The sequence below is a fragment of the Lontra canadensis genome, unplaced genomic scaffold (genome assembly GCF_010015895.1).
Source record: "Lontra canadensis isolate GAN:19392208 unplaced genomic scaffold, GSC_riverotter_1.0 scaffold81, whole genome shotgun sequence".
Lineage (NCBI taxonomy): Eukaryota > Metazoa > Chordata > Mammalia > Carnivora > Mustelidae > Lontra > Lontra canadensis.
Genome location: NW_022631075.1, coordinates 9,252,577 through 9,317,986, shown reverse-complemented (window position 1 = coordinate 9,317,986; position 65,410 = coordinate 9,252,577). Strand labels below are relative to the sequence as shown.

The following is a 65,410-nucleotide window of genomic DNA, read 5'->3' as shown; positions in this document are numbered from 1 at the left end:
ACATCCCCCTCCCCTCACACCCTTAATGTGCTTTTTAAATTTAAAAACAACACATGCTCATTGTTGAAAATTGGGAAAGTATAAGAAAGTAAGATGATTTTAAAAATTACTTATAGAGGGCACCTGGGTGGCTCGGTGGGTTAAAGCCTCTGCCTTCGGCTTGGGTCATGATCCCAGGGTCCTGGGATGGAGCCCCACATTGGGCTTTCTGCTCAGCGGGGAGTCTGCTTCCTCCTCTCTCTCTCTCTGCCTACCTCTCTGCCTACTTGTGATCTCTGTCAAATAAATAAATAAAATAAATAAATAAAAATTACTTATAAACCCATCACCAAGATATAACTGTTAATGTTTTAGTGTATTTCTTTCTAGTCTTTTCTCTGTATATTTAAGTTAAGTAAACTCTACCCCAACATGGGACTTGAACTCAAAACCTGATATCAAGTCTCATGCTCTACTGACTGAGCCAGCCAGGTGTTCCAGTGTGCGTGTATATTTTTAAACATAATTGGAATTCAACTATAGACTTTGTAATCCTGCTTTTTTTTTAAGGTTTTATTTATTCACTTGACAGAGATCACAAGTAGGCAGAGAGGCAGGCAGAGAGAGAGAGGAAGGGAAGCAGGCTCCCCGCTGAGCAGAGAGCCCGATGCAGGGCTTGATCCCAGGACCCTGAGATCATGACCTGAGCCGAAGGCAGAGGCTTAACCCACTGAGCCACCCAGGCGCCCCCTGCTTTTTTTTACTTAACATTTTCCATATCATTAGAAATCATTTGAAAATACTTAATGATTCCATAGCGTATACACATCCCCCTATTGTCAGCCATGTAGGAGTTTCACTTTTCATTATTATAAATCATGTTGTGAATGATGTCTGTGATTATTTCCTTAGGATAGATTCCCAGAAGTGGAATCACTAGAGTCAAATGGAGTACTCTTAAAGCCTCTTGATGAACATGGCCAATTTACAGAAAGCCTGTCACTGTTAGTCCTGCCAGCAGTGTATTGGAGAGCCTGCTTTAACACATCTCATTTAAACATTTGGTAATTTGATAGTTGTAAACTGGTGTCTCAGCGTCACTTCGTTTCTATTTCTTTTGTTAATAATGAAGTCAAACATTTTCTGCACCTCCTCTCTGCCTTATGTTTCTTGCCATTTGTATTCTGTGAGTTGGCTGTCCAAACCCTTTCTTTTTCTTCTGGTGTTGGGGAGGTTTTCTTCTACTCGATTAGTAAATGAGAGCTTGGAGCTCACACTCTACCACAGGCCAGGAAATGAGGGGGCCTTGATTTAGAAATGGTTTTACAATGTTGGAAACATGGTGTAGAATTACCTCCCTGACATTCCATATGCCCCTGCACTTCCTTCAGGCCCCCTTCTCCTTGCCTTTTCTGCCAGCCACTGCCCATCTTGAGCTATCTGGTCGTTCCAGTGTGACTAAAGGGTTGTAGTTTCGTGCCAAATTAGAGGCAGGGTGATTGTCATAAAACCAGGGCTCTGTTAAATGATGTTGCTAAAAGGAACGTGTTCTCATTTACTCTTGCTCTCTCACCAAATTAAGTACTGTGACTTAACTGAGATCACATAGACAATCACTAGTAGAGCTGAGACCAGAACCCAGATGTCTGGACTCCCAGTGCAAAGAGTTCTCTGGCATAACACAGGTGCAGACAGAGAGGTCTAAATAACTCCAAGTGTCTACTGGAGAGCCTGTTCATTTATTTGACATTCAATAAGTACTTGTTGAAAACTGCGTGCTAGGGTTAACTTAAGGAGAAATTGCATTACTGACCCCATTCTCTTGTGAGTTAAGAACAAACAATGATTTTTTTTTTCCATTTTGGATTAACTTTACCAATGATCTCTCCATTTTAGGCATAGAGAGAGCTGACTATATATAGTCAGTCTGATATGGGGTGGTTGTTGGGTTTTGTTTTAAACTTAAATCTCTTAAATATTTCTCCAGATCCCTGCACTTAGGTTGAACCGATGGTGGGGTTTCTTTAGCACAGAAAGTCAGGAAGTTGCCTTGCCTGGTTCCCACAGTCGACTTGGCTGTCCTTTGTGAGGGTCATTGCCCCGGGCTCCTTCTGACGCTATCCCTGGCAGGTCCCAGAGGCAATGGTATACAAATGCTCTATTGGTAACTGTGAAGTTATAGGAAAAGATGAAGCCTACATATCAAGTGCTATAGAATTCCATTTATTTAGGGCCTTCCTGGAGGAGGAGTCTTGGCTGAGTCTAGAAGGGAGGCAGTTCCTTCCCACTTGATTGTGTTGTTGGCTGAATAATATAGAATGTGGCCAGCGTTGTGTGAGAAGCTAGGGAGGCCTCTATTGTGAAGGAGAGGTGGGAGAGCCACTTCTTTTCCCCAGCTGGGAAACCTCATACCTCATCCTGAATTTCCTGACTTAGGTGGGGGGGAAGGTGTTGGACCTCACTGAGACTACAGTGATCAGTGCCCTTTTTTCCTTTTAAAACTCTGTTTAGCTTTTGTTTTCATGCTCTTGGTCTCTACTGGCCCTGCCATGGCCTCCAGTCATGCGAAAGGTCTGGGTATGGGGGTCTCTATGAGTGAAAGAGTTGGAAGCCATGGCTAGGGGGCTGGGCCAGTGATGAGCCACACTGCTGTAGGGTTTGGCAAGTAGGAGAGAGAATTTGTGGAGTTGACAGCCTTCGTTGTGGGGTTTTAGGGGAGCTGATCAGAACCTATCTGGGGAAGTCTAAGGGAAGCTTGTGAGAAACAGGGAGAGCAAGTTCATTCAGGTGGGGTGTGATTTTCCCCCAGCTGCTTCCCTGATGGGCCAGGGAGGAGGAAGTTGCTCCTAACCTTGAACTGGGGAGGAGCTGGCTGGGCTCTAACTCTTTCTTCTTGAAACTGGCCTGTATCCTCTTCATTCTGGTAGCCCATGGATGTCCAAGGAAATTGCCTGAAATAAGTCTCGTGTTCAAGGCTGATCATCCTATTGTGAGCGGGACAGATCCAGGGCTTCCCCCCACTCCTCATATGGGCTTTCTCTCCAACACCAGCCTCTCTGGGCACCAGAACTGACACCCTCTCCCTGAATCCCAACACCATCTGGGAGCTTGGATAGCAGTTTGCCTCTAGAGTGTAGCAGTCAGTCTGCAGACAAGCGCATTTGGACGTGGCCTTTGTGGCCATTCTTGAGCTCAGTACCCTAGAGGTTCCAAGAAAGTCAGAAGGCCACCATTTATTGTTACCTTGGGCCAGAACTTTATATGCTGATCTCATTTGTATCTCTAACAACCCAAAAAGGAAGGTATTATTAGATCATTATTTTTTAAATCTAATTTTAATTTTTAATTAGTTTTTATTGATATATTATTAACATATAACATTGTATACATTTAGGGTGTGCAGTATGTTGGCTTTATATATTTATATACTGCAATATAGATTATTATTCTTATTTTACAGAAAAGAAATGTGTATGTATATGATTACCCCAAGTCATGTAATTAGCAAGTGGTAGAGCCAGGATTCGAAGACACTTTAGTTTAACTCAAAAGCCTTTGCTCTACTACTAGGGGTTCAAGGTGAGATGGGCCTTGAAGGAAGTGAAATAGAGGGAGCAAGGTGATGTGGATTTAGGGGATCAGACACATTATTATTCATTAGGCATTGATTTTTTACAGGACACTCTGCTGAGTATTTTACATACACTAGTTCATTCAGTCTTCATAACAACTTCATGGGGCTAGTACTATTTTTCTCACCTTACTGATTTGGAAAGTGAGGCCCAAGGAGGTTAAGTGACTTGTCCAGGATCACTCAGCTAAGGGACAAAGGCAAGACTTGAACTCAGGTGGGCCCTGACTCTTAACTGCTAGGCTTTGCCTGTCCTAGAGGATCTTCCATCTGCTGTCCCCAGGCCCTGGATGGGCCCAAGGTCAGAGGAAGAGCCCCATTGTGCTTTTGGACTAGTCCACTTCCACCCTTCCAAGGGGAGTTAGAGGCTACAGCTGCCTGGGCATCTGACATACTAGGCTGGGGGTGGGGGTAGAGGGTCTGCAGCTGGGATGACTCAACCTCTTGGACTGCAGCCCTTGGTTTGCTGGACTTAGGGGACCTCTTGGCATCTTCTAGATGCCCATGGGCTAGAGAAGAGGTTCCGGAAGAGGTGTCTGGAGGAGGAGCTTCAGGCCAAAGGCTGTAGCCTCAGCTGGCACTGCCTTTCTCCTCCCTCAGGCCCTGGCCTGTAGACTACATTTCCCCATTGCCCCTCCTTACCTGCCCTTCCCAAAGTCCTGTGGTCACTGGAGTCTTTGCACAACTGTCTACTTCTAGCCTGTATCCAACCTGTAGACCCATCTGGGGCCTGATAGTTCTGAGATGCTCCCACTTTCCTCCCTAGGCTGGGAGGGGAGTTCACATCATTTTCTCAGTCTGATTTTGCTGATATTTTCCTTTCCCCAGCTTACACCTAATAGATAGATATTACCCAGGGAGTTTGAAAGGGTTAGGAATCTCCTCTGATAAGGTCCCCTTGCTGGTGTGTGAATTTTAAGTATTTTGGGCATTATTCAATCCCCACTCCCCACCTTCCCAGAAGCCTGGGCCAAAAGACAGCAGGATAATGACTTTGCTGCTGCCCCAAATTGGAGGCCAGAGGTTTAGGCCTATTTATTTGGTTCTATTTTTTTCAAAAGTTAAAATGTTGTTCCTTTTTAAGTAGATATAGAATAATAGATACTTTTGAGATTCAAATAAAAGAAGAATATAGAAAGCGAGCACTTCTCTCTCTTACTCCCCCAGTCCCATCTCACTTGTCTCAGCGGTAACTGTTTGGTGTGGATCTTTCCAGTTTTTATTCTTTTTACGTTTTCCTTTTATTAAATAAAAATGGAATCACCCTAAAAATAATGTTTTAGTATTCCCCTTTTCCCCCATGATAAAGCACAGACTTCTTTTACAACAAGAATGTTTGTACATTATTTGTATAATTTAAACATTTTTAATTAAACAATAAAAAATCATGAAGGTTTTCCCGGTGTCACTAAATATTTTTCTGCATTAATGGCTACATAGTATTGTGTGAACGAACTATATCAAACTGATTCCCCATTTGTGTTGTTTCCAATTTCTTACTTTTACAGACAAAGCTGTTGTATGTTTGTCCATATATCTGTGTGCACTTGTGTGGCTCTTTCTGAGGATCAGATCCTTGGGGGCCGGGGGCATGGCTGGGTCCGTAACCCCGTTACAGAGGGTCAGCTTGCCCTCCGGAGGGCCAAGGACCTCTGAAAGCTCGTGGGACTCCCTGCTCAACTTCTTCATCCTGTCTGAGCTACAGTTTCGTCCTCTGTAAAATGAGAAGATGACGGTATGTACCTCAGCGGGGTACTGTGATTATTATCTGAGGGAATCAAGGCAAAGTGCTTGATTTCAGGCACCAGTGTGGGTGCCCGCTAAGTGACAGTAGTCAGCACTGTTGGAGCTTTGAGGCTGGGCTTCTCCTTGTTTCTTTGGGGAGGGTAATGCTTGCCGTCTCCTGCTGCCCACGGCCACTAAGGAAAGTGGGGTGGGTGCAGCTGAGAACAAAGCCTGGAAGCAGAGTGGCCTTGTCTTTGCTCTGGGGCCAGCTCTCAGTCCAGTTTGCCCTCCCTGATGCAGTTAGCGCTGGCAGAAACAAAGGAAGCCAGGGGTCGTTGTCTTTGTCCCACCTCCTGGGAAATGGTGTAGCTTCAGTGGGCACAAGGTGGCACCCAAGAGGTGGTGGCCTCAGAGGGAAGGCCCAGCCGAATCCAAATCTCTCCCTTTTGGACCATGGACAGCCCCTAGTGCTGGCCCTTCCTCTCTGGGGAAGCCCTCAAGGCTCCTGTTAATCATTCTAGGAAGAGGCCACTCTCCAATCCCAGCAAGGCCTATGGCCCTGGGTGCCTGTACTCAGGGGACAGCTCGTTAGTGGGAAGAGCAGAGACCGTTAGCGCTTCAAACTGGGGCTTTAGTCAGCGGGATAAATGGCAGTGGGCATCTTCAGGAAAGGGACAGATGGCCCTGAAAGGACAATGGAGGTCATTGTGCCAAGTACAGCTCTAAAGGATACTGGGCTGACCCTCCCCCAACCCTCTCCCCACAGGAAAGATAACTGGAGACTGTAATTAGTTCTACCTATGTTTATTGCTGCCAACTCATCCCCGCATCCCCTCATATTTACACCCAAACCCTTCCCCCAAGCTAGCTTTTACCAAAGTTCCTCGTAGTAAGTCCAGAAGTGTGTTCACTAAGCAGGCAGTCCTAGATGTAGTGGGCACTGTCCCCAGGCCAGCTGGGCCCGGGGGAAGGGTTACTCTGCGAATTCATGGCAGACTTGGTACTGAGGTCAAGGGAGGCCCCACCAACAGATGTACTTCCTCCCCTTCTGGAGCTCAGGGTACATTAAAACCTTTTGCAAAACAAAGCTGGGGTAGCAGACTCCCCAGGGTCAAGCTTTGTGCTTTCTTTGCTTGTAAGAACCCACACAGGCAGCCAAGTCTGAGTCCAGACTTGCATGTGACTTCCAAAGGGCAGTTCTGTCCTTGGAGGCCAGATCTGACCATCGGCCATCAGGCTTCAGGGAAGTGTCATTGGATGGGGCCAGGAGTGGAAGGGGAGAGTGCATGTTGCACGAGGTCTGGGCATTGTTTTAAGCTGGGGGAAGCTGCAGCTTGTCTTGAGTTATGTGGGGAGGCATGGAATGAATGAGTGGGAGGAGCCATTTCATTTGGAAGCCCAAGGCCCCTTCAGCTCCCTCAGTAAACCCCACTGGTGTCCTGGGCCACAGGTAACAAGAGAACAGACATTTAATGTCTCAGAATGTCAGAGCTGGCAAGGCCCCCAGCAAAATCCATTCTAATCCCCACCAGTTAGTGGCCAAACCTCCAAAAAAAAAAAGTTAAGGGGAAGGAATGTGGGAAAGGAACATGCGGCTTTCTTGAAGCCTTGTTTGGGGAAATCTATCCACCCTTTGGGGGAAATCTATCCACCCGTGATCAGTTCGGGTCTTTTTAAAGGGCCAGCTTCCCTAGGGTTTTGAAACTGACTTGAAACACTGACTTGGCCCCCTTTCCAGGAGCAATGTGACAGGGGAAAGTGGTGTGGGAGTGAGCAGGGTTTGGGGGCCTCGGTGGTGAGGGATGTGGGTAGGGCAGCTCCTCCATGTCCCACTTGCTGTGGCTGGGAGCAAGCAGTGCCCAGAAGTTCTGTGCTGTCAGTAGGTGGTGGAGGGAGCAGGCTGGGCAGGTGGGATGTGCCCTTGGGTGCCTCCTCATCCTCTCCAGACCAGCCTACGGGGGCTCTGGCTAGCTCCTGCGGCCCTGGGCTCTCCTAGGGGAGCAGGGCCAGGCTCAGCACCAGTCCTTCAGGATCTGGGCCACCGTGGGAGGCCGGGTCCCTCCCTGCAATATTTGCTGCTGGGGCCCAGCCTCGGCCTGTGCTGCCACCTCTGCCTCAAGGCGCCCCGGCCAGGGAGAGGCCGTGCAGCTGCTCCTCAGCGCCTGCCAACTCTGCCTCATCACGTCCGCTCTCCGAGCCCTCGAAGCAGCCAGAGTCTCGAGGAATGTCCACCTTGGGTTCAGACACTGTGTTGGCCACTGGCTCCTGGCTGCTTTCGGCGCCCTCTTCCGCCTCCTCGCTGCCGGCTGCCGGGGCAAAGAAAGAGATGGAATATGGGCGGGGGGGGGGGCTTGGGCCTTAGCTGGGAGGGGTTCAGAAGCCCCAGGAAGCCCCTGTGTAGGGGGGTGGGGACTCTGGGAAGTCCACTGTAGGCCGTCTCTCCCTCTGGGCACCCCCCCACCAACCCTGCCCCTCTCACCCTTTCCAGCTTAGAACCAGGTAGGGGTGGTTTCCAAGCCAGTGACCCTGCCCAGGAGCTCAAACTACTTTAGCACCCAGCTAGGAGCTGGAAAGCTGCGCTTGTTTCCTGGCTCTGCTATTGCCCAGTGTGGAGGTCTTGAGTACATGCCTTTCCTTCGCTGGCCTTAAGTCTCCCCTTTAACCCCAAAGGGAGCTGGACCTGATCATCTCTAAGGCCCCTCTGTCGGCAGACTTTGCCCGAGACTGGAATTCAAACGTGGAAAGGGCCTGACCCCCGCAGAGGAGTGCCCGGGCTGAGTATGGTCAGGGGGCAGGCCGAGGCAGGCACCCCCGCCCCCACCACCCGGCTCCTAGACCCGCTCACTGTCGTAGTCCAGCAGCAGCTCGGCGGCCGTGAGCAGCTTGGCCCGGTGCTGCGGGTCCATGATGTTCAGCTCGTTGAGGTGTGTTTCCCGCAGCTCTTTGAAGTCCTCCAGCGTCTGGTAGCCATTGAGCAGCAGGGTGGACGTGTGCTCCTGCAGGCAGAGGTGGACCACCAGTGCGGCCACTTAGGAGCCACCTCGCTTGGGACCCCTCCCCTCCCACACAGCTGACCGTGCACTAGCCTCCAACCCTCTCCGGGTCCCAGACCCCACCGCAGATCCCAGCTCAAACCTCCAGGCCTATGCGCTCCAGCAGCTCATGCAGAGTCTTGGGCTTGGGCCTCTTGCCCTTGCTTTGTCGGCGACTGGGGCGGGCGGGCCCCACAGCCTCCTCAGGCAGCACATCCACATAGATGAACTTGAAAGACCCCAGCCTGCCATTGAGCAGGCCCAGCCATGTGCCCACAGGTGGCTTTTCAATGATCTGGATCACATCTCCTTTCTGTGGGAGGACAGGAGAGCAGAGTGGAGCAGGGGTGAGGAGAAGGGTATTCCCTTGGGCTCCGTGGACACTGCCCTATCCGGGCTCAATACAGCCTCCTTTATGGGCACAGCCTGCCAGGCTCAGGAGAGGCCTGGATGCCAGCCTTACCTGCAGTTTCAGCGAGTCATGGTCGTAGGGGCTGGGAGTGAAGTCGGTGTGGACTCGTGCCCTGCCACAGAAGGGCCCTGTGTACTGGGGGGCGGGTGCTTCCTCTCCGAAGCTGCCAGAGCCTGGGCTGGGGCTGCAGAGCTCACTTCCTGCAGGAGACGGGGCAGGGAGGAGGGTCACCTTTGTCCCAAGACAGCTGGGGCGGTGCCCAGCAGGTTCCTGCCAGGGTTTGTGGCTAGAAATCCCAAGGCCACCCTGCAGGAGCACAACCTCAACTTTGGGGCCTCAGATATGAAAACAGTTAACCACAGAAGGAAAACTATCTCACCGACTAATGAATAAGCAAATTGGGAGGGCCTCTAGAGACCCGCTGGGCCCAATGAACAGATAAGGAACACTGAAACAAGACAGGCCAACTGAGCGCTGAAGACCTCTCACTTTATAATTGGTAGCACTGGGTCCATTCAACTCTGGGTCTCCTGACACCCAGTCCTGTGATTCTGGAAGATGCCTTCCACCTGGGAAACCACACCCTAAACTAGTATTTTACTTTCTGTACATAATAAGACTCAGCATCTAGTTACAACATCACATGGAAACTCAGAAGGGCTCTTTCTCTCTGGGAAGGGCTGGATGAAGAACATTATAAGATGCCAGGTGGCACCCTGAGCCCAGCAAACCAAGGGCTGTAGTCTAAGAGGCTGAGACTTCCCAGCTGGAGACTCTCTGCCCCCACCCCCAGCCTGGGATGTCAGAGGCCCAGGCGGCTGTAGCCTCTAACTCCCCTTGGAAGAGGACCTAGTCCGAGAGCACAATGGGGCTCATCGTCTCCCTTGGGCCCCTCCACGGCCTGGTGACAGCAAGTGGCAGCTCCTCCAGGGTAGACCTGAGTTTAAGACTGGGTCATATTGGGCAAGTGAAAACCTTTCTGAGCCTCCGTTTTCACATCAATACAGTGGGGATAATAGTGCCAGCACCATGAAGTTATTGTGAAAATGTATCGTGAAGAGGGCTGGGAGGGGCGCCTGGGTGGCTCAGTGGGTTAAAGCCTCTGCCTTTGGCTCAGGTCATGATCCCAGGGTCCTGGGATGGAGCCCCGCATCGGGCTCTCTGCTCGGCAGGGCGCCTGCTTCCTCCTCTCTCTCTGCCTCCCTCTCTGCCTACTTGTGATCTCTGTCTGTCAAGTGAATAAATAATAAAAAATCTTAAAAAAAAAAGGGCTGGGAAAGTTCCCAGAAGGCAAACTGTAAAGGTTCCTTTCTCTTAGCTCCCTCCTAGACAGCCCCCTGCCTCGCCTTTACCCAGTACTTTTCTCCAGACTCAGCAGATGTCCCCTTCTGTCCCCTACTCACCTGTGGATGCCTGGCGGCTAAGTGCTGGGAGTTCACGCTCTTCCTGCTCAGAAAAGGCCAGTGCCATCTTCTCAGGGCTAGGGCTGTCCAGGCTGCAGTCTGGAGATGTCGGGGAGTTTGAACCCTCCTCCAGAGTGTCTCCCTGCAGGGGATGGGAGGTAGGGAGCCCTGAGCAGCCTTAGCTGGGATGCCCATGGGGCAGCGCCGAGAGCAGAGGAAGTGGGCCTGGACTCTCTGGAGGACTGGGGCCTGGCTCGAGCCCTAGCTCTGCCACTCCTAGGCTGCCCCACAATCTGAGCCCAAGTCCCTGCTTCTGTGAAGTGGGAATGACTGTCCTCAGCCCGCTGATCTCACGCAGTGGGGCTCGAACAGGGTGCTACTTGAATGTGCTCTGTCAGCGTAAAGCACTGATGTCCACACACAAAGGGCTACCGTGCCAGAGCCTGCACTCAGAGCTGCTGCTAGGGCAGAGTCCAGCTCGCAGGGGCGCTGGTGACGAACTACCTTCTGCTGTGTTCCTCCGTGCCAGGCACGCCTGTCAGTTCACTGCACCCTCACAGCGACACTTGAAGGTAAGCGCTATGCTCATCCCAAGTTTATAGAGGAGAAGTCATGGAGGAACATTCCCAAGGCCACACAGGAACCCCAAACCAAGCTGGCCGGACTCCAGAGCTCCTCCGCCTCACCACGCACTTCAGGGCGGTGGCGACCCTTTCACAACCTGCTCTCTAGGAATTGAGCCCTGAATCCTAGCAGCTGCCAATTCCTGTGTTGTAAATACTCGCCACCGTGGAGTGAGTCGCTGGCAGAGCAGCGCACCGCGGGGGCTCACGGCCCCACACAGAGACTACAGATGCAAATAACCTCAAGGGCACAGAGAACACTGAAAGGTGGCATAAGAATCGGGACATTATGGGTTTTGAAGATTGCCCATAGTCTCTTTATTGTCAATAGAATTTATTTAATTCTAAGTTTATAGAATGTATTTTCAGTAATGGTTGAGTTTCACACCTGGCTCACAAAGTTCCTGAAAATTTGACCAATTACTGTCCTCAGCTGGTAGGAGCCAGTACAAGCTGACTCAGTCACACCACCGCCTGGGCAACCTTCCGTAAGAGCCATGAGCACAGCCAACTCACTGTGTGACGTCAGCTACTTGCACGCCTGCCCCACAGCTCTCTCTACCACCCTCTCTCCCTGGGCCCAAGCCAGCCTTCTCTATTTTCTCTCGTAGGGGCCCCTCTTCCAATCCAGTCTTCCCAATCCCAGAGGCTAGTTCCAAGCGAAACTTTGAGGTGGACGAATTTGCTTCCAGCAATTGCAGCTCCCTTTCAAGCACCACTCAGGCCTGCCTTCCTCGGAGGCTTCTGTTACCCAGACTTTCATCCCTCCTGAGACCCCACCCCTGCTCCCTTAGGACCATGTCTTGTTGCCAGGTCCATGGCGGAGTGAGCTCTCCTCCCACATGAACTTCATTCTCATTGATTCAGGCCCTCGGGCCCAGTACCCGAGCTGCGGCTGTCAAGGCCATGCTCACACCGGGCCAGAGCACTGAGTGTCCTCCCTGCTCCCCGCCGCCCCTCCCCTAGACCGCAGGCCTCACCATCTCTTCTGACAGCGCCTTCACCATCATCTTGCCCATCTTCCTGTTCATGGTTCGGGAAATCACGGCCCTCCACTTTTTCCCCAGCTTTTTGCCGCTCTTCCCAGCATCTTCTGTGGTAGGGACACCTGACTCATCTTCTGGAATCTGTGACAACAAAGGAGGAGGTCCAGGATTTAGGGGTAGAAGGAGGCCTTCAGGTCCTGGCAGAGGATGGGGGAGGGTGTGGGAATGAGAGGCCTTCATCTCCTTCCCTCTTAGCCCCAGTCCCGTATTCAGCCCTATTAATTTGGGATTAATTTGACAATTAGAGTTGACCCTTGAATATGTGCAGGTTAGGGGTGCCAACTATCCCCACCCCGTGCAGATGAAAATCCATGTATAACATTTGACTCTCCCAAAACCTGATTATTAAAAGCCTACTGTTGACCAGAAGGCTTACTGATAACAGTGGATTAATACATATTTTGTATGTATTTGTATTATATTCTATATTCTTACTACAAAGTAAGCTAGAGAAAAGAAAACATTATTAAGAAAATGATAAGGAGGAGAAAATACATTTACAGTCCTGTACTGTATTTATTGAAAAAAAATCTGCGTGTAAGTGGACCCATGCTGTTCAAACCTGTGTTGTTCAAGGGTCAACTGTAATTTGTAATTGAAAACGATGTGGGTGATTTCCCGGGGCCCAGAGTTTTGGCGGGTGGGAGGGCTGGCCTTCTGTATGTAAGCAGGCTTTCCTCAGCAATGCCCAGATCTCCTCTTCTCCCACCCAGGGCCGCAGCCAGATCCCCCTGGGAGGCTCTGCAACTTACATTCTCATCCAGATTAAATTCCTTCTCGCTCACCACGGGAGAGCCCGGTTTGGATTTGGCAAAATCCTTGAAGCTGCTGGAGCGCTGAAGGGAGAGCTGGAAAAAGCAGAGGTGTGGCCCTCAGTGGCTGGAGAAGGGCTGGCGGAGCCAGGAGCGGGAGCCCTCCTGAGCAGCCCCCGGGGCTAGGCAGCGCCAGGGGTGCCCTGCGGCGCCCTGCCGAGCCAGGGCTAAGGAGCTGAAGCGTTAAGGTGTACTCAGAGCACCCTGGCTTCCTGCTCTTCTTTAGCTGAGAGTAGCCCCTACTGCGGGCCCCCAGAGCAAGCTCTGGACCTCGGGAGCCTCCAACGTCAGCCAGGCCTCACGCAAAGCCCACACGTCCGCCAGCACCCGCACTTTGGTCCCCAGAATTCTGGAGGCAAAGACCAGATGAGTCTGAGCAAAAGCGTTTCTCCTGCTAGAGACGCACCTCAGCATGTCGACAGCGTCACCTTTACGTCACAGAGCAAACCTTCCCCAACCCCGCAGCCGCCTCTTTGCTCTGGCCCTGAGGCAAGTCTGGTGTCCCTGTCATGGCAATGGTGGCAAACACACTGAGGCCTCCCAGCCCAGTGAATCTGTGTCCCCAGAAGAGCAAGGCAATCCCCCCAGAGTCAGTAAGACCTGGCATTCTGCTTTCTGGAAACCCTCGGTAGAGGCTTCTTAAGGGAAGGTGCCAACAGATTTCGGACATGAATGATTGGAGCTCATTTAGGAAAAGAACACTGCTGTTTTTCCTTCCTTCATCTCGGCCTTTAAACTTAGGTACTAACGCGACGATGACTGCTGATGACTTTTAAACCAGGCCGATTATTTGCACTGATGAGACTATTTTCAGGAAATGAGCTTTCTCAACTATATATGTATGCTCAAGGCAAGATAGCAGCCAGAAGTCAGCGCCCGGCAGGTAAGGAGTCGGGCTTTACACACAAGAAGTAAGGCCGAGCCCTGAATCAAGATCAATAGTCAAGACCAGAGATATACACAGGAACCAGGGTTCACAGATGGCCAAGAAGATAGAGCGGGACAGACTGCAGACACCAGAGATAAGGGCTTGAGGAACTGAAGCCCCAAACCCACACAAAGCTGAAAGTTTCACATCCTCTTTCTTATGAAAGGGGGGGTCCACTGACAATAACACCTGCCCCCCAACACACACACAATTGGCCCCAGCTCCTGGGGACTCCAGTGGGGACTCCTGGGGAGTTTGGTTCTCCTAGAAGGTCTTGACCAAGGCACGTCAGCCATCAGGGTCAGGGGTCACGCCTTCCTAGAGGTTGCAGCAAGCTAGTGCACCAGAAACTAGGTCAGCGGGCAGGCCATCAGACGCTACCGCCACGAGGGCTGCCTGGATGCGGCACCCATGGCCTCCATCAGAAAGCCTCCTCTGGGGGCGCCTGGGTGGCTCAGTGGGTTAAAGCCTCTGCCTTCAGCTCAGGTCGTGATCCCAGGGTCCTGGGATCGAGCCCCGCAACGGGCTCCCTGCTTGGCGAGGGGCCTGTTTCCCCCTCTCTTTCTCTCTGCCTGCCCCTCTGCCTACTTGTGATCTCTGTCAAATAAATAAATAAAATCTTAAAAAAAAAAAGAAAGGCTTTTCTGTGCTACACTGGGGAGTTGGGAAAGGGGCGGCCACAAGTGGGCATAGGCAGGGGACGGCATGACCATGAGGTGACCACTCGGGTTCCCATGCATCTCCTCCTTCCTCCTTCCTTGGTTTCCCCCACCCACTATTCTTTCCTCTTTTTCCCCCTTTCTTTCCCCCTCTCTCCTCCACCTTTTGTTTATTTCCTCCTCTTGAATGGCTAGGATGCAGCTGCCTGGATAACTTCCTCCTCTTATTGCCTGGAAAAGAGGGAACAGAGAGAGAGGGTGGGCACCAGGCTGGCCTGGGCCCAAGCAGGGCAGGCTGGGCTGCTATTTATAAATCGATGGGACCTGTTGCGGCCTTCCCTTCACTGGCCCTCAGCATGGTCTGCAGACCGGGAGGCTGAGAGTCGCCCCAGAAGCCCCAGGGACTGCGAGCCTGGAAAGCATGCCAGAGGGCAGGCCCGGCGACGGAAGTGGGCTTTGTTGGGGAGAGTAAACTCACCACCGGGCCCCAGTTCTTTCCTTTTCCTGTCATTAATCTGCAGTCTGGGGGCTGGGAGGGGGGCCTTTGGCCCCCGGAGACCTTATGTCAGGGCACCTCTGTCCCAGGTTTAGCTCAAAGCAGGAGGAAACAATCCAAAAGTGCCATGGGGGTGGCGCTGGGACTTGGGCCCTGCTGGCCACTCCTCAGCCCAGGGACATGGAAAGGACTAGACATGTGCTCCAGGTGACTAAGGGTGAGGTCCTGTCAGAATGGCCTTTTGCTCAGCCTACCTCCAACTTCAGGGCCAACCCCACATATCCTGAAAGCCTCTGGTGACCCTGAAATGGTCCCCCTCCCGAGTATAGGTAAAATTCTTGAGTGCCCTTGGATTTTTCCACCTGGTTTCCCTCTGGGGCGAGACCTTCCTGGGGGTCCTGTGCCAGGCAGGAGGTAGTACCCTACACTGGTGGCCCCTTTTCCATGTCGGAGGGGAGTATTGTGGGTCTCTTGGAAAGAGCTACTTTTCTGGCATCAGACGTTGGTGAGTTCAACTCTGAGATGTTATTTTATTAATGAATTATTTAACCTCTCCGACCCTCACTGGCTCTGAGCTGGCAGGTCGTCACATCTTGGTTCTGCCGTTGACCAGCTGTGTAAAGCAAGGGGAGTTCTTCCACTTCTCTGGGCTTCCGTGTCCTTGTGAGTAAAATGAAGACAAGGGCGCCTGCCTGGTTGGTTGCTGTGAGGGTAGAAGGTGCGACTGCTAACACAGCAAGCCCTCAGCAAATGTCCACGTGTGCTTAGCCTTTCCTCTGACCCCCTCCACACTCTCACCCAGGGCGTGCCCCACCTGGAACCCTCCATCCTTCTCCGTCAGCCGGTTTCTCCCTTCCTTCAAAATCCAGTGGGACTGGAAACAGCCCACATGCCCACCAACTGTAGAATTGTAGCAGTCATCAAAGGGAATGGTACATAGCGACGAGCTAGGTACAGCTCTCCCTAACAATATGGATACACTGTAGAGCAGAAGGGGCCAGCCACCAGAGCACTTTATGTGGTTCCTTGTATAGAAAGTTCAAAACCCGGCAAAACTAAGCTATGCCATTGGAAGTCAGGATAGTGGTTACCCTTAGGGAAAAGGAGCATGTAGTGACTGGCAGGGGCATGAGAGAAGCTTCTGGAGTGCTGGAAGCGCTTTTTGTTTGTTTGTTTTTTTAAGTAAGCTCTATGCCCAAGTGGGGCTTGCACTCTCCACCCCAAGATCAGGAGTTGCATTCTCTACCGACGGAACCAGCCAGCTGCCCTGAAAGTGCTTTGTTTCTTCATCTGGGTGCTACCTATGAGGGAATGTTCGCCTTATGGAAGTTCATTGAGTCCAACACTTGTAATTTATACACTTCTTTGGACAGATATTATACATCCGGATAAAGGTCTTCCAAATCCAGTTTCAAAGGTGCTGCCCTCTGTAGGAAGACTCCTCTGATCTCCCCCTCAGAACTTCACACTGCTCCCCATTAGCATCTTCTACCCTTGCTTCCTAAGCGAGCTTGGCTTTCGCCAGGTGTCTCGGCAACTAGCCCGTCAGCCCTTCAGCGTACCAGTCACATACCCGGCACCCTCTGGGCTCCAGGCTCTGGCCTGTGCATGTGTGGGAATCCAGTAAGAAAGGGGCTAAACACCTCCCACGTGCCCTGCACCCTGTCCAGCCCTTCGTGTGTGCCGGCTCACTGCAGGCTCACCACAGCCCCATCTTAACATCCCTACTGCCCTGCCAAGGAGACGGAGACTCAGAAATGAAGCGTCCAAGGCAGAGTTACACAGCGGACAGCAGCAAGAACAGGTGTTTGAACCCTGGTCCGTGACTCTGGAAGCTGTGTGTGTTGCTGTGGTCAGAGCCCAGTAGGTTACCTCCCGGTATAGAAATGCATTGAGTGTAATGGAAACTGTCGGTGGTGTTTGGAGGGAGCTTCCAGGACAGATGGAGGAGGAAGGGTTCAGGAGGGCTTCAAGGAGGAGGAGGCATATTTAAGCTGGGCCATGCAAGGGAGCCAGGATTTCTCCAGGAGGAGCTGGGAAGGGTTTAAAGAAGAATGACAGTTAGAAACATTCTGAGCATAGTTGACGTGGTGGGAGGTGGAGCAGAAAAGGCCATGGAAGGCCCCAGCAAGCTATGCCAAGGAACTGGGGCATTAGCCTGAAGTCAACGAGGAATCACTGGAAATGCAACGTGTATGCTGGTGGGGGTGTCACGTAGAGGTGTGCTTTCCTACTCATGGGTAGAGTCTCTTATGCTCTTCAGATTCTTCTAGTGCTTCTGGGATCAGTAGGGGGATAAGAGAATAAAGGGAGAAGGGATTAAGACTCTGGAGACTGACGAGTTTTGGCTTAGATCCCTGCTCTGCAGCTTACTAGTTGTGTGAACTTGGGTAAGTCACTTTACCTCTCTGAAACTTGGGCATAAAATCGAGACAGAGGCAACATCTGCCCCTGCTTCACAAGGTTCTCACGAAAAGCCAATGAGCTAAGATACAGGCAGAGTGCATGTAGGCTCTGAGTGCTTTTAAGTCTTGTTTCCTCCACTTCAGGGCTGGGATGGGGGCTTGGTCTTCTCTGCAGTGCGCTCCCCGCGCCCCGGCCACGCCGGCAGCATGCACCCTGTCGTGTGCACACGCGTGTCCATGAGAGAGCGCTCTCTCGTTTATTGTCCCAGGCCCTCTATACAGCCTCCTGAGATGTGCAGATCAAGAGCTCACCTCCTTTTTCCAAGGTGAAGGAACCGTGGCCCAAAGAAGGTCAACAAACTGTCCAAGGTCCTACAGCTAGGACCTGTAGGAATTCAACTCCACTTTCTGGCCCCCTGCCTAGCACATTCCCTTCTGGCAGGCCTGAGAGGAGGAGCAGGGACAGGAGAGAGAGGCCTCACTTGCCTTTGTGCTTTCCCCTCCACTGTGTCACCTCAGTCACTAAGAAGAAGGGACTTGCCCAAGGTCACAGTGCTGGAGCTGGGCTGCTGTCTCTGAGCACGGGGAAGATGCTTTCTCTACCTTCTGGAAACTTGGCTTCTCCAAGGCCATTTCCATGGTATTGAGGCTTGGAGAGTGGCTCTTGAGGCTGGCCCAGGCTCAGACAGGGATGAGGCAGGGTTTGCTTTGATGATTTTCCCTAGAGGGATATATATACCTCAGAGTGCCACATGGGCCTTGCTTCTTCTGGGAGAAGCCAGAGGCTTAGCCACCAAATACAGAACCCGGATAATGGAAGCCAGAGAAGAAGACAGGGACTTCCGGCTTCTGTGTGTCCCTGGGCACCTCTGTCTGAGATGGCACAGGGTCCCAGTGTCAAAGTGTCAGCTCTTTCTCAGGCTGTTTCCCCCAGCTCAGCTCCCCTGTGGTTTGGGGCCCAGCATTGTCTACAGCGGTCTCTGCTTCCCACCCCCGTCAGCCAGAGAGCAAGGGGAAGTGGGACCTGCTCACCCAGGAGCGGCAGCCAATGGTAAATCTGCTGGGCCTAGCACCAAGCAGGGCTCAGATGGGGGTGACGGAGCCTGTGTGAAGACTTGTGAATCTCTACCACCCCCTCTGCCTACCTCCACTGCAACTTAGAGAAGCATCTGGGGTGGGGAGAGTACAGCCGGAAGTGGCAGCAACCCCAGGACCTGAGATGGGGCAGGATATACACCCCAGTGCCCAGGAGCACAGTCCTTCATCTGGCTTGGCCTCCACTTGTGAGATGCTCCCCTGACAAGGGGGCTCCCCCATTGGGCACCTGGGCTGAGCTCCTGGGAAAAACAGCTGGACACAATCGGGGCCTGGAGGCCTTCCGAGTGGGGTCTGGGGCTAGGCCTAGATCTCTTGGACCTGGTTCAGGCCTGCTTGGGGATGGTCCTAGGATCCCACAGGATGTGTGGAATATACCTGCTGGTTGCTTGGGAGAGTCCTATAACCAATAAGTCTAGCAATCCTCAAATCCAACAAGAAAAATCTAGATCTGGCAGTCTTCAAGGAACCTTCTGGTCTGGCCTCTGCTCCAAGAAGAGGAATATTTCAACTGTCCACAACAGCTGCTTTTCCTCTTGGCCTTTAGAATCCCTCCACTGAATTTTTCCTCCTCAGCCCCTACCTCCCATCTCACCAGCTTCATTTTTCATTCTTCACAATAACTTCTTCCCGCCTAGGAAGAACCTGTCGAACCCCTGTATCCCACTGCAGGTTTGGAGAGCCTTTTCCTGAGTCTAGAAATCACCTTGGGCCCCCTCTCCAGGTTGGCATCCTCTCCTGTGGGCCTGGGGAGCTGCAACCCAGCCGAAACAAGTGGGCAGAGTCTGGCTATGGCCAGAGGGCAGGGGCCCCAGGAGCATCATGGCGCCTCTCAGGGTGGCCCAGCAGGGCCCTTTGAGTGAGATGGCTCCTGAGAGGCCGGGCTTGGGCAGAAGCAGCGGCAAGACCAGCATAGGGGAGAGAGAATTGAGTACAGTCTAAGGATGTAACTCGAGAAGTACATTTTGTGAAATCTAGTCTAGACTTCTGGCCCCTGATTTTAGATCTCTATTTTTAGATCTCTATCCCTTCATTGTAGGGTTGAATTCTGTAACTTTAGACTTCTAAGGGTCTGTAACCCTGATTCTCTAGATTTTGAAAGTCTCTTCTGCACTTGTGTTACTCTAGTAACCTTTGGGCCCCTGTACCGTTGTCCTTGGAAGAATGACCCTTGCTGACAGACACAACGTCTGGCCTTTGGCGCTTCCCACTTCTAGGAGTCCCAGAGGGCTGAGAGAACAGAGGGAAGGAAGAAGCAAGCTCCCGGAGATGCTCCTCACCTTTCTCTTCTGAGTGGGCTCCTTATCGCTGGCATTGGAGGGTTTGCGGCGCAACATGGTCCTCTACCTTGGTGACACTCCGTCCCTGAGATCCTAGGTGTCGAGATGCCGAGGCCTCTTGCTCAGCCTCGTGAGCACCGCTCAGGGTGCACGGCATGGACCGAGCCTCTGGCCGCCACTCTGAGTGCTGTGGTGGCAGCTTGGGGGTGCGGGCCATGGACACCCGGCGGCAGCATACAGGAAGCTCTGCCACGTGACCTGCTCTTACAGCAATCGCGGCCCCTGCCGGCCCCTAGGGAGGAAGGAAGTCCCAACTTCGGTCTCCAGAGATTCTGATACAGACGGCTCTTAGGTTGAACAAGCAGAGAAAAGTCCCTACCCTGCCATCTCACATCAGTCGTCACCCATCCTGCTCCATCTCCTTGGAGGTGGCCAATCAACTTGACATGACATGGCCTCCTCAAGCCACTGATCCCGCGGACCAGAAGCCAGAGCCAGGAGTGGGGCCATCTCTGTCTGCCCGTTAGGCTGATGCTTCTGGTCACCTTGCATCACCAAGGTCATCACTACTACCACTACCAACCCCACAACTATGACCCTACAGTCATCCCCACTGTCATCAGCATACCGACAGCCATCATCTCTCTAGCAAGCACCCTCCAGCCAGCACCCTCAGCTGTCACCCCCACAGTCATCATTGCTGCTAGCACCCTCACTGTCATCAGCCTCCTGGCTGTCACCCTTATGGACGTCCCAGCTAGTCACCGACAGCGACTGGACCCCTACAACCATCAGCCCTATAGCCATCACCTTTATGGCTGTAAAGACACCCCCAGGGGTCACGGCGGCAGGCATCCCCACTGCCATCGCCACCACTTGCTAGAGCAGCCAGCCTTCCAGTCAACACCGCTCAGCCGTCTGCCTCTGTCTGCCCCACCTCTGCTGTCCTGGTCACGGCCATCTCCCTATAGCATTCATCCCCGTTGCCACCAGCACACCTAGAGCCACCCTCACCAGAGCAGTCATGCTTGGAGTCAAAACACCTTCACTCCCCTGCCCCCACCCTGTCTATCATCACAACAGCCAGCACCATGAAAAAGACAGGCTTTTGCAAACAGCTTCAGACCATCAGCAAATGTTCCAGCCGAGAGGTATTTCTTAAATGCGTGTGGGGTTTAGAATGTTCACTTTGTGGGTTATCTGTGGCAGGTATTTTAATAACTTCAATGATCTTATAGAAGTAATTCCTATTCATCACATATAATTTAGCAAACACAAATATACAAAAAGAAGAAAATTTAAAAATTCTCCATAATTACAATGTTTGGATAAATATCTTTTTCTTTTTTTGAGCATTTAACTACCCCCCCCCATTTTACAAAAATGATACTTCACAGAAAGCCGATCTGTGGTTTGAGGGAATATGGACAGGAGGGAGAGGTCAGAGAGGGCACAAGGACCCTTTTGGGCGTGATAGATATGTTCACTATCTTGGTTGCCATGGTGGTTTCATGGGTGTATATGTATGTTAAAACAAATCATACATTTTAAAAACGTGCAGATTCTTGCAGGCCAATTATACCTAAACAGAACCATTTTTACATTTTTAAAAATTAAAAGAGGTCACACTTCACAAATGGTGTTGATATCTGCTTGTCCAACTGAATACAGTATCACTGAGAATTTCTCAAGCTATGAGATATTCTTCAACTCTGCCATTCGTAACGGCTGCCAAGCAGCACATCGTACGCATGTACCATGATTATTTCAACACCCCAGGGATGAACTTAGGTTGGCTTCATTTATTTTTTTTCCCTACTCTTCGCAGTACATCCTTAAGGTAAATATTCACATCCACAATTTTTCCTTTGGATAGATTTCCAGAAGGGGAATCCTGGGGTAACAGGTGCTCATCTTTTTAAGGCTTTCCTTTCTGTGGCACTTGTGAAATCCAGAGCTGCCCCCCCCCCCCCCCTCCCCCCCCCCCCCCCCCCCGGTTCCCAAGATCTTCTTGTGACTTCCTTCCCGCTGTCCCCCAGCTTGCCCCACGCCCTTTGACCATCGTTCCTTCGGGGTGAGCTCAGTGAAGACAATCCTTCTCCCACAAGTTGAAACCATACTTCTTTGACTCTTCCTCCTAAGCTGGCGGGTCGGGGGGCCAGCACCCCAGGTCGCTCCCCCACGGGCCACGCTCCCCTCGCTGGAAGCTGGAGAGCGCCAGGGCTCCCACCGCCCGGGTTGGAGGCCTGGGAAGGAACCTGTCCACGTAGGGGACCTAGCGGGAGCAGGGGCTGGGAGGGTGACCCCGCGAGTCGGGGGCGGGCACAGGTCTGCAGGGGCCCTGGGCGCTCGGAGCTGGCTGCGCTAGCGGCCGGAGGCGGAGCCCGCCGCAGAACCTTCAGGGCCTGCGCCGCGTCCGCGGACCGGCGTGCAGGATGTGCCCTGCTTCCTGTTTGCTCAGCCCCAGCCACGAGCCGAGCTCACACACTAACCGCAGAGCCTTCAAAGGCAGTCAGCTAACCAGGGTTCTAGGCGGCCGCCTCGCCTAGGCCTGGGAAAAGGCGGGGTGGTGGTGGTGGCGGTGGTGGTGGAGGGGAACCTCTATCTAGTGAAGTACAGAGAGGCCACCAAACCCCCCCTCTCCCCCCAACCCCGGGACAGAAGGTAGCGAGTGTGTTCTGTCTACGCTGCCCTTCTGTCTCCTTTTCAGATGTGCTTCCTCTGGTCAGCAGCTCCTCCCCACCCCCTCTCTGGGGATCCAGGGCTCCCCTATTTGGACTCGCCTTCCCCCAACTTTTCCCTCCCAGTACGTTGCCCTGGCCTAACACATTGCCCAGTCCCCAACTGGCTAATGGGCCCTAAACGCCTTTTAAACAGGTTTCCCTTCTGGGCAACACATTACCATTTTATAGGTCACTTCCCAGGTACACAGATCCGTCAGCTAAAGAGGTGGTCTAGATCAGTAGTGCAGTGAACAAGGCCGCCTCAGTCTTGATAATGGGCTGGCAGACAGGACCGAGGACTAGTTCTGGGCAGAGCATCGTGCTGAGCACTGTGAAGAGACGCAAAATAAAGTTGTCAAAGTCCCTTGCACCTGGGAACTTCCGTCTAGGCAGGGAGGCAAGCTCACATTTGCCCAGCACTTGCTCTCCGCCAAGCACTACGTTAAACCCAACACAACCCCCTGAGGTAAGCAGTTTAAATTGGGATTACTATGGCAAAATGTGCCCGGTATAGATGTGGGGTGGGAAAGCCCTGATTTAGCAGCAATATTGCTATTGTGTGTTTTGGGGTAGGAGGTGGCACAGATAAGTGAGATGCGTCTGAACCCTCAGAGGGTAGACAATAGGGCTATGAATACAGGACGGTTATCATCAGCTGCGTTCACGTAGAGCAGCCCACCCCCCACCTACACCCCTGAAGAGATTCTAATTTGGTAGAAGATCATGGGAGGGATATTTAGGGCAGTTGGGACCCCGGTATGTGTGAAAGTGTCCCTCCCTCGAGCTCCTAAAGGGTACAATCCTGCTTTGAGAGAGTAAGGATTTGGGTATGGAAGGATATCTATATTTGGCTAAACCTCCCAAATGATTCTTATTCTCACCTCTCCCGGCCACACATGCACATCCGGTGGAAGATAATACTCTGTGGCAGGCGGTGGGAGTGAAGAGAAAGGGGAGGGCGTCTGGAAGTCTGATCCTGTGCACAAAAGCTGAATAGTTAGGGCCATGTATGTGTGTGGGCGGGTATCTATAGGGGAGTCCCATCAACCTGGGGAGTACTCAACACCTGTAATATTTGGCTTAGAGGTTTGGAGTGGAGAAGCAAGTTGACTTTGAACAGCTGTCATGTAGAGGAAAGATCTATTCTGGGTGGCAAGGAATGATGGGAAACATAAATGGAAGGTTTGGTTTTCTTCCCAGGAAGAAAGACATTTTCGGGGTATGTGTATATGTGTGTGCGTGTGTATGTGTTTAGAAAGGGAGACAGTGAGTGGGAGGGGAAGAGGCAGAGGGAGGTAGAGAGAATCTTAAGCAGGCTCCATTGTGGAGCCCCACACAGGGCTCAATGCATGGCTCGACCTGGCGCTTGTTCTCACAAACCTGAGATCGTGACCTGAGCCTGTAGCAAGAATCAGAGGCTTAACTGACTGAGCCAGCCAGGCGCCCAGACATTTTCGACAGTTAGATGGTACTAGTTCAGCCCTGGTTAAGTAGTAGAGCTTCCCATCTCTGGAAATGTTCGAGCAGAGACTACGTAGTTGCTTGGAAATACTTGGGCATTTCCAAGGTGAAGTCCACTTTGGAAAGCCCAGCCCGTTAGCAGATTTCATGGTGGTAATCTTAGGCAAGGAGCATGAGGAGAGTAAAAGCGCAGGTAGGAGGAGGGCAAGAACCTGGACAGGAAGCATCCATTCCTCAGGCACACACACAGTACGTGCAGAGTGTACAGCTCTAGGAGTGTCAGGGAGTCCCTGGTAGCAGGGGCTGATGGGAGGGAAAGTCATCTCTGAATCTCTGAGCCCATGATACGTCTTGGTTTAAAAACAAAGAACACCTGCAGGCAGCTGTGGCTATGACCGCAAAGAAGAGGCTGGGTTTTTTTTTTCTTTTTTTTTCATTTATTTGAGAGAGAGAGAGTGAAAGAGAGCATGAGAGGGGAGAAGGTCAGAGGGAGAAGCAGACTCCCCATGGAGCTAGGAGCCTAATGTGGGACTCGATCCCCAGACTCCAGGATCATGACCCGAGAGGAAGGCAGTCGCTTAACCAACTGAGCCACCCAGGTGCCCAAGGCTGGGCTTTGGTGCTCTGATAAAAACACACTCACTACTCACTGTAGGGCCTTTCTATGGGAGACTGGGAGGACCGGGCTGCTCTGCCTAGGACTGTGTCCCAAGGTTACAAGGACGAAAGTCACTGAGCCATCTAGGGGACAATTATCTGGGAAGAGGAAGAGCAGGAGACACCTCCCAGAAATGGGGTCAGGTAGGACTGGATTCAGATTGCCATATATCACAGGTTGTGTGACCTTGGGCAAATGACCTTGTGCAATGCGGTCTCGGGGAAACAATGATAACGTGGGCCTTGTTTGGGGAGTGTGTGTGTGTGTAAATAACCAGAGTTACCCAGATGACATATTAGAGAGAATGCGGTCAGTCCAGTGCACAGCTCATGCAAAATGCTTGGTACTTGGTGGGGGACTATCTCAGTTTACTCCAGGCTCCACCCACAGTGTCTCCTCTTGCCTTGGCACCTGCGTCTGCATCTCGCCTGGACCCCACCTGAATCTCTGCTACATGACTCTGGCCCATATCCTGCGTGTCTCCACCTTGCCAAGGGCAGAGTCCCTCAGCCCAAGTTAGTCTAGGACACAGAAGGCGTGACAAGCAAGACAATCTAGAAGTACTCAGGACCACTGGGAGGGAAATTAGCTTTTCAGCTTCAAGGCCTTGGCTATGGACCCCTGGGGTTTTCTCAACCACCCATCCTACCCTACTGGAGCTGCCAGCTCAGTTCCTGTTTCACAAAGAAACAAGGAAGTGCCGAGGTGGGCCAGCCTGAGGGCAAGGGCTGGCTGGGCGTGGTCAGGGAGCACCTCCTACTTCCAGCTTAGAGAGCCCTGGAGGGCAGGGATGGACATGGAGGAAACAGTCGCTATCGAGTCTTTCATATTTCCGCCTATTTTTTGGCACCAAGAGCGCCCAGCCACTGATTTGAGGAAGTGCATGGTGAGTTGGTAAAATTCGCTGCTGACGTGGTTTAGCCGAGTGAAGGCAGCCAGCTCCACCCCTTCCGTGGTCCCAGCTCACGAAGCACTGGAGTCAGCTAGCTGGCAAATGAGAGAGGACTGGCTTAGTTATAATTTTAAAAATGAACCATTTAGATTCTTTGTGTATATACGTAAGTAAGTATGTATGTATGATCTCACCCAGGTTCTTTCCTATTCCAAAAAAGTTTTAAAGCATCGAAAAATGTAACTCAGTCCCATCATCACGCCTGTGTGCCCGGCAACTAACTGGTCTCCTTGGGCTTCAGTTTGCTCCTTAGAGGCAACAGGGAGTGGCAGAAGGACACACTGAAAGCCCGAGAGAGCGAGCACAGTTGAGTCAGGATGCTGGGGATTAATCCTCGCTTGGGCCCCAATGGGCTGTGTGACCTTGGGCAAGTCCCTCCTTTTTCTGGGCTGCTGTTGCATTTCCCCATCTCTACATCAAAGGGATGAAACCCGCTTTTTCTTAGTTTTATTTGGTTTATTTGGTTTGGTTTGGTTCTGGTCATGGAGCTCCCAGTCCGGGCTGGCTGTGGGATTTGTGGGACCTGGTAAAAGTGAAAATGCAGGGCCCCTTGTTCAGACATTTTTAAAAAAGATTTTACTTATTTATTTGAGAGGGAGAGACAGTGAGAGAAAGAATGAGAGGGGAGGTCAGAGGGCGAAGCAGACTCCCCTTGGAGCTGGGAGCCTGATGTGGGACTCGATCCCGGGATTCCAGAATCATGACCTGAGCCGAAGGCAGTTGTTTAACCAACTGAGCCACCCAGGCGCCCTGGTCAGACATTTTAAAAAATCTCAAAATGATGACAGCAGAGCACAGGGCTCTTCTTAAAAAAAAAAAATCTATTTATTTATTAGAGAGAACACGAGCAGTGGGAGAGGGGCAAAGGGAGAGGGAGCAGGGAGCCCAACATGGGGCTTGATTCCAGGACCCTGGGATCATGACCTGAGCTAAAGGCAGATGCTTAGCCAACTTAGCCACCCAGGCGCCCCTGTACAGGGCTCTTCTAAGCACACGGCCCTACGTGATTGCACAGGTCCATCACCCAGAAGTTGCCCCTGCAACTACTTCCAATACAATTTTAAGGGCAGCCCATGTAGCCTGCTTTTGGCTGGAGCTCTGCTTTTTGTGGCAGTCCTTGTGGCATTTCTAAGGATCCTCTGGCTCTTAGGAAGCATCGCTGGAAAAACACAAATTAGATACTTGGTCGAAAGCCTGTGTAGTTTCGATGATGTAGGTATAAAATTTAGGATGCCCAGTTTTTTCCTTACCTACCTCCGAAGGTGAGGCAAGAGTTGAAGTTGTGCTGAGCGAATAATAGCATTATCATCTCCCGTCTGCGTGGCTTCCTGGCTAACAGAGTGCAGTCACATCCGGGTCTTATGAGCCTCTCACGGTAACCTCATGTGGAAGGTGGTATAGGTAGTTTACGGAAGAGAGAACTGAAGACCAGAGAGGTGAAGTGACTTGCCTCTAGATACACAGAAGGCCCAGCTAGAACTAGAACCCTAGAATCTGAACTCCTAAGTAAAGGGGCTTTTCCAAGGGGGCGTTTCTTTATCTTCAGTTCCTAATGAAGTCTTAAGTGCTCGTGCGTGGGTTGGCCTTGCTGTGTATGCTTGAGCATTGCCCTGTCTGGTGCAGCGTGAAGCCCTTCAAGTAGGCTGCTCAGTGTGCTGACAATCTGGGCCCCAAGGAGGGATGAGCTGGGGTAGCAGCAGCCCCCCCGACCCAGCCATACTTCTGATGCACTCCACCCCACCCCATGCTGGTGGATTGGAAGGGGTAGGTCAGGGAAGCAATGAGGCAGAGCCCCGGGTCTTGCACTGAAGGGACGAAGGAGGAGCACGTGAGCTGCCCTGGGCTGAGAGGCCTGTGAGCAGGTCCCTGTCAGGTTTCTCAGGCCCGCCTGCTGCCTGTCAGAGCCAGGCCTGTCAGAACCCCAGGAGCAACGTCAGGGATCAAAGGGAAAGATCTGGGGAAGCAGGATGGTGTGGAGAACAACAGTTGGGTCTGAATTCTAACTCACCAGCCTTGTGACCCTGTCTGAGCCTTAGTTTTCTGAGGTACGTGAGAGCCGTACCACCTGCCCTTTCCTGAGAGTGCGTTCTTGAGTCATCTGACTGGTTTGAATCCTGCTTTTATCATGTCCTTGAGGAGTGACCTTGAGCAAGTCAGTTAATCTCTATGAGCCTCACTCGTTTTCTTCTCTTGTAAAACAGGAACAATAAAAGGACCTTCTCAGAGGTTGTGGACATTAAGTGAGAAAATGAGATAATGTATGGTACACTTGACAATATATGAGAGGGTACATCTCATGTTTACCATTCCTATCACAATAAAATAAAAAATATTTTTAAAGTGCATATAAAGCACAGTGCCTCAAATATACGAAACACTCAGTGAATGGTAGTGTTGATGACGATTGTGATGATGATGGCGATGGTGTTAACTCTAATTTTATTAGTAGTAGCTGTCTTTGTGGGGTGACCAGGTGAGAGAGTAAATGAATCGGCAAGTTGAGGCCCGCTGTTGGGTGCCGTAGGCTTGCAGTGAGGACGGCTGCGGTCTCTGGATGCAAGCCTCAGTGGTGATAACTGTCACAGGTCATCAGTAAAATCAGTAAAATAGGCCTGGTGGTCCCAGGCTGGGGGATGAGACTGCCTGGCGCCTTTACCCAGCACTCTGCCCCGGAGACCTGGTTGTCTCCCCGCCCAACTCCGACCCTGCTCAGCAGAGCACAGGCATTGCTTCCAACTTTCCTGGACTGCATTTGACAAGCCCTGCAGCATGGGGCTCCCTTCCATCCTCTCCAGAAGGCTGTGACCTTTGGCACAGGCAGTGGTTGACTGAATGTTCACACACGTACATGCATGCAAGCTCACATGCCCATCTCAAGCCCGTGTGCTCCCCAACGGAGCTTCTGAGAGCCTCACATCCCTCCCCGCCCCTCACCCCCTCCCCTTCCTCCCCCACCACAAAAGCCACAGGTAACAGCAGTCCCCAGCAACACAGAAGACACAGTGTAAAACCCAGAGGCAGGCTTCGTTGCCATGCTGTTTTAAGTATCTAGCAGGATGTGAGCCCAGGTGGCTAACGGCAGGGCTGACCAAAGAAAACTCCCTCCCTCCCCTCCGCCCTGCCCCCAGCAGCAGGCTCAGTGAACTTGGAAGGGGCTGGGAGGTATGCTAAGGGATTTTACATAGTGCCAAAGGGCAAAATAGCCGGACTGTGGGCCCATTCTGACTCCGCCTGTGTCCCACCCAAACACTGTATCCTTGGAGAGGTCCCCCGTGCCGGAAGTCAGTTTTCCTATCTGTAAAATGGGAAAAGCAGAGTCCCACAAGTTGAGCCAGCCCACACAAGTTCAAGACCATCTGAGGATGCTGGAGGATTTGTTGGCATTGTCATTGTAGCTGCATTTTGGAAGGTTAAAATGGCCACACACGTGCTGGGGAGTCTGGGATAGTGATTGGGCATTGCTGCTGAGGCTGTTCCCAACTTTGGGTAGGGTCATATTCCAAAACGCTCCCCACATTCCCTCCTACCCCACGGCCCAGTTCCTATGGCTGAACTCCCTGTCTTGTGCCTTGGCATGGAATCCACCCAGGGTTTAGAAGTGACAATCTCACGTGGGGGGCAGGCTGGTGTACGTACGTGCCCCTTTCTGGCTGGCCTCCCTGGTTGCAGAAGACTCAGCCTCCTTCCCTTCCTCTCCCTTCACAGGTTCAGCAGGGACCCTAGGCCAGAAGGGCGCTGTAGGGCCAGGGGCGGGTTGGGAGATGGTCAGAAGCAGCTTCAAGGGTGTGGAAAGACCAAGTCAGGAGCCAGTGGGGGTGGGAAGAGCTCCAGTATATCCAGCAGGTGGTGATAGGGTGGGGCTCTTGGGGGGGTGGCGTGGAGACCCTGGGGATAGGGTACTGCCTTATACTGGTCTTTGCGGGGGTGGGGGTTATAGGTTAGGCCTACTGGGCTCACAAGAGGAAAGGTGCCAGGGGACTCTCCTATCCCAGGGCTAGGGGTTGGGAGCCTAGGGTGAGGTGTACAGGCCCACCGGGGACATGCCAGGGCCAAGAAGCCCTGGGTCTCTGGGGTTTAGTCCTGGAGAAGAAAGCTGAGGGCAATGGTTTCCGGGCAATGGGTTGGCAGGGGCTCTGGGAGCGCGGGTGGTGCAGGGTGAGGGGAGATGAGCTAGAGCGTTGGCCAGGGAGTCTGCGCGTCTAGACGCTCCAGCTGAGGATGGTAAGAGAGGAGACTGCCAGCAGAGAGGCCAAGGAGGCAGTACATGGGGCCCTGGCGGACAGGGGCTCTGTGTGCCGCTGCAGCCACTCGAACTCCTCCAGCAGCAAGCGCTGCTGCAGCTCTGGGCCCACCTTCTCACGGATGGTCTGGTAGTAACGGTTCAGGTACTGGAGCTGCAAAGGGAAGGAGGGCTGAGGGCCTCCCCAGGCCAAGCTGCCACGAGAGGAGGTCTTGGTGCCAGCCAGTCCACTCGACAGTATTCTGGCTGCCTACCCTGGCGCCCAGCCACCATCAGGCCACAGACATTCTCTGGGGGCTTTTCAGAGGCAGTTTGCTACAGTGACCATTTAGTGTCATGGTGACTTTCTTGGGGTGGGTGGGGGATGGGAATGGAATGAAAGTTGGGCGAACATTATTATCCCCATTTTATAGAAGAAGAGACTGAGGCTTATATTAGGATTTCAGGTGGCAGAGTCCAGAGACTCAGTCTCAGACTCCCCAGGAGTTCACTACCTAGGGTTGGGCAGGTTGGGCTGACCAGAGAGTTCTAGACACCTTGGATTCTCTGGGGAGGCCCCAGTGTGTGCCTACAAGCCAACAGTGTGGACTGTCCCAGGGGAGGGGAAGTGGCAGAGGGTCTTGGGGTAGGGAGAGCAGAGGTGAGAGGCCCAGGGTTGGGAAGAAGGCAGTCATGGTTCATGGGCCGAAAGATGGACAGTGCTGAGGGTCACTTACGTGTTCGGGAGACAACAGGCTGACGTCAATGAGGTTCCGGTCATAGGGTACCAAGGACACCACTTCAAAGGTCAGGTAGGACCCTGGGTACTGGAATGTCAGAGGGAAGGTAGGAAAGAAGGAGAATGAGTGAGTAGAAGGGGCTTGGCTGAGGGGCCCCACGCAGAAGCAATGGGTACAGGGAATGGGCCCTCGTCAAGCCCGAGACTCAAGGTAGGCTGGACGTCCTACAGTCCCCATGTCCAGCCCCCACACCCCAGTCTGCACTCAGCACCTCATCTTTGGTGCTTATCAGATCTGTATTTCTCTCCTTTTTAAAAAAGATTTTATTTATTTATTTGACAGAGATCATAAGTAGGCAGAGAGAGGCAAGCAGAGAGAGGGAGAAGCAGGCTCCCTGCTGAGCAGAGAGCCTGATGCAGGGCCTGATTCCAGGACCCTTGAGACCATGACCCAATCTGAAGACAGAGGCTTTAACCCACTGAGCCACCCAAGTGCCCCAGATCTCTGTTTCTCCAAGTGTGTGCTCTATAACACAGCAGGGGCCTTGTTAAATATGTAGATTCCCAGGTCCACTCCCTAGACCACTGGAGTGAGAACTTCTTGCACAGGGCTGGGAACTCACATTTAAATAATTTTAAGGTAAGTTATTAGGTTTTTATATCTATCTATCTAATATATATCTTTATATATTTCTATCTCTATCTAAATCTCTTTGTATCTCTTGATTGACCTACCTTTAGAAATAGGTATAAAAAAGACAAAATAGTCCATAATTCCCATCTCCTAGAGATCCCTTGCATGGTTGTGCTTAGAAAATTCAAACTACCATAAGATACACAATAAAAATGGAAAGTCTCCTCCCTGCCCAGTTCCCTTCCTGAAAACATTTAAGACATATACAGTAATTAATCTATTAATTAATTATTTTAATCCACACAAAATGGATCCTACCACTTGCTTTTCTGCACCTTCTCTCCACCCTGTTAATGGTAAATGTAGGCAAGTGGTGCATATTAACACGAGGATATCCACCTCCCTCTTTTCTAAGGGCTGTGTAAGGGTCCACAGTATGCATGACGATATACTTAACCAGTGGCGGATACTTAGGCTGTTTCCACTTCTTTTTTTACTATGACTATCGATGCTACAACCCACATCAATGTATAAAACATCTTGGTGACCTTGTGGGACTAGATCCAAAAGACACATATCTGGGAGAGGGATTGCCAAGACAAAAGGTATAGGCATTTTATTTTATGTTATGTTATTTTATTTTTAAAAAGCTTTTATTTATTTATTTGAGAGAGAGTGTGTGTGTGTGAGTGAGAGAGAGAGAGAGATAGAAGGAGCAGGGGGAGGGGCAGAGGGAGAAGGAGAAGCAGACTTCCCACTGAGCAGGGAACCCAGATGTGGGGCTTGTGGCTTCATCCCCAAGACGCCGGGATCGTGACCTGAGCGGAAGGCAGATGCTTAACTAACTGAGCCGCCCAGGCGCCCCAAGGCATTTTAAATAGATATTTTTATTGATATTTTCAAACTGTCCTCTAGAAAGATTGTATCAATTTGTGCTTCCTCCAGCAGTGTGTGAGAGGGCCCATTTCCTCATAGAGTCACTGTGAGTCAATCTGGATATCACTAAAATCACTCACTGTTTGCCAATCAGATAGGTGAAACATGGTAATCTATTGTTATTTTGATTTGTGTTTCTTTAAGAGTAAAGTCGAGCATCTTTGCATGCTTATAGATCATTTGTGTTTATCATAGAGAGTTGCCTCTTCATGTCCCTTGCCTCTTTTCCTGATTTTTGTCTTAATGATTTGTAAAAAGCTCTTGGCAAAAGAAGGAAACGCATGCTTTCCCTGTGGTACCTACTCTATTTGTCATACATATTTTGACTTTGTTTATGATATTGTTTCCGTATATACAGGGTTTTTCTTTTTAAAGATTTTACTTATCTGAGAGAGAGAGAGAGAGAGAGAGAGAGAGAAAGCATGAGCGGGGGGAGGGGCAGAGGGAGATGCAGACTCCCCACTGAGCAGGGAGCCTGCTGTGGGGCTCAATCCCAGGACCCCGGGATCATGACCTGAGCTGAAGGCAGATACTAAGCCAACTGACCCACATAGGCACCCGTCCATATAGACAGTTTTACATTACTATCTTTTTCTTCACGGCTTTTGGATCTTGCATAGAAAGGCCCATTTCAACCCTCCGATTATAAATGAATTTATATAGATTTCTTCCAGATCTTTTATGGTTTTACCTTTAAATCTTGATCCATTCAGAATTTTATTTTGGGGTAACAGTAAGGTTCTTCACTTAAATAGCCCCCAAATGATTAGCCATTTGTCTCCCCTGCCCATTTATTAAATCTCTCTTGTCTTTACTGTTTTGAAACCCCAGTTTTATTATAAATTAAATTCCCATTTCATTTACAGAACTTAGAAGGGCACCTGGGTGGCTCAGTTAGCAAAGCATCCGATTCTTGATTTGGGATCAGGTTGTGATCTCAGGGTTGGGAGATTGAGCCCCAAGTCAGGCTCTAGCCCCAGCGTGGTGCCTGCTTAAGATTCTCTCTCCTTCTGTTCCACCCCAAGCCCCAAGAAAAAAAGGAAATTAGAGGGTATATTTCTGGATTAGTTGTTTTTTTCCACTGTGACATCTGTCTCTCCCATCATTACAGTAGCTTCATTGTATGTGTTAATATCTGAAAGGCCGGTTTCCCTTATTGCTCTTCTTTTCCAGAATTTTCCTAGCTACCTAGCTATTTTTAAATGTTAATTTTACAAAGAGTACTATCATTTTGTGAAGTTACAAAAGCATCCCGTTAACACTGAAATTGAGGTGGTCTTGAATTTATAGATTGATTTCGGGAGAAATGACACCTCCGTAATATTGAGGCTTCTTTCCAGAGAGCACCATTTACTTAAATCTTTTTTATGGCCCTCAGTAGAGATTTTCTCTGTATAAGTCTTTTTATGTTTATATGTAGGTATTTTATCCTGCCGGCTGCTATTATAGGGAATCTTCGTATCTAACAAGCTCCCCTGGTGATTATTATAGGCATTGAAGACCAATAATTTAGGACAGGGATACTGATTCGTTTGGTCTAGAGTGGGACCTGGGCATCAGCATTTTTTTTAAAACTACAGGTGATCTTTTTGTTAGTTTGTTTTAAAGATTTTATTTATTTATCTGACAGACAGAGATCACAAGTAGGCAGAGAGGTGGGCAGAGAGGGAGAAGCCGGCTCCCCGCCAAGCAGAGAGCCTGATGTGGGGCTCGATCCCAGGACCCTGGGATCATGACCCGAGCCAAAGGCAGAGGCTTAACCCACTGAGCCACCCAGGTGCCCCTGGGCATCAGCATTAAAACCAAAAGGCTCTTCTGATGATGCTGATATTCTAATGTGCAAACAGGCTTGAGAAATTCTGAGCTATTACGGAATTTTTCTGGAGCACAGGAAAACTCCAAATCAATTCATGTCCACCTATTAAATGTCCTCCTCTTTGGACCTTCCTTATACTCCATGGAGCCCAAAGTCCCTGTCATGCTGTCTGTAGCTCTAACCCGTCCCAGCAGCACTTTACCTTGGTCTTTGCTTCTACCACGAGGGCCACATCTTCAAGACGTATCCCAAATTCTCCATCCTGATAGTAACCAGGCTCTAGGAAACACAGAGATGCTGGTGGTATTAAGCAGGAGAAGGACCCAAGTCCGTGTTTCCTGTACCAATCGAGGAGTGGCTGGAGGCCCAGCTGCCTGGCTGCTCCAGGCTCAGGCAGACCCACCACTGACCATAGGGGAGGCCAGGCCTTATGGCCCAGCAGGGAAGACATAATAGCTCACTTGGATCCTGGAGGCACTCCTATCTCCTGGCGTGCTACTGTCCTGTTACACCAGCATTTGACTGGAGACTCCAGAGTTTGGATGTACAACCAGGAACCAACTCCCAAGGGCAAAATGAAGGTTTGAGCTGAAGGGATTTAGGATTAGCATGGGACAATGCACTTGGGGCTGGGAGTGCTGGAGCCCAGAGGGCCTGTGCCTGGCATGCTCTCTGAAGGCTGGTGCTCCCTCAACTGCAGTCGTAGGCTGGTCTTAGGGTAGGGAGGGGGGTGGAAGAGCCCAAGAGCCATACCGATGGAAGTGAACATGCCCTTGGCCATGGGGATGTTGCCAGACTGGAATCCCACTGGCCCTGGAAAAGGAGATGTAGGCATGATGTCAACTCTCCCATACTCACCAGCTTGGAAACTAGCAGGCTCTAGGGAGGAGCAGGTAACTGGGGACTGCTGGGGGTTCTTTAGCAGCACTTGTCCACCACATCACTGTCTACCTAGGACTGGTATGGAGACCAGACTGGCTCTGCTTTTCATTACTCTGACATTGATGCCAGCCAGCTGCTAGGCCTTGACCTGCCACTCTTCTCTCTGAGCCCTTCCCCAATGCCAAGCAGGCAGCAGGAAGGGCCAGTTCCTACCATTTCTCACTTACCTTGTGGAGCATCACCTCCCACCAGCTGGGTAACCCTGGGTGGGTCACTGCATCCCTGTGGGTCTTAGTCGTTTCCATACCTGTGAAATGCTCTACCTCCTTCATAAGACGGGGGACCCCAGGGAAGTGTAAAAGAGACACCTACACTCGTGCACGCACAGGAAGTTGCCAATGCCATGGCCTGTCCCGTGACCATAATTGAGCCCAACATCCCACAAGGCTCTGCGGGCAAAGACCTCCATCACTCGCCCTGCAAGAGAGATGGCCCCAATCAATTGGCTGGACCCCAGATGCTCTGCTTCACCCCATGCTGCTTTCTCATCCCAGAGCCAACTCCCAAGATGGTACCCGTGGAGAGTTGCTCCTGAGAGGAAGCTTAGCTAGCATGCACTTTCCCCAGAACGTCTCACATCGTACCTATGACTGCTATAACCCACAGAGACCTCACCCTCCCCATGGATATACAGTATTGAATTAGGAGGCAGGAGGCCTGGGTTCAAGGCTTCCTCCCCCAGTAACACTGTGTGTGACCTTGGACAAGTTGCTTTCACTCTCGGGGTGGGATCTATACAATCTACACGATGGATGGGATGAGGATATAATCCGTGCCCCACTAGCTTCCCAGGGTGGCCATCTGGGTCCAGTGAAATCAGGGCCTGAGTCTCTGGGCCCAGCCTGCTTTCCAAAACCCACCTGATGTACTAGCAGGAAAGACGAGTCTGGACAGATCGATATTTCCTATCAACACGCGGGTATATGCCTCCTGATGGGGAGAGGGAGAGTTAACATGCTGAGTAAGAGGAGGGTCTTGGTAGTTTTCAGGTGCTCAGCCTGGGCCCACACAGGTGTGTGGGTCCAGGCCTGCAGGGGGGCTTAGTTGGGGGGAAGGTGTGTGCTCACGTGTGGTCACTCAGGTTCTGGAAAATGGTCAGGGGCAGCTGAAGGGACCTGTTGAAACTTGGAGCTTGGTCCATGTGGTTCTCTTTGGCTGGCCCACAAAGGACATTTATACATGGTGGTGGGCTGAGGCCTGACAGTAGGGAGTTGGGAGGCAAGCTCCCTGAGCTAGAATTCCAAGCTGGCCACTCACAAACTCTGAGACCTTGGGCAAGCAACTTTAACCACTCGGTGCCTCAGTTTCATCCTTTGTATTGGAATGATCAGAGCACTAGCTCAGAAGGCTGTTGGGAGGAGTAGGTAGACTCCCACACATAAGGTGCTTCAAACAGTAAATGTTCAAATAGAGGTCAGTGCCCTTATTACTGTTATGCTCATCCTTCAGTTTTCTTAAGGCCTTGGGTTCGGGTTGGGGCCCCATAATCTGGGAGGTCAGCTTTGCTTGGTTGGGCTGCTCACCTTGTGGATAAAGGGAGGGAGACAGGCTGACAGAAACCTCTTTACTCCTTGTGACAATGTGGTAAGTCCCTTTCATCACACACACACACACACACACACACACACATAGGCTTGCCATCTTGTACAGGACAGCCTGTGGACTCAACCCATGAAACTGTGAGCTCCTAGAGGCCTGGCCAGCTTTTGATTTTTTCTCTCTTTCCAGCACCATGCCTGAGTCATGGTCTGCTTGCCAAATGCATGAATGCAACCCCCCCAACCCCCGCTGCCGATTCCCACCCACTCAGAGGCGCTCAGCGCACACAGGGGAAGTCCTAGCCTCTGCTCCAGGTAGACCAGCCCTCGCTCCTTTCTGGAAACCTCCAGCTCCTTTCTACCTCACCTCTGAGACTGCCTGTGCTATTTCTCTCTGCCTGGAATGCTTTTTTCCCTCCTTCCTGCTGCACACAGGTTTAGGCACACAGACAGCACCAAGTAAATATTTGTTCACTGATTTCCTGAAAAGGGGTGGTGAAGAGCTTCAGCTGAGGCCCTGTTGGAAGCTGAAATATTTCTGGGGAAATAGCTAGGAGCATTCGGTTTTCTAGTTCTATCTTGCTGTGTGACCCTGGGCAAACTGCTTAACCTCTCTGGGCCTCAGTTTTAGCCTCTGTAAAATGAAAGGCTCTTGCTGGAGTGATTGCTTGGATGTCTCTTGGGTAAAGGTGGGTAGGGGAATTCTGGGTCCAATGCTTACCTTTTGGAAAGCAGAGGGGGTACCCCAGTGGATTGTTCTGGTGATGTCTGTGGTTCCGTCCCTGTGGACAAGGAAAAGCAACATATACAGTTCTGCTGAGTACCTGGGGGTAGGGATCGTGGCTGTGTGCTTCCCGTGTGCTTTCCACTCGGGTTCGAGCAGCAGGAATGGGGTGGGGCTGAGGTGGGTTAGGGGTAAAGGAAGAACACAGATGCTATCCTCAAGTCCCCATCTTCAGCATCTGTGCATAAAGGGATTCTGCAAAGCTGTTGAGTTCAAAATCGCTAGGTTGTGTGACAATCCTGATGCCCCACATACATACCCCACCCCCATATCGCCTATTTTGGCTGTTTTATAAACATGAGTTTCTTGGGTCAGCCTGGCTTTCAAAGCAGAGTTTCTTCCAGGCTTTCAGGGAGGCTGGAGGGAGAAGGAATATCCCATTTTTACCAGTGGAGAAACTGAGGTTCAGAGAGATCGTCACACTGTTACACATTCACATAGTTATTTCCCATTTCTAGAACACTTTTGCAGCTCCCTTGGAAGGGTAGCAGAAGAGGCCACGTTATCCTCATTTCCCATTACCCTCATTCCCCAATTGAGGCCATGAGCTATCTCCCTTTCTGAGCCTCAGTGAAGCCAGGCCTGGAGCAAATGCTGACTCTACACATGGATCTGACCCAAGGACTTGCTCAGAGTCCCAGGGAACTGAAGCCAGGAGCCAAAATGTCTGACTCCCAACCACCAGCAGCAGCTGTGCCCCCAGATGGCCCCTGTGGCCACCACCAGGGAGGGGGAGGGGAGAAATGGTCCCAGGGCCCTGGGGATTCCTCCCTGGGAGCAGGTCACAGGGCGTGGCTGACTTCTTCAAGAAGGAGAGAAGAGGAAGTGAGGTGACCGTTTCCCTGGCCTCACCCTGCTCAGAGCGTGCCCCAGTCCAGCAACGCCCCACAAATCCACTTCCTCTTTACACACTGGCCATCTCAAGTACACAGTACACACAACGCCAAACTGGGGATGAGCAAAGTCTGCTAGGCTGAGCTCTCGTGTTAGCTCCCAGAGCTGCGCTTGGAACAAGCAAAGAGCCATCGTCATTAGCACGCTCATCATCTCCACGGGACAGAGAATGGGAAACGGTTTGAAACTCCTTGCTCCTCCATCAGTTCAGCACACCCCTTCCTCCCTCCAACCAGCCCCACCCAAGCTTTCCACAATCCACTTGCTTCCTAGATGAGAAGGGGGGAAAAACCTACTGGCTCATCTCAACTTCTGTGTGAATGATTGGTCACACATTTGGAAAAATTGGGTCAGCCTCTTCTGCACATCTGTCCTGTCTAGGTGTTCAGACTGTGCACTGTACAAGGGTAGCAGGGCTGAAGGGGTACCAGGCACTTCGTGGTTATATAGGAATGCCAATGAGAGCACACAGGTAGACACACGGATCATGGAGTCTTGGAGCAGGGGACAGGGCCCTCCTACAGGACCCAACATGGCCACGCACACACTCACGCATATCTACTCACAGACGCATACCCGTGCTGACAGATGTGCCCAGTTCCAACTGGGCTCCAGGCATCCCCCGAGACTGCTTTTCTTGCCTGCCTGCTGCTCTCGGAGGCCTGATCTTGCCCCCTACTCCAACCTGACATGGGTACCTCGTCAGCAGTGTGGGGGGAACTCGTGCTGCTGGTGGCGTGGGGACCATGTCCTGGGTACACACGAGTAGATGAGAACATGGGTACGGTGTCTGTGTGGCCAGGCAGGGCTGCTCAGACTGTGTCATGATATGTGGGCTTCAGGAACGTTTTACTTGAGCAAGGAGAGATGATTCCTGATTCTCACCAAGGTGCTGCACAGGCAGCCTCACTCTTGAGGTTTTTGTGTGTTTTCCACCGTGCAGGGGTCCCCAGGTGTGCAAATGGGCACGATGCTCAGGCTCATTCCATCCAGGGCTCTCCTTTCTCAGACAGAGGATTCACACCCAGGAAGGGGAGAGCTGTGGCCGGCTCTTGGGAAGCCCTGGATGTCTGAGCTGAGGTAGTCGGCCGGGTCAGGGTGGGGGATACTTACCAGTATTGCCCCCCAGAATCCAGCAAGTACATCTCATCTGAAGACAGCTTCCGGTGCTGCTCCTTGGTTGGACTAGGAAGGGGAGAGCCACTGAGAAGGGCACGGCCTAAGCCTGCACTGGGCAGGGTTGGGGGTGGAAGCAGGGGAACCCCTCACCCCTTATATCCCCAAGGGTCCTGGGCAAGTACTCGGTTGATGCCATGAATGTCCTCAGTGCACATCTGTTGATCTTGTACCTCACCAAGCAAGGCTCCCAGGAAGGGGAGAGAGATAGGAGCCTGGAAGGCGGGAGCCTGGAGAGCCTCAGAGAGCATCCAGGGCCACCATCTCCTCCTGCATAAGGAGACGCAGGCCAGCAGAGGCTCGGTGGCTTGTGGGAAGCTGTGTGGTAAAGCTGGGAAGGAGATGGGCCTGGACCCAGACGCTCAGTCCCGTGCCCCCTCTAACTTTCTGTGACCTCTGAGAGCAGAGGGCTCCGAGAAGCCAAGACACAGGAAGGGTGGGGGGAGGTCCTTGAGGGTGAGGCTGGAAAGCAGGAGTCGGTAAGGCCAAGGAATTCCTCTCCTGCTACGCTCTAGTGGGGAGAAGGGGTCAGGCCAAGGCAGCTGCAGGCTTGGGAGGCTCCAGGGGAGGGGATTCTGGGGTAGACCAGACTGGCCCATGGAGGGCATTTGATCTGCTCTTGCTGAGCCTGTGCCCGGCTGAGGCATTCTGATCAGCTTGGGCCCCCAAATTCCATCAGGCAGGCCTGCCGGTGTTTGTTTTCTACGGAGCCAAACATCTGGTTAGCTCACCTCTGGGCCCACCTTCATCGGCCCAGGCTGAGTAAATAGGCTTTTCTCCCTGTGTATTCGATCGTGAGCTTCAAGAATTAGCTAATATAAATAACTCACAGGAAGCCAAGGAAAAGCATCCAAAAGCAGCCCTCCCTCCCTTCCAGATCCCTCAGCCCTGTGTGCTCACAAAGTCTCAGCCTTTCGTGGCAGAAAACTGCTTGGGCCTTTTCATTTCAAGAAGACTCCCGATCCCTGACTGAGGTCCACTGCTCACCCGTAGCCCCCACAGTACTAAAGTCCTCAAACCTTAATGTGGACTTGGGTCCCAGAGCCACCACCCCCCCCCTACATACATCAGGCTCTCGATGCCCCGGGGCCCTAGAAAATTTCTTCTCCTGAAGTACCTGTAGTGGGCTAAGGCAGCATTCAGGCCACTAGCAGAGATGGTTTCGAAACTGGGTCCAGAGAAGAACGCTTCCTCTCTGGAAATCACATGGCAGAAATGGTCAACAGACGGCTCAGAAGCTAGGCTGGGCCCAGGATATCTAACCAGGGCAAATGAAGGTCACGGCTGCCTCTACCTCAGCCAGACTCCATTGGGCGCTCCCAGCCCCACCTCCCGGTGCCATCTTCCCAGGCTCCAGTCTGTCAGCTACAGAGCCTTCCAGGTCAGAGAAGGAGGGACTGTAGACACTAATTACTCCCCCTCCACCTCCATTTTACAGATGGGAAAACCAAGGCCCATGGTCCCACAGCGAGTTTGTGGTAAAGCAAGAGTAAAGAATCCTAGCTCCTTGTGTCTGAAAGCTTCCCCAGGCCCAGGGCAGCAGCCTGCACCTCAAGCCTGCTTACGGCCTGAGTCAGACGTGCTCTCAGGGAAGGTCACTCCCCAACTTGATACTTTCAAGCTGTCCAGGAGCCCCACCTGGCCTGACCCAGCCTCCCCACGGTCCTCCCTGCGGGGGAGAGAGGGTCTGTGCCTGAAGCAGACACTAGGGGGCACTGAGGGGTTGTGGCCCTTCAAGTTGGCCTGCTTTCAGCCGGCGGCCGGGGACTGTCATGGAAGACGCCCTGCCCAGCTCTCCTACTACGCACGGACCTGTTACTCCTTGTTCCAGAGAGGCCCCCCAAATACGAGGAGGGCCTTCCTTCCTGCTGAAGTAAAGAGGCCAAGTCTCCCTCCCTGCCGCCACCCCCAGACTTAAAGATAGCCTGTCCCAAAGGCGGGCGGTGGGTCTTCACCTGCGGAACTGGTCCAGCCCCTGGGCCCCTGAGAACTCATCCACCGTGCCTTTGGGCACGTTCTTCTCCAGCCACACCAAGTAGCGGATCACAGCCACGGCATCCCGCACCTGGAGCGGGCGAGCGGAGCAGGGGGCCGGCTGAGCTCGCAGCCCCGGCTCTGGGACCAGGGAGATCAGACAGCTGCCCCGGGAGCTGAGCTCCCCACACTCGAGGGCTTCCCTGACTGTTTGATGATATTAAGGGATTCTTGTCCAAGTTTATATATGATCATAGTGTGATTATGTTTTGAAAAGAGTTCTTATCTTTCAGAGATACTGACTGAAGTGCTATCTTTTAGAGATACTAAAGTTTTCACAGGAGAAACCGGATGATAGCTGGGATTTGCTTTAAAAACCATCCCTCGGCAGAGGATGGGCGTGGAGGCAAGGACCGTGGCCTTTCAGACCAAAGGGCCACAAGCTACCTAGTGCTGAAGCTGCTGGAGGGTGCGGGGCAATCACTAGGCTAGTTTTTCTACTTTTGTATATGTTTAAACTTTTCTATAAGAAAAAGTTTGGGAAAATGAGGCGATTTCTTCTCGTTTGCACAGGAATATCCAAAAAAGCAAGCCATCCTCTTGCAAGGGTGGGGAAATCAGGACAGCAAACACGTGGAATGTGCCAGGCAGTGATCAAAGCAATATATATATATATATAATTCAATATAATTGTATTTATATAATTATGTAATTCTGTTTATATATATGTAATTATATATTTATAAACTCATTATATATTTATCTATGTGCATATTTCTATTTATATGTATCTACTTATTTCTATGTAATTGTATAAAACACATGTATATGTGATTATATATTACAATTAAATATTAATTAAATATTACTTGTAATTTTTATAGCTATCATATATTATATAACACGTTTATTTATCTATTTAATCCTCACCACAACCCTATGCTGTAGATTCCTGTTATGATACGCATTTCACGTATCTAAAGTAACGGAGGCCCAGAGAGATGAAGCAACTTGCCCAAAGTCACCCAGCTTGGAGCCGGGTAGAGGAGCTGAGATTTGAACTCAGACACTCTAGCTCTGGGGCTCAGGCTCTAGACCATGGTACCAGGCTGGGAATAAGGGGACAAAGCTCAGGTGGGTGCCCAGGAGTCTGGGGTCCACTTCACTGTTTCCACTGAACTTCTTTGGGTTCTTTGGCAGGCTCTCCTTTATAACTCATCAGACCAGGAGTTCCCAACAGGCTAGGCTGCCTTCTCGTGACTTACGTGGCTGGCCCTGAGGAGGGCCTGCTCTTTGCTGTTTTTCACTGCCTTGGTCACCATCACTGGGGAGTAGGCGTCTTTTATAAGTTTTTCCTGTCATGGACAGAGAGGAAGAGGTCAGGGAGCATCTCCAGGGCAAAGTGGGGTTTGGAAAGGATTGGCAGGAAGTCCTAGCTAAACCGACACTTGCCATTCCCTATAGCGACAATGGCCTTTCCGTCCAGGGTTTTCTGGCTGCCTAGGTCTCTCCCTGTCTTCCGTGTCCGGCTGAATCTTACCTCCCTCCCTGCCCCTGAATCTGGGATTCTCTGGGATGGATCAGAGCTTAGTCCCTGGGATGGATCAGAGCTTAGCCCCTGCCGCTCCATGGGCTGTCTAACAACGTGGGATTCCCGCACTATCATATCATCACAGATAACATTTATGGAGTGCTTGCCGTGTGCCAGGCACGGGGCCTCACACGTACTATCGCCTCTAATCTCTTCAGAGCAACTCCTCTGAGGTCGGGACTCTTACTGCCATTTTGCAGGTGAGGAAACAGAGGTCCAGACTGGCTAAGTCACTTGTGCAAGGTCATTACGTAGTCAGTTCAAGGTAGAACCAGGACTCGGTCTCAGGTTTGGCGACCTCAGAGCCTCTGCCCTACCAGGCTGTGTTCCCTCTAGTCTGCTTAACAACCTCCGGGCTCTCTGCACATGGACACCTGCTTCCTCTTTTTCCATCTCCTCACAGGGAGGCCTAGAAGGGGACTGACCAGCTGTCTGAAGGGCTGAGGGGCTGTGGCCCCACTTTAGGTCAAGACTTATCAGGACTGAGGTGGGGGTGATGCCTGGCCCAGGCGGGGGTCTGGCAGACCTACCACAGGTATCACTTCATAGAGCCCGTATGTCGTGTAGCTGGTCCCGATCCAGATCTTCACGTCTCCGGAGGCATAGGTCTGGACAGTGCCACGGACCTGGCTGTAATCCTCGAGCTGCACACACATGGAGCCCGTGCAGTTGGAGTTCAGGTACTTCAGGGTCTCAGAGTCAAGGCAATTCTTGTTTACAAATAACCTGGGTCGGAAGGGAAGGTCAGGAGGGTCCTGAGGGTATCTCAGGACAACACAAAGGCAAGGATCCCTTCATTCCTAGAGGTCAGAGGAGCCCCACCAAGGGAGCCAAGCAGACCAGATTTGCAGTAGGTGGGAACAGAGGTCGAGGGTCAGGAAAAGCTGACTGGAGGCTTCCTAGCGGGCCCTGTTGGGAGCAGGCAGCAAGATCCTGGGAAGGGCAGGGTAAGTGGTGGGGTGGGCGCAGTGCAGAAGTTGGGGCAAGTCCTGGAGAGCAAGCCATACCTGATAGAGGAGTCTGTGAGCAGTGTGTAGGAATAGAAGAAGGGGTTATAAGGGATGTCACTGCCTCGAAGGTTGAAGAGCCCTGGGGAAGAGAATTGATGGAGGCTTTTTGAGGCTGATCGGCCTGAGGCAAGTCCATATCCCACCTTTGCCCCACCGTTTGCTCTGCCCGACCAAAGAGTCCCAGCCATATGCCTGCACATCTGCCTCTGAATGTTTTTCAGGGGTTTTCTTTGGGGGGATGGTTCTTTGAGGCACTGATGAGAGCTATGCCCCCTTCCTCCCAGAAAAATGAAGGCGCCCAGCCAGCAGTCAGCGTAGTTTTGGGGTGTTCCCAGCAAATCTGAAGGCCAGTGCTGGGACAGAATCGGGCAGCACGTGGTGCTAAATCGGGGAGTATGAATGCCCCAGGCTGGTGGCCGCGCCGATGGCAGATGTTAGCTGGGCCCTTTCCCTTCCGGAGACAGCCTTTGTCGCTGTGGTCAGCCCATTCCTCTGATGGCCCATAGGCTGGCTCCAGCTTGCTCTGGACCTCCTGGTTTTCTTATTCAGCCGCCATGATCTCCTGCCCCCTAGCTTTCTCACTTCCCACAGGCCATGGCCATGGACTTCACGGAACCCATGGTTATAAGGTGATTGGGGGAGGAATCCAGTGCTGCAGGGCCCAGGAGGCATGGGGGCTGGGGGGAACCAGGTGCCCGCCCCGTGTCCACAAGTCCATACTCACAGGCCGTCTCATCGAGTGCCGACAGAAGGACTGCAGTTGGGCCTTTGCGATGCTTCTGCATCTGGCTGCGGATGTCAGCTACCTTCTCTTTCCAGGTGCTCCCTAGAAGCAAAGGTGCCCAGAGAAAGCATAAGCGACATACTTTCCCTTTGGCACACTGTTTCTGAGAGGGATCCCTTAGGGCAATCATTTTCCATGGCTTTCAAAGCAATAGGAAGCTTTCTCCAAACAAACTCTCACTAATGTAGTTGTTAAGGACATGGACTCTGGAACAACTGTCTGCGTTCGAATCCTGGCCCTGCCATTACTAGTTGTGTGAACTTGGACAAATTCCTTAACCCCTCTGGGTCTTATCCTGCATACCTGTAGAATGAGGATGGATTATCATGATAGTATCTAGTCAATAGGGTTGTTATGGGGCTCAGATGAATTAATATTTGTAATGCGCACAGAGTGGTGTCTTGGTGTATAGTAAGCCTGATGTAACTTACTGATCAATAAATAAGCATGCAGAACAGAGATCGAGAGAGCAGCCTTAGTTGAAGGGCGAAGGGATCAGACTAGGTCATGTTCAAGCCTCTTTTCTGAAATGACCTGGTGCCTAATTAGCCATGAGTCCCTGAAAATTGTTTTAATCCCTCTTTGACCCATTTTACAGATTTTATAGAGACTTCAAGGAGGAAGAGTGACTTGTCTAGGGTTTCATAGCTAGCAAGGGGGTAGAGTTGAGATTTCCAGGTAGGTCTGTTTGACTACATGACCCACCCTCTTAGGCTATATGGACACTGGACTGTCTTGCTAACGTTGTCCGTCCCCAGACTTGTCCTTAAACTCTGTGTCCCAGAGCTGTCCTTCCTAGGATGCTTGTACCCTGGTTCTAGTTCTCATCTTTTATTCCTACTCTCTGCAATGCAGATGAAGAGTCTGCCCCTAGGCAGGGCTCATAATTTGCTGGCAGAAGGTCGTAAACATTAAGGGTCCCAGTTGGGCTCAGAGATTAGGCATAAGTAACTTAATGCCATTTATAAAAAACTTTATGCAAATGGGTAAAAACTATTCAACAAAAGCCAGAGTTTTGGGTGATACTTGTTAAGGATTATCTTATTTTATTGAGTAAAATATACATACAGTAAAATTTATCATTTTAACCATTTTAAAAAGTGCACAATTCAGTGGCTTTAAGAACATTCACACAATTGGGGCGCCTGGGTGGCTCGATTGTTAAGTATCTGCCTTTGCCTTAGGTCATGATCCCAGGGTCCCAGGATGGAGCCACATCTGGCTCCTTGCTCAGCAAAAAGCCTGCTTTCTCCCTCTCCCACCTCCTCTGCTTGTGTTCCCTCTCTCCTATGCCCCTCTCTGTCAAATAAATAAATAAAATCTTTAAAAAAATAACATTCACATGATTGTGCAACCACCACCACTATCTAATTCCAGAACATTTTTATCATCCCAAAAGGAAACCCTGTAGCCATAAGCAGTCACTCCCCATTGCCCTTCTCACTCAGCCCCTGGAAACAATTCACCGGCTTTCCATGTCTATGGATTTACCTGTACTGGATATTTCATACAAATGGAATCATACACTATGAGGCCTTCTCTGGCTTCTTTGTTTAGAATTATGTTATCAAGTTTCATGAATGTGTGACAACAATGAAGGCAAATTTAAATTGTCTGATGCATACAGGTATCTTTGAATAATTAACTTTTCACAGTCTTCTCTTTTTCCGTTGCCCCTTTTAAAGCCTATCAGTTGCTAGAGAGAAAGTCTTGCTTGCCTTTGTAAGCTTATAGACGCAAGAACTCTGTGCTTGGGCTTCTGGGCCCAGTTCCGGCTCTGGATGGCTCTTCCTTGAAGACTAGCAGTCTGTGAAGACTCAGGATTACCGTCACTCGTGGGCAGTGACAAATCCCGTATGAATTCTCCCTCCATCCTTGGAAGGCTTTCCCCCTTTATCCCCTCCTTTTCCTGACATAACTTCACCCTTCTTTATCTGAAAGGGATGAGTTTTACTTACGATTACACAGTCTCGGCTAGCAAATTTAAAAACGTTTTCGAGATACAGAATGATTCTGCAAATTATATCAGAACGGATAAAGAAAATTGGACACAATTTTAGCTTGTTTCATCATCCTTGCTATTTTGAAATTTCCCTCCTGCTTTCTTGACTCCTTTTCAAACAAGGAATGTGCACGGACCTGGATGAGGATAGGGGCCTCTCTGATTGCCCAACATTCCTAGGAATCCACATCCATGCGCTCTTTTGGAATTCCTGGGGAGGTAGGGGGTGGTGGTGGCCAAGACAGTGATTCATCATCAGTAGCCTGGTTCCGGTCAGGATTTTAGTTAACCACTTACCAGAATCATAGAACATGCTGTTCTTTTAGGACATATTTAGATGGTATCAATGAGGTCAAAGTGAAGATTAGCTATGTTAGAATTTGGGGTGATCACTTCACTTTCCTTTTGCTCTGGCCAAAACCTGAGCCGTAATTTGTGCCATGGATGGCCCCTGAGCTTAGTTATATACTTCCTTTGTCAGCCGGCCCACCTGACCCTAGTCATCTTACTCCAGGAGGGCTGGAAGGCAGGGTTTGAATGGATCAATACAAGCCAATCTCCACTACTGGACAAGCAGCTCATATCATGTTTTTTTTCTCTCTCTTCAAAGGGGTAGGGTACTTTTTTTTTTTTTTAAATCTTGCTCTGACTCCCTTGTTTCCTCCTTTCCTGTTCCTTCTTGCTTCAAATCTCAACACTATTTATTCCAGCATTTTCTATATATGGTGTGAGGACCTTTTGATTCAGATGGAGATCTTTGAGATGAGAGGGCCCAGACGTCTGCTTTTTCAATAAGCATCCCAGGCAACTCGGGTGCACAAGAAAGTTTGAGAACCTTTGCTTTGGTAATTCCCAGGACAACATTTTCAGCCAAAGGAGCAGCAGTAGGGACCGTGTTGCTTCAAGCTGGGAAGAACATGCTTAGAGAATCACCTGTGAATGCGTCCTGCAGGGCATAAATGGGCTGGCTTGGAAACGGAGGCTTCTCTGATCCCCATGCCAGGTCCACAAGGTTGGCTGTGGTGGACGCCAGTTTTATGTTAGAGTTTTTGAGAGCCGTGTTGTAACTCTCCCAGGAACCTGTAGAGACAGAAATCCGTCACTCGTCCCCTGCCTGTTTACACCTCAGGAAAAACTGACTCGGGCAAAATTAGTCCTTGTCTGCTCTGCCTCCCACTCCACTCCTGCTGCCTCAGCTGCCCAGAGCAGGTCCAATCAGTCTGGTCCTCCTGGGGTATGTCCTCCCAGCCCCCTCTTTCTGCTTTCAAAGCCCCATTGCCTGGGGCCCACTCCAACGCTGCCCACAGCCTACTGGCTAGGTTTATCTTTTTAAGTGCCAGTGGCAGTGGGGCCTTCTTCTCAGGAGTATCCATTTTAACAGCACATCAGTGCCCCTGCCCAAAGGAATGGTGATGTTCACACCATCACCATCAGAAAGGCTGACAAAAGGATGCCTGGGTGGCTCAGTTGGTTGGACGACTGCCTTCGGGTCGCGTCACGATCCCGGAGTCCCGGGATCGAGTCCCGCATCAGGCTCCCAGCTCCATGGGGATTCTGCTTCTCCCTCTGACCTTCTCCTTGCTCATGCTCTCTCTCACTGTCTCTCTCTCAAATAAATAAATAAAATCTTAAAAAAAAAAGGCAGGCTGACAAAGAAGCCAGCTCTGAAGGGGAGCCTTTAGATACACATACATGATGACTTTGCCCTTGGGGGCAATCTGGCCAGCTGGCTGGGGTCCCAGAGCTGAGGGAGCTGTATTTCTGGGAGGAGGGGAGCATTCACCTTTGCTCAGAAACCCACTGAACTCCTTTGACCTTCCAAGCTGCCTTCCAGAAGAGGGCTACCGAATGATTCTAGCGCCATAACTGGTAGAGCTCCAGAGCATAGAGGATGGTTCTGGGTTCAAGAACATCCTGGCCTACTGTCTGCTAGATCTTAATGACTCCTCAAGTCTTCTAGGTTGGGTCTCTGTACTCGTGACTTTGAAAAAAAAAATCTGCATTCATTCTTTTACATATACTTTAATTTCGCAATCCATGAATAAATCTTTGTTGCAAAATATTCTGCAACTACAACTTCAGACACTATCTTTGGAGTCATCCTGTCCCTCCTTCTACCAAGGAATGCTTCTTTACATCCCAGAGCGGCTGAGTCACCCTTGTTGGTGGGGACAAATGCAGGAGTGAGGGACGAACATACCGATGGAGAAGAGAAAGGGGTCGAAGCCCACACTGCCTCCGGCAGGAAACTCATTGAGGAGCCAGGTGACGATGGAAGTTATGTCAACTGAGAGGAAGACAGGAAAGAATGTAGTGTCACTTCCAGGGCCGGACCCAGGCCTTCCTGTCAGACTTCTGTCTGTGACCGGCCTACCATATCTGTCCTCCGCGATGTTAGCCTCAAAGCTTACGGACGGCTTCAGATTTCCAGAGTCTCCCATAGAGGCCCATCATGGTTTTGCATGCATTTTCTTACCTGTGCCTTCTTGAGCCTCGTCCGGTTTCAGAGTTGGGGGGACACGTGACCCCTTTTACCTTCTTTATGTAGCTCCCAGTTGCAGTCCATCTGCCGCTCAGCCTGGGTCCAGTAGCGACTGTCAGTCCAGAGACCTGCTTTCCCCATGGTCACCACTGCCGTTCCTGGGGAAGAGCAGAGAACCTTGGAGGTGAGGATGAAGGTGGGGACGGTGGCCTTGGGTAATGCCTGGGCAGTATGGTGCTGGGCAGTATGGTGCTGGCTCTGAGAATGTCACAGGGGCCTCTGGAAAGAACTTCTCTCCTCCGTTGCAAGGAAATAAGGCAGGAGACACTGAGGAAAGCATTAGGGAAAGCCAGCCTGGGCATACCTGCTTTGTGTTGAGGGCCTCTCCTAAGGAGGGATGAGTGGGTTCTGCTTCTCACAGTCCCACAGACTCAATGCTACATGTAGATGCTCTCAGGAAAGATGGTATGGTAGCTAGTCTCAAGACTCAGTGACTGATAAGGACACTAAGCCAGGGGCTTAGCTGAAGACAGGCAGAGGAGCCAAACCCAGAGATCTTGGCAAGGATGGGTAAGGCAAGGGAGTGTGAAGCCCAGGGGAAGAATGTTTAAGGATCAGCAAGGGAAGCTTGAATTTCATTCGAGGGGCCAAGATCAGGGTGGGAGGTCCCTTCAGAAACTGGGACCCCATAAAGGGCCTCTGTGTTTGCGTCTCATTTGGCTACAGGAGGTGTTGTCCAGAGAAACGACCGGCCAGGTAAAACTGTCCCCAAGTGAGACACTTGTGAAGGGAATCAGTGGGCCCCTAGTGGCTGGATGTGGACGTAGCAGCTGTTCCTGAAAGGAAGCCCAGGGTGTGCTAAGCTAGGCCTGGCTGTGGCAGGGCAGCAAGCACAGGAGCAAAGCCAGGAGAGCCATCTGCCTCATGCAGAAGTGTAGCTAGTGAGCTATGATGTGTGCCCTAGCGACCCTTTTCAGAGAGGTGGAGGGGAGGCGGAGCCTCTGACACTAGGTCCTGGGGTCCTGGCTTCTGAGAACTGGCCACATCAGAGCCTCTGGGACCATGTCTGGGTCTACCAACAGAAGCAATAAGGGCTGAATGGCTCTCACCTGCTGACCCTGTAAAGCCTGTAATCCACGCACGCCTCTTATCACGATTGCCGATATACTCACTCTAGGAAATCAATAACACCATCATTAGCCTTTTTCATGGAGTTAGACCCCTAACCCTCATGGAAGACCCCCAACCACATCCCAGTTCTTTCTGTCTGGTCAGATTCTACCAGTTCTACAAGCCCAGGCACACTGGGCACCTCTTCCAGGAAGTCCTCTGTCACTCCTCCAGATCTCAGATCTCCTCTTCCTTCGGACAGCTGTATTTCTCGGAGTCTAAATCCCATAGTCCAGCACTAGGCAGAACAGCCTGAGAAATCTCATCTCCCTGGCCAGAATGCAAATTCTGTGCAGTCTGGGATCATGTCTTTCGGTCCTTCTGGGTTCTTCCCTCCAGCTGTCCCGCCCCTCCCTAGTCTAGTACAGTACACTGAGTACATCATGAAGAACTTCTGCAGAGGGCTTCCCACATTATTGTATTTTGATCGTCATCATCCTTCAAGACAGATCTCAATATTTCCATTTTGCAGAAGAGGAAACTGAGGCTCAGAGAAGTTGAGACACTTACCCAAGGTAAAAAAACAAATTCAAGCAATCTCATTGACACTGAAAGTGGCTTCTTTTCCAAACAGCTAGTGCTGGGAAGGTGAATGGGATGGAGGTGGGACCAGTGGTGGGGAAAGGATGGGTTGGGTGCATAGGGTTGCGGCTTTGGGAAAAGCAGTTCTTACTCAGACAATCTTGTTTCCTGTCTGCTCCCCTCCCCCAACCTACACCTCAAACTTGTGTAGCCCAGGCCTCTGGATCATTCCAATGCTCCATCCATCAGGTTATGGGAAGGTTAGAATTCCTCCAGTCCAATTCCTAGCCCATACTCTAACCTCCTAGGCCAGAGTGCCCTAAACATTCATTCTGGATCTGCCATCTGAGAATGATCGAAATAGGTTCTGAACTTATTAATAGTTTCACTGCCTGAAGTCAAGGAGCTCTAGCAGTGTCTTCTCTCCTATGCAAAGAAATACATTCTCTCAGCTTCCCTAAAACTCCCATGTCTAAGCCCCCTATTTCCTTCCCTTTGCCTTTTGAATCCTTTCTCTGCCTTCATCTTCTGAGCCTTAACGGCCTCTGGTTTGTGGCCTGTTCTCATTGGCGGTCGACCCAGGAGAGCGGAGGGCGCGGGTGGGGGAGGAGCTGTCCCTCACCATGTGGGCATCCGTTTCAGGGATGATGTAGGCAGAGAGATTCTTGATGCGCATCTGCTGGCGGAGGGCTGTGAGCTGTGCCGTGGTATTGACCGCAGTAACTGGAAGGTACTGACAGGTGACAGGAAGACACCAAGACACACACAGAGACACACTGCTTAGAGAGGATGATGCCTGGGCCCAGTGTCAGGAGGCGCTGCCACCCTCTCCTTAGGCAGGTGTTGGGAGTGGGTAGACTGGGCCAGCCTGGAGAGGAATGGGGTGGCAGCTGATAGTATGGGTTAGTCTTGATTAAGGGGCCTGGGCTAAGCGGAGATGGAGGTGTTGATGAACTTGGAGAGGAACTCCTTGTGACAGTAAATGGACCTGGGTCTGGGATGGGGGCATGAGTGAGAACGACATGAAACTGAACCCCTGCACTGGGCCAGGCTGGAGGGACAGTCTTTCTCTGGATACCCGGAGGCGGAGTTGCCAATTTAGCAAATCAAAATACAGGATATCCATCCAGTCACATTTGAATTTCAGATAAGCCACATACAATGTTTTGGTATAAATATGACCCATGCACTATTTGGGGCATACTTATACTAAGAAACATATTCATTATTTGAAATTCAGATGTCATTGGGCACCCTGTATTTCATCTGGCAATCCTACCTTGGGGGCTTTTTCGAGTTTCTACTCAAATGGCAGAGGAGAGTGAATGAGTACCCCCAGAAATTTGGAGCATTATCCAGAAAGATCCCCTCTAAGCCAGACATTTCTTTAAAGGCTGTTTTATCTTTAAAATGAAAAGTGTGGGTTTTTGTTTTGTTTTACCTTCTGCTCAATGACATATCCATGTTTGTTTTCCTGTAGAAGCCTACCCACCAGCCTGCCCCAGTGGTCTCATAGTTGAGACAGGAAGCAGATATACCCCATGGGCCCTGAGGCTTCCGGGAACTGCTAGCAGGCCACCAGCTTTCACCTCTGTCTTGCCCCTGCCTGAGGAAGCTCTTTCGCCATACTCTGGTTGTGGGAAGAATCTTCTGGTCTCCAGGTAGGAAGCTGCTTACCTCTCACCTCCAATATGCCAGACCTTCTCCCCAGTCACACCCTAGGCCTCCCTCTTGTCCTTTCTGTTGGCATTTCTAGTTCTCTGTCTTCCTCCCTCCTCTTTCTGGGCCTCCCTCTGAGCTCGCTGTTCCTTTAGAACTTTTGTTTTCTCTCCTCCCATCCTCCTGCTTGCCTCTGCCTAGCCTCAGCCAAAGGCTAGCTAGGAGCCTCCACCCTCCTTCCCGCCCTCCCCCCTTGAGGGGAGCAGACCAGGCCAGGACAGAAATAGATAACCTGCTGTGGGATGGATGGGTAGGAGGGAGGGATGCGGGGGTGTCAGACACCTGAGAACGTGAGGCCCGCCCTGAGAGATGTTAATCAGAAACAGGGGCCCCAGAGTCCGGAAGTCAGGAGAAAGGCTGGTAAGAGGGAAAGGCTAGCAACTGAGCCCGTGGGGGATGGGGAGGAGATGGGAGCTAAGGGGCAGGTCCGGGGCGGGGCGGGGCCGGGGCGGGGCCTTACCGGAGGGCTGATGGAGCAGTTTCTCACATCCTCTCCACTCAGGTCCACTGGTTTAGGGTGGCCCCAGGCACCCAAAGCTAGAAACGGCGAAGGGGAGAGGTGGAGAATTAGGGTCACTTGGAGACCAGTTAGCTTCTAGAGAGCACAGGTACTTGGTCCCCCAAATCGCACTGCCTATCCCCCCCTGGCCTCCGTCCTTTGAAACAAGCAGTGCTGTCCAAGTCGAGGATAAAAATAATCACATTTCATGGGAAATTTGGTGGAATGGGATGGCACCCTGGGTCACAATCAAAGAAACCTGTTTCATCGACAAGTGATTGCCACTTTTGCAGGGGTTTTAGTGCTCATTAAATCAATTTTTCCCTTCTAATCTAATTGGGTCTTTTCAGGGTTTACTGAACTGTTGTGTGCAAATTAAATTTTTGTAATCAAATTTTCTTTGAAATGCTCTAGAGGATCTCGCTAAATAATCACCCCACCTTCATTTTACCCTTCTATAAATCTAATTTTATATATATTGGGTTTACTTAAGTTCAAGGCCCACTTGTGCCATTTATTATAGTCCAAATCTCTGGCTCTCATTCCAGGCCCATTTTAAATACATAAAACAGTCAATCCCAGTCTGACATCGTCGCCTGGTGGAGAAAGGTAGGTTAGCATTTAAAGATCTTCTACTATGTGCCAGATGCTGAGCTCAGTAATTTATCTGTAGTATCTTTCTCTATACTTGCAACAAGCCTGTGAGGTGGGTATTACTGTCTATTTTCTACAGAGGAGGAAGCTGAAGCCCAGATAGGTTTGGTAACTGGTCCAGATTTTGCCACAGTGAGTCAGTGGTAAAGCAGGGATTTGAACCTGGGCCATCTGAGTACAAAAAGTTAACCACAGAAGGGTGGTGACACAGAAAGGACAGAGTATATGAAGTCTTAGTTTCCAATTTGGGCTCTGCCCCAAATTTGGTGTGACTTAAGGAGAGTCACCCGGTATTCACTGGGCAAACATTTCCTAAGTACCTACTGTGTGCCAGATACTGGGCTAAGTCCTACAGTCTCGGGCCTTCCAGCCCCCAAAATCCAGTGGTCTCTGATAGTACCTTCCCTACAGCCCTGGCCTTTAGGGTTGTCCTCAGAGGGTAATGGGGGTCTGGGTAGAGGGAGACACTATACTTTTACCTCCCAAGTGGACTGAGCTACAGATAGGAGGGCGGCTGGCATCTAACTCCATAAACCACTTGCCCAGCTGTCCTGGTCTCATAAACTCAAGGGGGAGATAAGACCCATGGTGTTGATCTAAGAAAATGATCCCATTTCTGTAGGAACAGATTGTTGGCAAAATGGTGTTTCTGAGATGCCAATATAAGAAGGAAGACTCAGCCAACCTGGGTCCCTCTGGACACCCAGATTGTTGTTCTCTGAGGCAGGGGCTGTGGCTCCCGAGGGCAGGCTCTGCGGCTGTGTCTCTCTGTGTTTCCTGACACAGGGACCTTGGGGCAGTGCTCAGGAATTGGGTGCTGACTGAACAAGTGGGATCTTGTGGACAGAAAGGGGAGGGAAGGGAGGCATCCCTGAGGCTGGGGATGGAGTGCGTGTGGAGGGCATTGAGCTGGGGAATCAAGTTGTGACCAAAGAGGAAAACAGAGCACCAGAGGAGTGACCAAGACTGAACTTTAGTTAGGCTCTTTCAAGCCGCTTTACTTGGATTTGACTTTGTCTATGTCCATCCTGTCCTTGCTGGGTCTGCATCACCCAGTCCTCAATAAGAATCTTGCTAAGCCAGTTTAGAGACAATCCCCCACCCTTAATATCTGATCACCTTTGCTATCTGATCAAATTCCTCATCCTTCACCCTTCATATCTGTTCACCCTGGCCTGCCTCCAGCAAGAATCCTATAAAGTTGGCTCAGCAAGAACCCCCCACCCCTGATGTCTCCTCTTAGTAATTTTCCATCCACTGTCCCCCTCACTCTGTTCATTGGCTCTAAATCCTCAGCCATCTTAGCTGTATTCAGGGTTGAGCCCTTATTGCAATAGCTTTGAATAAAGTCTGACTTACTCTTAACAAGTGCCAGAATCATCTTTTCTTTAACAGGCAGGAATGGAAAGGTGCCAAACCAGATTGATGTGAGTCTGGAGGGCCCCAAGGACTGACCCCGGTGTTCTTCTTTCACAAGACAGAGAGGAGGACCAGGAGGGAAAGAGACAACCTGGGCCCCCGCCCTTACTCCAACCCTTTCTGAGCCCAGAGGGGAGAGGCCAGAGCTGCTCTCCAGCTGGACCTGCCCTCCCAGTGTGGGAGGGTGGGACCAGGATGCACATACCACAGAAGAGGACAAGCCAGGGGCAGCAGCCCCAGCGAGCACAGGCCATGGGGTCTCCAGATGCTGGTGCTGGGTGGATGGAGGGATGGGGGAGAAGGGGCAGGCTGTTTCCCTGGCCTCTCCCTCCAGGCCTTCCCAGGGCAGGAGCAGCCAGGGGGTTGGGGCTGGCGACGGGGAGGAGACGTCCGGCCGGTGGATGGAGAGTTCCCCTCTGGTCTCTTGCATCTGAGGACTCCGAGAGTCAGGAGTGGGGAGTACGGGTGGGTGGGGAAGATTGGGCTCTCTGAGCCCGCCCAGTGCGAGTCCAAAGATCTCCAGGGCAGAGGAGCAGCAGCTGGTCTCAATCAGCCTGCTCCTCCCCCTCCCCCCCTTTTAGCAGCTCGCCTCAGTCGTTCCTGATTGCTGTCCCCCTCCTTCCAGCAAGCTGTTTCCCATTAGCTCCCCCACCCCCGGCTCTGGCTCCAAGATGAATGTTTATCCTTCCTCCTCCTCTGAGCTGGCCTATCTCAGACAAAGCCAGTGTCCTCTCTCCCTAGTGTTTGGGAAGCCCCACTGCACCCCTCAGGGAAGTTGGTTACAGCTGGAGAGCTACTTTCTTCAGTTGGGGGTTCGTCCCTTCAGGAAAGCCCACTCTGAAAAGTGCCGCCAGCCACTGGCAGAACTGCCCTTCTCCTGGGACGGCGGGGACAGCGGGGTCCCACTCACTATTCAGCCATTGGAGCCATTCTTGGAACCACTCCTGTGTGGGAGGGAGTGAAGGCCTTGTTTGGAGGGATCAGAGGATGTCACTGAAGAGAGAAAAAGACTAAAAAAGGGGAGTTTGGGGGCTCCCAGAAGACATATTTGGTGAACTGGACATGACCTTTCTGCCATAGCTTCTAGAACAAGGCTTTGGTTCCCCTGAAGTAGGGATCACTCCTAACCAGCATGAGTCCCTACAGGGGAAGTGGGGAACACAGGCCCAGCCTCGTCTCCACACCTGTGGCCTCAGTTGGCAACTCGCTGCACCGGCGCCTAGAGAGCTCCCAGGAAATGCCCTCTAGAATGCGTGGCCAGAAAGCAATACTTCTAAGAGACAAACAGACCCAAAGGACAGGTGCTTACCTAGTCTAGAAGGCCCCAGAGGTAAACTTTTGATTTTATTTTTAATGTATTTATACTCTGCTTACATCCACAAGTTTAAGATGGCTTTCAAATAATCCATTCAAATACAATAAAATAGACTCATTGGGAAGAGCAAAAGGGGGTCTTCATGAGATTCCCTGAAGAAGGGGAATTAAAATGAGTGAGGAGGTTCAGTGAACTCCACCTCCAGGAGTAAAGGCAGAGGGCAGAGCCCCACGGCCTCAGAGGATAAGCCAGGGACGAGGACTATGAGAACCTTGAGTGGCTCTGGGACCACTGACCCTCCTTCTGTCTTTTCCCTGTACCCCCACCCCATATTCCAGGACTGGGAATGACATGATTCCTAGAGACCAGAGGACGGGGGACATGTCCCCACAAAGGCCCTTTCCTCCCCTGTGCACTGTACTAGCCATCCTGAAGGGCAAGCAGGTAGACTTGACCAGGCCATGCAGAGGAGGGACCCCAAAGACAGACTTTTAGGACAGACAGGCCCACCTTTCCCAGTGGAGCCAGACTTCTTTGAGTTTCCTACCAGTGAAATACAATAATAATAGGACTAACTTCTTAGCAGGGTGATGAGGACTAAATGAGTTCATGTTTGTGAAGCTCTCAGAACGTGCTTGGCATAAAGGGTCAATGCGATATGAGTGTTTGTGAAGTCAAATATGTAACTACAACAAAAACCGGTGTTGTCTGCACCTTGTTCTCTCTGCCCCTGGCATCCAGCACTGCTGAAATGGCAGTTAATATTATAGCAGAGATTAGCTGGGCCGAAGTGTCAACCCTGGAAGCAAATAAACCAAGCAGGCCCCCCTCCCCCATCTTCTGGACTCTGCTCCAGGGATGGTCTTGGAGGCTACCGAGGCCAAACACAGTACTCAGCCCTGCGGTCCTGTCCCCAGTCTCCCTGTCTTGGCTCCGATGGCAGTGAAGACCTCACCTGCTTTTGCCCTCAGCTTATCTCATCTCAAAAGCAATGTCTTTACTCATCAGTTGGGGATACTTGAACTCAAGCTGGCAAAAGGCGTGGAGTGGGAAGAAACGATTGAGGGTGGGGAGGGTGAATGACTAAGAGTCCTTGTATGGAAGTGGTTTAGAAGCACCGTAGGGAAGTCCCCGGAACCTCAGTGTGGCCCGCACGGGCAGCCTGCCTCCGTTGGTCTCACTCCAAGGCCCAGGCCTAGCTGAAAGCTCAAGTTCTGAAGGCAGAAACATTGTTTTGTCTCCCTCCTGTCCATGCCTCTCGTTTTGCACCCTGAGGCCCCCTCAGGCTGGTCACTCTGTCTTCCGACCTGGGTCTGCCCTCCCTGGGCAATGGTGTCTACCTAACTTCCAACAGAATGCGCCTACCTGACCTGCATGGTTTCCCGCTTAGGGACAGAAGGTGTCCCAAGTCAAGGGCAGATCACAGGAATGACATGTTCCCTGCATGTGGCAGAAAATCCATGGAAAGAGACCGGTGTGTGGGGAGCCCTAGCACCAGGGCTAGGTCTGCTGTGGTTCCCTCTGGAAGAGTGGAACCAGAGGAAGGCCTGGGAAGGGAGGTGAGAACCAGCAGGCCAGAGGAGCAGAGGACATCCTGGCAGTCTGGGGGAGCGGCAGTAGGGCGACCATTGGCAGGAGACGCACAGAAATGACACCACAGGCAGCAGTCATGGGCTGGGTCAGGGAGCAGGGAGCAGATTGGTGGTAATGACATCAGCAGTAGCTTGAGAGAGCCTGGAACAGCCCCAGAGCAGCAGGAAAGTCAGAGACCCACGGGCGGGGTGTGGGAGTGGCTCTGAGCATGGCCAAGCACCCTGCTGGGGATATCCCAGGATACTACTGAGGATGAAACCTTCGAAGGGGTGTCCCATGGTTACAAAGGTGGGAAGGGGAGTTCAAACCTAACTGTTGATATGACCTCGGAGGCTGAGACTGGGTGCCCTTCACCAGGTGGGCATAGCCCCTTCCCAGCCTTCCATCAGGCTTGTCAGCCATGCTGGGCGACAAGTGGTGTCCTTACCTGCAGAAGAGGAGACGGGCCGGAGAAGAATAGTGGCTTAGTCCAGGTTCCAGCTGATCGGTGGCAGGGGGTGTTAGAGCCCTTGTTCCCTCCACTGAGCTTCCTCAATGCTCCCGTCTGAAGTTCCTCCATGGCTCCCAGTCCTCAGGACAGAATTCAGTCTCTCTGGTTCATTGGCCATGGCCTTCCTCCCTGAAACATCCCATCGCCCATCTCTCCTCAGCCACATTTTCTCCATCCATCAGAGTCTAGTTCAAAAGTCACCTCATTCACCATATCCTGACCTCCACCTCAAATTCCTCCCTCCATAATGGGGGTTCCCATAACATTTTGTTTGAACCCCTATTTAAAAAGCTTTGTGTTGGGCTGCCTGGTTGGCTCAGTTGGTTGAGCCACTGCCTTTGGCTCAGGTCACGATCCTGGGATCCTGAGATTAAGCCCCACATTGAGCCCCCCATCGGGGTCCTTGCTCTGGGGGAGTCTGCTTCTCCCTTCCCCTTTATCCCTCTCCAGACTCTTGTGCAAGCTCTCTCTCAAATAAATAAATAAAATCTTAAGAAAAAAAGCTTTGTGTTAGCCCTTTGCTTTCTTGATTCTGCCCTTCTAGGTCACCCATCCCTGAGGGGCAGGAGCCTGCTTTTATAAATTACTGGATGTACCAAAGCATCCGGGACAGAGTCTGGCGAAGAGTGGGCTCAATAAAAGTTTGGTGACTTGATGCCGAACAATCAACCCCAACAATGTGTGGTCTAGCCTCCCATCCTGAACCCAAAAGGAATGCGCTTGAACCCCCAGAAGGCTGCCACAGTGTTGTGGGTGGCCCTTCTATCACATATGCCCTGTTTTTTAAAAAAAAGATTTTATTTATTCATTTAAGAGAGAGAGAGAGACAGAGAGACAGAGAGAACACAAGCAGAGAGAGGCAGAGGTAAAAGCAGACTCCACGCTGAGCTGAAAGACCCCAACGTGGGGCTCGATCCCAGGACCTGGAAATCATGACCTGAGCCAAAGGCAGATGCATAACCATCTGAGCCACCCAGATGCCCCCAAATATGCCCAGTTTTGACAAAAAGCCAGCACTGCCTGAGTTGTGTGTGTGTATGCATGCATGTGTATAAATATGGGGGCGGTCACAGGGGGTGGAGGCATGAGTCAGTTTCATAGAAGTGGGTGTTTGCTGTGATGAGACCCAGAACCTCACCCCCCAGCCAGCCAGGCAGCAGGAAGGGGGTTTATCAGCAGAAAGGGGGTTTATCCCCTCAGAGTGAGGTTTGGGCTTCCCTCTGCTGTGATTAGAGGATGCAGCGGGCAGCTCCCTTCCAGCAGGAGGCTCCTTCTCCTCATGAAATAAGTTGGTGGTTATGGTCCAAGAACTTTTTTAGCGAGGTACAGTGCACCTGGCTGGAGCCCTTGTGAGCCAGTTAGCTTGGTTCAGTTTTGTGGGCACAGACTGAGTCACATCCTGAGCCCTGGCTGCGTGCTAAGCTCAGTAAGTCATGGTACAAGCCTATGCTGCCCTCCTCAGAGGCCTTGCACTACATGCGGTCAGAGCACCAGTGTGGCTCACCAAGGTTCCAGTCAACTCCATGTAAGCCTCTCTTTGGGGTCCTTGGGCATTCTCCCAACCATCTCTCTTTGGTAACCTGATCCCTTTCTACTTCTCTGTCAGCTTATGCCTCTCTCCTCACTGTGTCCTTGCTAACCACACAGCCCTTCTGTCAGTCTCGAATACTCGACATGCCCCGTCTAGCCACAGGGCCGTTGCTTGTTCTTTTTTTCACCACCTGGTATGCCCTTCCTTCCTCTCTTGCCCTGTGAACTCCTTCTCCTTCAAGTCTCACCTCAAGTATCACTTCATCTGGAAAGCTTGCCCTGACCCCCTTGGTAGGTCGAATTTCCCTATTAGTCCTCTTACTGCCTTTGTCACTGTTCCCACCATCTGCCTCCCAACACTTCCCCAGACATGGAGAGGATCATGGCTCCTGGCTGTCTCTCCCCCTCACATCTGCTGTTACCCTGGGTGACAGCAAGGTTCCTTTCAACAATCTAACTGATTAAAAAAAAAAAAACTACCTGATATCCAAGTTCTTTAAGTTCAAGCCCCTCCAGTCAAAGTCTTTCTCCTCCACTTCTCTTCAACTTCCCACACCAAAAACAGCACCTTGGGCTTTTTCATTGCTTGGGATTGCCGTCCTCTGATCTAACGAACTCCAGCCTCCCATTCTCTGGCCACATCCTCTTATACTTCTGTCAATAATCCTCTCTCCCTTACTCTTATTATACCTGCTTTTTTACCTCACCAAAATTTCCTGTTACTTACTGTATCCTACCTACCACTTACCTTACTCTATCCATTTATCAGCATTCCCAGTCTCACTTCCCTCCCTTTTTGGTCCAGGTAACATAACCCATCACCTCAACTTCCCTTTTATTAGCATATTTAACTTTTCTGTACCTCTGTCCTTCCACTACATCCATCCTGCTAATCTCCATCTTCAAGTAAAGCACAGGGCCTTTGCACACACTGGTCCCACTAATAGGAATGCTTTTTTTCCAGATATCGACATGGCTCACTTTACTTCCTCAGACCTCTGTTCAAATGTTACCTCTACAGAAAGACCTTCCCTGATCTTATTTGAACAGTGCCTCTGTCATTCTTTATCCTCTTACTCTGCTTTATTTACCTTCAGACCATTAACCTGACAATATATTATTATCTGTTTGCCTATTTTTGTCCATCTCTCTCACTAATAAGCAAGTTCCATGAAAGTAGGGGCTGTTTATTTTGTTCTCTGCTGTATCCCAGAGCCTAGAAACATGGCTTGGCACCTAGTAGGCACTTGTAAATATTTGTTGAATGAATGAATAAGCCCCAGGGCATTTGAACTATCTGTCTTCTTCATAGGAGAAAATATCACACCTCTGTGGGGGTGGAGTCACTCCAGATTCATGGTGCCCCATGTTAGCAGGCCTCATGATGCTACCTGGCAATCCTTTTACTTGTCCTGGGTCAGCTCCCTTTCCTGCTGCTATTGTAGGTGATTCTAGGCTTTTATCCTGGTCCTCAGACCCCTAAACTGCCTGCATTCCATGACGGATGGACCTTCTGGTTGTTTCTGACTTGCATTATTTCAAAGAAGTGCACTGAAAATCTTTGCACACGTAGAAAGATTTCTACAGGAGCTATGTCTAGAAGTAGAAAGTATGCTTTTCTCATGTCAGTAGATTTTGCCAAACTGCCATCCAAGAAAAGCTATACCAGGTCACACTCATACTAACAGGGTATGAGAATAACAGTTTCTACAACCTAATCAACACAGATATCATTAATTTAAAAAAACTCTTTTCAAATTTGATGGGTGAAAATTGGTTTCTTGTTGTTTTGTTTGTATTTACCCTATTGTTACTAAAGGATGACTATGTTTCCGTAAGTTTTATTTGTCTTTTATTTTTTCATCTCTGAATACCTGTTCCTTTTCTTGGTCCATTTTCCTGTTGGGTTGTTTGTCTTTCTTATTGATATAAAGAGATCTTCATATATTTTACGTATTCCTCTCTTATATGCTTAACTAATTACAACGATTTATATACCACAAATATTTTCTCCCTTTTAGCTTTGTCTTCTAAAAACTTAGTTTTTTATGTAGTAAAAAAAATCTATCAAGATATTATTTTATGATTTCTAGGATTTGTAATCTATTTGAAAAGGAAATATCTCACATATTTTAGAGAGTTTGTGATTTGTGTGTGTGTGTGTGTGAGAGAGAGAGAGAGAGAGAGAGAAAGAGTGCATGTGTATTTAGCTGTATTTCATCTGGAATTTATATTTGGATCTGGTAAGAAGTACAGATCCAAAGGTATTTTGGGTTTCTTTTTCTAATTTGGACAACGAATTGTCCCAACATCACTATTGACTAATATAGCTTTCTCACTGATTTATAATGCCTACACGGGGCTGTACTATAATCTATTTTGTTCAATAGATTTATTTGTGCCAACATCACACTGTTTTAATTATTATAGTCTATGTTTCGTTTTGAGAGCTGATAGTGCAAGTCTTCTTCCCCCTTCACAAGTACTTCTATTTCAGGGTGTCTGGATGGCTCAGTCGGTTGAGCATCCAGCTCTTGGTTTTGGCGCAGGTCATGGTCTCAGGGTTATGAGATCGAACCCCACCTCGGGCTTCGTGCTGAGCCTGCTTCAAGATTCTCTCTCTCTCTCTTTCTCTTACCCTCCCTGCTCTTTCTCTTAAAAAAAAAAAAAGTTCTCTAGTCATGTTCTAGAAATAAAGAAATGGTAAAAAAAAAACAAAAACAAAAACAAACAAACCCAAACCCAAACCAAACAAACAAACACCTAAATATTTCTTTGTCATAATTGCAGTTTCTTCTTTAGGTGATCTCAAGATCAGCTCCTCAAGTCGGACAAAATTCTGTTATCGATTCAAGTTGAGGTTGCATTAATGCATGGATTAATCTGGAGAGAATGTCTATCTTTATAAGACTGGGCCTTTTTATTCTGGAACATACCATGTCTCTTAATTTGTTCAGGTATTTTATGCCCTTCTGTCAAGTTTTCCATCTTCACTGTGGCCCGATTTCAGCCTCTATGACTCCACCACAGGTGTTCTTGTTAGAATCAGCAATGACCTTTGAGGTGTTCTCCCCTTGGGTGTGGGGGACCATGTCTACTCCCTTTGAAGCTGGGTGGATTTTTGTGGCTGTTTTGACCAATAACATATGATGAAAGTGATACAATGTGGCTTCTGAGGCTAGATCAGAAAAGTTGGTACAGCTCCTGCCTCATTTGCTGAAATACTCCTTTGTCTTAAAAAAAATGAGGTGAAATTTACATAACATAAAATCAGTCATTTTAAAGTGAACAATTCAGTGGCATTTAGTATATTCACAATGTTTGGCAACCACCGCCCCTGTGTAGTTCCAAAACATTTCCATCACTCCACAGTGAAACCCCATATTCGTTTCCTCCCCCTTCTAGCTGCCTCTGGCAGCTACTAACCTACCTTCTGTCTCTGTAGAATTACCTATTCTGGACATTTCAGAATAGGTGGAATCATCCACTACGTGACCTTTCATTTCTGGCTTCTTTCACCCGGCGTAATGCCTTCAAGGTTCATCCATGTTTCAGTATTTCATTCTTTTTATGGCTGAATCATATGCCTTTGTATGGATATATCACAATTTGTTTATCCATTCATCCACTGATTGAAATTTGAGCTGTTTCCCCCGTTTGGCCATTGTGAAGACTGCTGCTATGAGCATTCATGTATGAGTTTTTGTTTTAACACCTGTTTTCAATTCTTTGGAGTATACACCTAGAAGTGGAATTGTTGGGTCATAGGGTACTTCTCTGTTTAACTTTTTGAAGAATCACCGAGCTATTTTCCACACCATTCTACATTCCTAGCAGTATTATACAAGGGCTTCTATTTTTCTACAGCCTTGCTAATGTTTGTTATTTTCCTTTTTTTTTTAAGATAACTGTACTAATAGGTATGAAGTAGTATCTCATGATTATGATTTGCATTTTCCAAAAGATTAATAACGCTGAGCATCTTTTCATGCCCTTTTTGGTCATTTGTATATCTTCTTTGGAAAAATGTTTATTCAAATCCCTTGCCCATTTTAAAATTGGTTTGATTGTTGTTGATTTGTGAGAGTTATTCATATATCCTGGACACTAGGCCTTTATTAGAGACATGGTTTGCAAATATCTTCTCTCACCCTATAGGTTATCTGTTCACTTTCATGATAATGCCTTTTGATGAAAAAAAGTTTATCATTTTGATGAAATCCAATTTATCTATTTTTTTCATTCTTTTGTTGCTTGGTTTTTGGTGTCATATCTAAGACTCCTTTGCCAAATCCAAGGTCATGAAGATTTACCTCCATGCTCTCTTCTAAGGCTTTTATAATGTTTTTTGTCTTATATTTAGGACATTGATTCATTTTGAGTTAATTTTTGTATAATGACCTGAGAACCCTTGTAAGAAATCAATAGGCCATAAGTGCTAGGGTTTATTTCTGGACTCTCTGTTCTATTCCATTGGCTTTTCTGTCTGTCTTTATTCCAGTACCACCCTGCTTTGGTTACTGTAGCTTTGTAGTAAGTTTTGAAACCAGAAAGTGTGGGTCCTACAACTTTATTCTTCTTTTCCAAGAGTGTTTTGGCCATCAACCCCCCTTGTAATTTCACATGAATTTGATGCTCAGCTTCCTCTTCTGCACAGAAAGGTTATTGGAATTTTGATAGGAATTGCATTTGAATTTTTAACTCACTTTGGACAATACTGTCATCTTCACAATATTAAGTCGTCCCGTCCATGAGAAAAAGATGTCTTTCCAAGGACTTCCTTCATTTGTTTTGGTAAGCCGTGTCTTGTACTTTTCAGTATACAATTCCTTGATTATGTATTCATTGATACAGATCTTTTCTTTTGCATGATATTATAAATGAAATTGTTTTGTTAAGTTCTTTGGGACTTGCTTGTTGTTGCCATACGGAAATATGTGGTCCTCGCTTTCAAAGCCGTCAGCTGCCATGTAAGCAGTCCATGTACCCTGAGACCTCCAGGCTACAAGGAGGCTCAAAGTAGCCCATTCGAGGGGCACTTTGGAGAGGCCCTGAGACCATATGAAGAGAGAGAGAGATGCTGGGGCAGCTCTCAGCTGCTCCAGCTACCTCTCTCCCCATAGTGTTCCATCTCTGGCCACTCTGATTTACGACCCTGAGCCAGACTGCCTAGTACCCCAAATTCCTAACCCATAGGAACAATGAGAGATAAAGGGAAAATGCACTGATTTTTGTTGTTTGAAGCCAACAAGTTTTAAGGTGATGATTTTTTTAACATAGTAGTAGATAAACAGAACAATCTTCTAATGACAAATCTAAGGGACCATTTTGAGGGCACTAGACTCTCTGTGGTAGATGATCTGGTAGAACTGTTCCCTCCTTGAAACTTTCTCTTTCATTGACTTCCTGGATAGTTCTTCCTGTTTTTTTCCTTCTATCCACGGCTGTTGCTTCTTAGTCCCCTACTACACTTCTTTTCTTCTACCTTTCCCCTCATGTATTGATACTCTGGCCTCGGTCCTCTTTTTTTCTCTTGCATCTCACTCCCCCTGGAAGATCTCCCATCTACAAGGTGATGCTAGCCAGGACCTCTTTCCCGAGCCCTCAAGTTGTAGCACGAATTGCCCATTGACCACCTCCACCTGGATATCTCACGTT

The 65,410-nt window shown here is 50.3% G+C and overlaps 2 protein-coding genes across 3 annotated transcripts; both read right to left on the bottom strand.

The window, feature by feature from the left end:
* Window positions 1-6,123: 6,123 nt before the first annotated feature.
* On the bottom strand, window positions 6,124-19,777 carry SASH3 (SAM and SH3 domain containing 3). Of its 2 annotated transcripts, XM_032882362.1 has the most exons (11): window positions 19,527-19,777; window positions 15,561-15,646; window positions 15,306-15,449; window positions 14,414-14,481; window positions 12,604-12,699; window positions 11,786-11,932; window positions 10,183-10,324; window positions 8,831-8,979; window positions 8,471-8,680; window positions 8,181-8,331; window positions 6,124-7,641 (listed from the first exon to the last, which is right to left on the bottom strand). In XM_032882362.1, exons 1-11 carry the CDS (start codon window positions 19,559-19,561, stop codon window positions 7,451-7,453), a joined length of 1,419 nt encoding a protein of 472 aa, XP_032738253.1. In that variant the 5' UTR covers window positions 19,562-19,777; the 3' UTR covers window positions 6,124-7,450. The 2 variants fall into 2 exon arrangements, with proteins under 2 accessions (XP_032738253.1, XP_032738254.1); XM_032882363.1 differs by lacking the exons at window positions 14,414-14,481; window positions 15,306-15,449; window positions 15,561-15,646 and having other exon boundaries at window positions 19,527-19,768.
* Window positions 19,778-28,347: 8,570 nt separating this feature from the next.
* XPNPEP2 (X-prolyl aminopeptidase 2) lies at window positions 28,348-55,282 on the bottom strand. Its single transcript, XM_032882361.1, has 21 exons — window positions 55,030-55,282; window positions 52,713-52,789; window positions 51,156-51,266; window positions 49,951-50,014; window positions 48,895-48,999; window positions 48,560-48,646; window positions 47,293-47,439; window positions 44,298-44,399; window positions 43,571-43,652; window positions 43,094-43,289; window positions 42,238-42,327; window positions 40,954-41,063; window positions 40,116-40,193; window positions 38,936-39,007; window positions 36,866-36,926; window positions 35,467-35,536; window positions 34,919-35,023; window positions 34,418-34,477; window positions 33,867-33,943; window positions 30,277-30,366; window positions 28,348-29,714 (listed from the first exon to the last, which is right to left on the bottom strand). Exons 1-21 carry the CDS (start codon window positions 55,076-55,078, stop codon window positions 29,520-29,522), a joined length of 2,028 nt encoding a protein of 675 aa, XP_032738252.1. The 5' UTR covers window positions 55,079-55,282; the 3' UTR covers window positions 28,348-29,519.
* Between the last annotated feature and the right edge of the window lie 10,128 nt (window positions 55,283-65,410).

What these genes read in the sequence shown, in the direction of transcription:
- SASH3 (XM_032882362.1), bottom strand. Translation starts at nt 19,561, where the DNA reads ATGCCAGCGATAAGGAGCCCACTCAGAAGAGAAAG. An exon ending in AGCCCACTCAGAAGAGAAAG is followed by an intron (nt 15,647 to 19,526) that starts GTGAGGAGCATC and finishes ACAATTCTACAG; the next exon opens with TTGGTGGGCATGTGGGCTGT. An exon ending in AGGCGCTGTCAGAAGAGATG is followed by an intron (nt 10,325 to 11,785) that starts GTGAGGCCTGCG and finishes CATCCCCTGCAG; the next exon opens with GGAGACACTCTGGAGGAGGG.
- XPNPEP2 (XM_032882361.1), bottom strand. Translation starts at nt 55,078, where the DNA reads ATGGCCTGTGCTCGCTGGGGCTGCTGCCCCTGGCTTGTCCTCTTCTGT. An exon ending in CTGAAACGGATGCCCACATG is followed by an intron (nt 50,015 to 51,155) that starts GTGAGGGACAGC and finishes TTGATTTCCTAG; the next exon opens with AGTGAGTATATCGGCAATCG. An exon ending in GGGCATGTTCACTTCCATCG is followed by an intron (nt 33,944 to 34,417) that starts GTATGGCTCTTG and finishes TGTGTTTCCTAG; the next exon opens with AGCCTGGTTACTATCAGGAT.